The following is a 70,877-nucleotide window of genomic DNA, read 5'->3' on the forward strand; positions in this document are numbered from 1 at the left end:
CATGCTGCTTAGTCATGCGGGTTCCTTCCCTCTTGGCTCGGTTTTGATAGTCGTGTCTGCTGCTTCTCTAGTCTCCTTAACCACGAGCTGGTGTTTCTTCGTGAAGGAAGAATTAATGGTCAGTGGTACGCACTGAAGCAGGTTACTCTTAACTGTGAGCTCTTGCTGCTACGCTATGTTACGTGCATTCAAATTTGTCTATTTTCCAGTGTCTCTGCATGTAGATAAGAGAATTACAAGTGCTGTGGAAAAGGATTTGGTTTTTCTGTTGATATTTTCCTGCTTGCCTCCTTAATTAGCTCAGATTTTGCTCTGTAAGAGTTGTCAGTACTTAAAACAGAAAATATGTGTACTTGTTGGGCAATAACTGCAAAAGCTGCTTGTGAGGAGTTGAGTGTGAGGTGGGTGTGTACAGAGCAGTTCTCTGAGCGACAGCAGCCTTTCCTGATGGAGGAACACTCCTGCTCTCATAGATAAAACAGTGAAGATGCTTGAAGGCAGTAGTTTGTGGTTTATATCTCTTTTCTTACCTTGTTGCCGTTTCCTTGAAACACTGTTAATGAGGACAGAAGAACAGTCTTGATTCCTAAAATTTGGAGAAACACTGACTAAAGTTTACAACAATTATCTAAAGTCATGGTTTTCTGTATTATAAAGAAGTAACTGGTAGGTCCATGCATATTGCACTGGTGATAGAATTCTTTTGCTGTTGTTTACATTTATGTTGGGGAAAAAAATTAGAATTGCGGTTTTTTTATGTGCTTGAAACATGTCTTTTGATATCGTTTATTTAACATAAGGAGCATCTCATGTTGAATTTAATGACTTAATGCGTAATTGGAAAGTGTGTTTTATTTGCTGGATAGGTGGTTTCTTAGTGCCTTGTGTTTCAGCTGTTCCGACTAGACTCTTCCTTTCAGACTGAATAAGTTAGTTACAAAACATGCATTCTTGTATAAGTATTGCAGTATTCTGAAAAATGTTTATTTCTAAGTTAGAGATTTCAGATGTTTATGGGTACAACAAAACAACTTTTTTACGCTCCCACTACTGCTTCTGCCCCTGGGAAGATAGGTTGTTTTGAGGTTTCACTGCCTCACTGAGATATTTAAAATCTGTCTTAAGAGGATTATCTCAACAGAGAGAACGTGTGGCTCTCCCAGCTCCTCGTGAATGTCACAATCTTCATTAGGCTGAAAAACTAAAAAAGAGCTCCAAGGTGCTTTGGGAGAGCCTAAGGAAATCATACGCAATTGGTTCATGTGTATGTGTGTATAATTTGAGGAACAATACATTTATTGTAATATATAGTGTCGTAAAATGTCTTTATATGCTTCCATACCCAGTGTTTGTGCATTTAGAACTGGTATATTAATCACACCTTAAATTATGCATTAACTATTTTTGATTTGCCTTGGGTAGGGGGACATAAAAATGGCATGGTGGCTATGAGAATGTGACATATCACTTAAATTGCATTTGTTGGCAGTTACTGTATTTTCAGTCTAGAAAGCTGAAAGCTCCTGCAAAAAATAGGCTGCCCAAGCTTTGTAAATTCAGGCCATTTTAGTTTCAGTGGATGTTAGTACACATCACCAGACCTCTCCAGTCTTAAGCTTTCTCCCATGTTGATGAATGAGCATCACGACTGTATGCTGGAGCCCAGCAAAGGCCAGGCCCTGAAAAATGTTCAGTTTGTAGGCTGGACTTATCAAAAAAAACCCACCCCCAAAACGCTGAGTTAGAGTAGACCTTGAAAGCAATTAATTTTATTTTTTTTAAAAAAAATGTGTTTATATTCTGATAGATTTCAGTCTTGATTGTATTACTTGCTTGACCTGTGAGGGTTTATTTCATGGTGTAGTCATTGAAACTAGAGTGGGGTTTTGATGTAGGGCTGTGCAGGAACATATTTAGGCTCCTATGTTTCTGAGAGAAGTAAATATTATGCGCATGCAGTAACTACTGTTGGTGTTCTCAACCAATAGATGAAACCTGGCAAAGATTCATTCCTTGGAGGACTATATACGTGCCAAGTGTGAACTTAAAACCGAAGTTTGAGTTATTAGATTGCATGAGTGCTTGCAAATATTTCCTGAACTGGGAAGCTTTATCGTCATAACAACATAAATGTCTGAGAGAATTTTTAATTTTCTTATACTCACTTAGTACTTTCGTTCTGGGAACCAGCCTGACACACTTCAACCCAGCACAAACACGTGTGTTTAAAATCAGCTGTCTAAACCACTGCTGTTCACTCAACAGTAATTAGAATTGTAGAAGGCTGATGACTTGGATGTCAGCGGGCGCTGTGGTAGAATTTCAGGCTGGTACTAAGTGCATGTGCAAAAGTAGTAGGTATGAGTTGAACACATACCGTCTTGGTGGGCAGAGCAAAGATGTCCTGGGGATGATCAGTGGATTTCAGCTTACGTGAAAAGTGTCAAGGGTCTGAATTCCTCCTACCGCACTAGAGATGGTCTAGTAGCCGAAGACTCGACACAAGCTTGCTCTGGGGATGATTTCTCTGGTTTGGTCCCACAATATTGCAAGTACAGAGAATCAAGCCTTTCCCATCCAACTTTGTAGCTTTCAAGCATTTTTAAAATTTGGAAGAGTATTTTAGTGTTGTCAGGGATTAAGATGTCAGACTGGAGAAATGAATTCTAAGCAGATTTTGAATAAATTCCTGTTCAAACTCATTCAAGATGAAGGATTTCATAGTTACATTAACCTGTTGACAAAATTGCATGTTTTGAGATGCATGCAGATACATCAGAGAAATGTTGTTACCCTTGGGAAACATTAAACATAGGTATATGCAAGGTATTCGCATATTCAGAGTTACAATTAAGAAAAATACTGTTGTTGCAGCTTTAGATGTTAGTTATGGAATCATAAAATGGGTTGGAAGGGAGCTTAAAGATCATCTAGTTGCAAGCCCCACGCCATGAGTAGGGACACCTGCCCCTAGACCGGCTTGCTCCAAGCCCCGTCCAACCTGGCCTTGGACGCTTCCAGGGAGATGGGAGCTTCTGCACCTCTCTTGGCAACCCGTTCCAGTGTCTCACCACCCTCACAGATGAGAATTTCCTCCTGATATCCAATCTAAATCTACCCTCTTTCAGTTTGAAACTGTCACCCCTTGTCCTACCCCTACACTCCCTGATAGAGAGCCCCTCTCCGTCTCTGCTGCAGCCCCTTCAGGCACTGGCAGGCCACTCTGAAGTCTCCCTGGAGCTTCTTCTCCAGGCTGAACAACCCCAGTTCTTTCAGCCCGTCCTCACAGGGTTGGTGCTCCACCCCCGATCACCTTCGTGGCCTCCTCCAGACCCGCTCCAGCAGGTCCGTGTCTTTCCCCTGCTGGGGGCCCTGGAGCTGGGCACAGGAGTGCAGGGGGGGTCTCACCAGAGCGGAGCAGAGGGGCACGGTCCCCTCCCTCGACCTGCTGGCCACGCTGCTTTCAATGCAGCTGGTGATGGTAGGTTAAAAGCATCTTCTGTTTGAAGTCTTAAGTTCTTTGAAGTGTTCCATTGTGATTTGCTGCTGGATTGTGTTGCAGGCTTTTTACTAGTCTGTTTATATGAAAACAAATTTACTTTTTCTCCTCAATTTACAAGTGTTTTGTGCTTTCTAACATCCTTTGTCTGTGGTCTAGTTTAGTGTGCTTTATCTAAATCATAAGCAGTTAAAAGGATTACGTAGATGCTACTCTCATTAGTGCCCTTAATAAAGTCTCCGACAAATAAGAACGTCTGATGTGCAATGTAAGGAAGATGTGACTTCTAGCGGTTGTATAAGTAACAGTTCAACCTGTGTTGCTTAGTGAAATCTGTGCTACTTGCCTCTCTTTGCTCTGCAGAACTCTCACCCCATGTATTGTGCGTTCTGCTTTGGTTAGAAGTGTAGGTGACGAGCTTGGCGGAAGTTGCCAGGCGAGCTGGAGCTGTACCGAAATGTTCTTGTGGCACAGCGCTGCCTTGGCTTTGCAGCTGGGATCCACACCCTGGTTTGCAGGCGAGGGTTCCGGGACAGGGGCAGCTTTTCCCTGGTGGTGGCCGGTGTTCGACAGTGTCTGTTTTTCACATCCTGCTCTTGAAGCACGTTTCATTTGGTGAGACAGGGGATTTTTGATTGAATTATTGTCATTGCTTCTGATGCCGTTGTTAATTTTAACACTTCAAAAAATGAATGCTAATTTACTACTAATGTAATTAATCTCCCTGAAGTAAGTCCTACTGTTCTAACTGAATATCCACAAAGGAGTTGAGCATCATTTAATTACACTTACTTTTCAAAATTGTTTCAGGCATCCCAGTGCATAAAAATACCCAATCACTTTGAAAGCTTCTCCTTGAAAATGTTATTCACAATAAAATTGTGTAGGAGCTCAATTCAGGAATAGATGGCACTTCTGGGAAGAAAGTGTTAACCACTACTGTAGTGGTAAATAACTTCAAACCTTTAACACAGGTTGTTCATAGAACATCTTGTAAGTTAATTTGAGTTTGCAGCTCCACTCAGGACTTAGAACTCTAATTTAGCAATTACAGAGTATGAAAAAGCAGGATGTTGGAAAGGAACTTGTCTAATTGATAGCTGGTGTTAAAGCTATGGGTGTACACATCTATATCGCTATGTGCGAAGTGTTCTGTGTGCTGCAGAAAGGCAGCCACTGTTTGCATGAGGGAACGTTTTGCTGTCAACTGGTGTTTTTTGCTATTGGCCTTCCCTGCAGAACACAGTTTGAAAAAAGCCTGAAACCTCCAGTTCCTATTACTGCATCTGCCTCGCTGACCTCATGGAAGTAGGTTAGAAAATGTCCTCTGTTGTATCTGGGAGAATATTGTGTCACACGGTATTCTTCGTGTGATGTTTTCATGAACATCACTGAAGCCACCCCTGACTGTGCAGCCACGACTTTCTTAATGCTTGTCTTGAGGCAGACTGGACAACAGGCAGTTACAGAAAGTAACGAGTTTAACAAAAGCAGGGGGAGCTATTTGCTTGGGGAGAACAAGTGACGTGGCTAATATGTATTTTGGGGGTGGAAACTGTGATGCAGAGATTATCACAATTTCGTTCTAGGTAAGGCATCATTTTCTGAAGAGGTGTGTGTGGTTTGTGGGTGGTTTTTTTTGTATTTTGTTATTGTTGGGATGTTTTTTCTGGGCGAAACCTATTACATGGGGGTGATGGCTGTTAAGAGTCATGTCGGCTGTGGAATCTGTTCATTTACCCAAGTGAAATGAGCAGTCTGAGGATTTTGTTTTTGTTCTTGCCGTCTTTTCATTCTGGTCGTGTTGATTTTCCTATTCTTTTTCTTAAAACTAGGAAACTTTTTGTGTTTTGCAGTTGGTGTCATCAGATGTCCCATATGCCGCCAAGAATGCAGACAGATAGATCTAGTGGATAACTACTTTGTAAAAGACACCTCAGAAACACCAAGCAGCTCCGATGAGAAGTCAGAACAGGTACGGCGCCTGCCTGCTTGCTGCAGTTGGTGTGGCCCTTTGTTTCTGTACACCTTAGTGCTTCATGGTAACTGACTGCTTCCCTGCGCAGGTGTGTACAAGCTGTGAAGATAACGCTAGTGCTGTTGGATTTTGCGTAGAGTGTGGGGAATGGTTGTGCAAGACTTGCATAGAAGCTCATCAGCGAGTAAAATTTACTAAAGATCATATGATCAGAAAAAAAGAAGATGTATCTTCAGGTAAGTGTTTGGAGGTCGCTTAGTCCTGCCTGTCTCCTTGGCACATGTAAAAAGAGAGGGGGAGGTTTATCTAGGTGACAACCAGCTGCATGGTTTTCAACAAAGATTTGGGATAAGTTTAATAAGAAGCTCCTGGCGCAAAAATTGGTAACTCTAAAAATTTAGGAAAAACTAAATTTTAAACTTCAGTGGGTTATTTGCTAGTATTTTGTGCAATTTGAAGTCCAATGTGAAAAAATATTAAGTACGAAAGAAACGAGAGAGACTGCAGTCTTTGGAAAGGATTCTTAACAATTCTTTATTTATTAGACTGACTAAATGGAGGAGTTGAAATCTGAAGAGCACTGGCATATTGGTAATCTTATCCATTGGCCAGGGAAATTGAATTATACATTTTGCTGTACTTGGTTTTAAGAAGCAATTATATTTCTACCAGTAGAGAAGTATATACAGATAAGCCAATAGTCATATTCAGTGTGATGTTACTGTTGTCTCAGTATTGCTGACTCAATATGGAATTTGAATTCATTTTAGGTTTAATGTCTCAGTTAGCAAAATTTAATGTGTAAAGAGTGTGTCTGGTTTTAGACATGCAGCTTTATTTTCAGTTAATTCTTAAACAATTGTTTAACCGTGTATCATTTATAACCTACTGAGGTAGTGTGGATAACATTCTCGAAACAGGTAAAAGATAAATGGATTTTAGCTTGGAGTATTTTGTCTGTGAATGGGATAAAAGCTCTGATTTAAAGACCTGTAGGTTCTAAACAATCTGGATGTATATGGAGACTGATTATATTCAGGAAGAGAGATCTTGATGTTTTTCTCTCTCTCCGCTTAAACTAAGATCCGCACAATTGTTTTGTTATGTCATGTCAAAGGAGTAACGCAGCTTTGCTTTTGGCCAACTCCTGTCAAAATCATACTAGTAGGTAAAAGGTTTGCTGTTGAGCTTAGTTCTTTTAAAGATCTTACTTCACTTGCTCTGTCAAATAAACTTCACTTTTTGGAGAGGTTTCTCTGTGTATCTTAATGGGTATTGTTTAGTGAGAAATAATCCCTCTTTAAGTTAAAACATATAACTCCTGATAGATGAGAAACTCTTGAGGTGAAATCCAGTCACAGGGACCTGCAAAAAGCATCGGGAATGTTTTTTCCGTTAGGAGGGCCACATTGTGACTGTCAAGGTGATACTATGGCTCCTCTTCCCCTTCAACAACCAGAGTGGGCTGGTGCCAGAGAATGGCTGTTCCGATAAAGTAACTTCCCGTCAGAAGTTCAGGCTCTGTTGAAGGAGGAAGCCGGCACGCAGTCGGCGTGTGCGGGAGCGCAGCCTTCCTCCGACCTGGCGTGCAGCGGTCCTTGGTAACTCCCTCGAGCGTGGGGAATGACTAGTCATTTCTCAGAGGAGCTTGTTCCCTTCCTTCTTTAAGAGAAGCCCTGCAGACTAAATTTCTATGAATGAGTGTCAGCTGTAGATTCACGAGCTCTCTTTCTTTACATAACTTGCATGATATAACAAGCTTCAGAAATGTTGGAGGCTGAGGAAGACATTCATGTTTTAAACCTTACCTGCTGTATTTTCCAAAGGCTGCTTTCTTCTGTGCTAAGCTCGAAATATCTTTAGAAGACGGTGCAGCACTTTTTACTAAACTTGGAACTTTTTTTTGACATCTGATATTTGCTTAAGAGGAAAAGTTAAGCAGTTTAGTTGGTTTTTAACATGGGCAATGTTTGCTTTGCATTTACCACTTCAGTTGCATATGACTTAATGAGGTTTATAAAGGTTTTGAAGTGAAAATTTAGAAAACCTACGGGTGTTTGACAATATAAAAGTTTGTGTGATTTGATCCATCCTTCATTCTGTCAGAGGTGAAACTGCATGCAGTTTGATATTTAAGCATGTGTACACGATCCTGGTGTTTGTGTACAGATTTTAAATTCTTGCAGGTGCCAGTGTCTTTTGAGTGTTTGTGAAAGGAGAGGAATTCCTCTTTCTCTTTGAATATCATAAAATGGAAACAGCCATAAATCACTGGCCCTGTAAATATTTCAATGACAATATATTCACGGTAACTTTAGGGTGAGAACAGGTCTGTAGTTGTCTCTGTCCAAATTCTGGGGTGTTTCTTAGCTTGGAAGTTAGTCGTTTTGCTCTTCAGATTGTCTAAATTTTGTTTTTAAATGCAAAAATGGTTTATTTTTAAAAACAGAGGCCGTGGGAGCATCTGGTCAACGTCCTGTTTTCTGTCCTGTCCACAAACAAGAGCAGTTAAAACTTTTCTGTGAAACATGTGACAGGCTGACATGCAGAGACTGTCAGTTACTGGAACACAAAGAACACAGGTACAAATATTACCATACCTTAATTCCTGTGGTGCGCTTTCTCAGTGGATGAAATGGCATTGATTTAAAAGAGTTGTGTCATTAAATATGGTTGTATTTACTCTTTCTGGAACTGAAATGACCCCTTGCAAGGGAGAACCAGTGTGGGATGGCAAAAACTTTTAAGTGACCAGTTGGTTGAGCTTGATCAAGTATCCTAAGAGCTGGTTCAAAACGACGTGATCTGAGGCAATGTGGTACGATTAAGAGGTTAACTTGCCTGGCATTTACCAGTGCTGTCACTCTGTTCAAGACTTGAATAGAAATTGCTGCAGCCCCAAACACCTGGAGCTGTAAAGAAGCAGAAGTGATGTAGCAAGTCATGGATGAGGTAATTTTTTGAAAGGACATATTTTATTATGCAAGCCTTTCAATTTAAGATAATTTTGTAAAGGAAGGTATAAATTTTGCCTCATAGATTGATGTGTTTTTAAGTACAGAGGTAGAATTTGGTTGGTTTTAGTTGGTTGAAAGTTGCCTCATTCCAAGTAACAAGAAATGATGGGTTTGTCTTCAGAGCTGCTAAAAAAAAGTTGAAACCTGTTAAAATACATGGAAAGAATCCTGCTCCTTAGTAGCTCTGTCATATAGTTGTTTGGATGTTTGAAAAAGTGTTTTGCAATGTTATAATAGAGAATATGGGTATAAATATGTATTTATCAGCCACTACAACACTTTTTCTAGTCAGTCTAGAAGTAACACTTGTCTGTAAAGGTGCTTGACAGAACACTGCAATATTGAATTTGGTAGGTTGTGTTCCAGTGCAGTGATTACTCTCATAGACTGCTAAAGCAGCCCGGTGTAGAACTTCTACTTTTGAAATTAGTAGCATTAAAATATTAACAACTGGACTGTTCCTGCTCTGTTCTTTCACGGGCTTGATCATAAATATCCTGAAAGACATCCTTTTCCAAAAGCGTGGTCTCCTGCGATATGTTCACTAACTTTACTTTTTCTAGTTGATTTCTTTGCACCTGTTTTGTGCATGACGCTGACTGATTAACCGTTGTATCTTGTTCTACTTACCTGTTCTCTTCCAGTGAGAGAAGAGAATACTTTGCTATTAACGTGCTTTGTTGCAAAACATTCTTTAAAAACTGTTCTGTCTGCAGATGCGAATTATGGATGATTAGGGCGAGTGCTTCGTCTGCCATGAAGTGCAACCAAGATTTTTGTGACGCTCATTAAATCATTGAAAGAAAATCATACCAAGTGAAAATAAGAATTGGTTTTAATCTTCTGTTTACTTTTTATCTGAAATCCTAATAGTTTACACCAAAGGAGCATGAGTCACCATTCCTGTAGCAACGTGGTCCTGCGTTCAGTTCAGAATTTCAAGTGAAAGAGTTGCTGGTGATTCTGTAGACAGCCGACATTCCTTTAGTAGCCTAGTGGTGTGTGATTCCTCTAGTTTAGATAGTTTTCAGCCCACAGGCTTTGGAAAATCCACATCTTGGAAATCTGATCTTCACCTAAATGACAATAGCTTTAAAGAATCTGCACATCTCCCAGACATTTCAAGTTTTGTGGTCTTTGGGCTTTAGCACTGCTACTTTTTGCATTATAGTACCCCAAATCTCTTGATACTGTTTGCTTGCAAGAACTTTAGAAATATTTCTTAGAAATAGCAACATCCTTACACTGAGCTGAGGAATCTAAACTCCTTCGGCTTGAAACTTGTCTACTGCGCATGCAAACCCCATGAACAGCAGCAGAGTCCCAGAGCTTCTGTTGTGAATAGTGTTCTTTTTCCCTAATTCGCTGTTACCGTAACTGTGAGTGATTTGCATCAAGAAGCTGTAAATCCAAACCGTCTTCTGTCAGATTGTAATGTTCTCCTCTGGTTGGACGGGACTTTGAGCAACCCGGTCTAGTGGAAGGTGTCCCTGCCCATGGTGGGGGATTGGAACTAGATCGTCTTTAAGCTCCCTTCCAACCCAAACCATTCCATCATTCTAGATTTTGACAGAAGACAAATGCTACTTTCTTTTTCAGTTGTGGTTGGGAGATAGTATAGGTTACTTCTAATGCAGCTTACAAGATGCTTCACTTTAATTGTGGGAGTCTTCTGCCAATTTGAATGTTGGGATTTAGTGTAGTGAAGAAGGGCAGACATTCTGGGAACTTAAGTTTTCCTTGTTGTTAATAAATTATATTTCAGAAGCATGAAGTTAACTGCAAAGATATGTGACAAGTGGCTGGTAGGAATCCTGGGTTTTGGGAGAAATCTTTTGATAGTTGAGCAGTCGATCAGAAAAGATGAAACTTTTGAAGCTGCTTGATTCCCCATGCCATTTTCAACATAGGCATTTTGCTTCTGTTGCATTGTTAATTCCTCTTGTGAAGCAGAGTATGTCAGGAAGATGCAGCCACTTGTGCTCTTTTCAGGTGAAGTGATAGGTGTCTTTGGTTCAGTAGCTGTTTGCTTGAAGCACTTGGAAGGGAATATGTTCTTCACTTGGAAGTAGTGGGGAAAAAAAGATTGTTTTTTCAATCGGAATATTTTCTTTCAGATGGAACTACTTCAGCAGTGTAATTTCAGCTGAAAAACTTTTTCTGGTATAGTTTTTTTGGGGTTTTTTTTGTGTCACTTAACATATGTTTGAGCAATTAGTGCATTTCCCTCATCTAATGTAAACAAAATGAGTTGTCGAATCTGAAGTTTCTGGTATCTCCTTTAGCTGGTGTTCCATAGCTTGCTGTCTTATGAAACAATGCAGTGCAGTGTCTCCCTGTGTAGCTGGAATTAGTAAGTGACCCACAGAGGTTCTGGACACTTAAAAAGGGTTTATCAGTACTGAAACATTTTGCACACTGACTGACATACATATAGTCTGATTTTTTTTCCTCTGTTTTGTCATTTATCTTTTTCAAAATTGCATAGCTTTGTATCTGAATTGGGAGCCCCTAGTTGCAGCACATTGCTCCTTAGTAATTGGTATCTTTTTTTGCATGTTGAAAAGGTATCAGTTTCTGGAAGAAGCTTTTCAGAACCAGAAGGGAGCCATTGAGAACCTATTGGCCAAACTTCTTGAGAAAAAGAATTACGTCAATTTTGCAGCCGCCCAAGTTCAGAATAGGTAAGTACCCCAGAATGATTAACAGTTACGTTACATTGGGGGTTTTAATGAATCATAGTAAGATGAAAGAGGGGATTAGAATAGTTTTAGTTGATTCTGTATCTTTAGTTGTATTGGACTTAATTACTTTTTGTAATGTTTTCTTCCCTGGAATACCATGTATCTGTTGGAAGTTGTTGCAAGATACAAATGTCAAAGATGATGTCTTTTATGGCAACTTGGAGTAGAACCAAAGATACCACACATTTATTACAATTGAGGGAGCAGAGAGGAAAAAAAAAAAAAGGGAAAGGCAAAACCATCTTAGAGTTTCTGCCAAGTTCAGCTGCATGACTGAACAGATTTTTGTGAGATATTTCTGTTTTATATGAATGCCTCTGATAACTATGTAACAAAAACTTATTTTGAACTCGAATAGGAAATTATTGGGTTTTTTAATACAGGAAAAATAAAACTTAGTGTAATTACCTGAAAGGAAGACAAGCTTTTCCTTAGGTAGTTTAATTCAAGGATTCCAGGGTTAGCTTACATTCAGCACTAAATAGAATATTGACTATAGAGACAGAGAACACACATGATTGCTGCCGTTTTTTCATCCACTTGTGGTGATGTGGTGTCTTGGAGGTCAGGAAATTCCGCTGTGATTCTCGGTGGTTTTGTGAGCTTTCTGTGACGTTTCAGTCATTTGCAAAATGACAGATTATCTGCAGATGGGAAGTACAAGGGTAGAAGGAAGTGTACCAAAGTTATAAGGAGAAGTTCTGGTGCAAATTTTGAACTTCTAGTGGTATGTATATTTTAAAAAAAATTTTAAGGGAAGGAGAACTAAAGACAAGAGGCAAATATGTGGAGATGGGAGCAAGGAAAATGGAAACTTTTTTATGTGGTGATTTGGCATGTAGCTTTTTGAAGGGACCCAAAAGAGAATATCACCATGAATCAGGAGGACAAGTTTGTTACGTGCTTGAAGAAGAGACAGAATCCCAGTTACATGGATAATAATTAAACTGAAAGCTCAAGAAATGTCAAAAAATGTTCTCTGATAACAATTCAAGGCCAGTAATGGGCAGTGCATATATGAGTAACACGTACTGTTCTTTTGCCTAAGTTCCTGGCTTTGCTGATAATTCAATGAATTTCTGCAGCATGTGACGGGGTTGTGTAAAGATTGCGATTATCTGCTGAGCCAAGTGGGTAGTGGAAGTGAGGCACTGGTTTACTTTGACATAACATTCAGTTATTTTGTTGAAGTGTAGGGCACAAAATCCAATATCATAAAAAACTTGAGGGAATGAGGGGGAAAAGGTGTATTATAATAATGTTATTGGCATTAGCACATGGTATGAAATTGCCATCGTATATGATCATGAAGCATAAAACAGCATTGAAGGAATAACTTGCTGCTGGAATAACTGTTAGATGTCAAAGCCACGGATGGATGCCTGCTGGCTTTATGAAGGATTGGTTGAATGTTTTCTGGAGTAGAAGGCCAGGTTGTGCTGTCACGAAAAGCTGGTCCAAGGTGCCTTGAAGGGCATTTGACACCAACAGTGAGGGTAATTGCCAGGCACATGAGTGTTGGTCTTGTGATCGTACCAGGATGAATGACATCACAAGTTCAGATGCTCAATCTAGTAGCAGAGAAGTCCTTTAAAAAAGGACTCTTTAAGTCATGGTAAAGTATTGTGCAAAGAATCCTGCTGCAGTGCTACTTTGTCACTAGATTAAGGCAGTGTAGGATCAAATAAATCCAGAATTTACAACGGAATTTGACAGATGCTGTATTTCATAATCTGTGGACAGACCTCAAGATGATTTGCTCGAGTCTGAAGAAGTTGGGAATAGGAAAAACACTAAATTTGGTGTTGAGGTATAAATGACCTGGTGGTAATAGTAAAGCACAAGAGAATAGTGTAGACTAACGTCAGGCAGATCATTAGTGCGACGTTTATATCATTGTTGTGTATTGATTACAGGTATGTAATAACCTTTTTTTTTACAAGATTTTATGGAGGTGTGAAAGTGTACATAGACACACGCATGATCTCAGCTGGGTATTGTGTGTGTGTAAACCTATAAATAAAATGTATAAACCACAAGGACTGTTTTGTATTATTTTAAGTAAAATGCATGTTGATTGAGATGCCATCTTAATCTCAGACTATTTAATATTTTTTCCAAAACTGAAATTTTAGATGACTTATTTGAAAAAATTGATTAATCGTATTTTCTGCGATAGAAGTCAAAGAAGCTATAAATTTTGGACTTACCAGAACTTCTTCAGTACTTAGTCTTTCAGACTGGGAGAGTGTCTGTGATGTTTAGTATTTGGTGGCATAGTATGAAGTGACTGCCTGACAACACATTTTTCTTTTTTTAGGATAAAAGAAGTAAATGAAACTAACAAGCGAGTAGAGCAGGAGATCAAAGTGGCTATATTCACCCTCATCAATGAAATCAATAAAAAGGGAAAATCTCTCCTACAGCACCTTGAGGTACAGTTAAGAGTTAAAAATAGTGGTGGTGTTCACTGTTTCCAGTCCTCTATTGAGAACTTGGGTTCTGTGCCTGAAAACGGTTTATCTGGTGTGACTGAAGGTGTTGCAGAGCTGATTCTGAGGTTTCAGCTGGCAGGTTTTCAAAAGCTCAAGACTTCTCGGAGATGGGGCTGTGGAGTTTACCTGCCGTACTCAGGAGGTGTTCAGAGGCAGTTCCATACTCGGCAGGTGTTCAGTGTGCCCGGGCCACCGCAGCCCTGCTGGTGGCCCTTGCAGCAGTGCCAGGGCAGCGCCCAGCATGGAGCTGGCAGCGTCACTGGGCTCGCTCTCCCAGTTCTTTGACCCGCTGCATTGTCTCTGGCAACGTGATTAAGAGAATTGGTCTTGTTTCAGTAGTTGATATTTTCCTGGGATAGAGCAGAGGCTCCTCTCTGAGCCTGCGACTTTCCCTGCACTTCAATACCTCTGGGAAGAATGGTAGAGCGGAGTAATAGAGAATGATTGCTCCTCAGAATATCAGCACAGTATAAGCTGCTTTGCTTGCGTATAGTATAAGCTGCTTTTTTTGTTCAAAAAGCTGTGATAGTGGCTTACATTTTCCTCATAAATCTGAAGCCCCCATTGTAATGAATTTTTTGTGTCTTTGTAGAATGTAACAAAGGAGAGACAGATGAAGTTAATACAGCAACAAAATGACATCACTGGTCTGTCACGGCAAGTGAAACATGTGATGAACTTTACTAATTGGGCTATTGCCAGTGGCAGCAGTACTGCTTTGCTGTACAGTAAACGGCTGGTAAGGAAGCATCCTCTAACTTGTCTGTGCAGTACAGGGAATGTTTAGTCAAAAGAATTTTCTGTGTATCAGGTAGCTTCACTAGATCATATCCGAGGAAGAGAAAAACCCAACAAAACAAAAAATACTTCTGCGATAATGGGAGAAATTTCCCAGCCGTACACCACTTTTCAGTATTGTCATAGAATACGGTCAAGCTCTGTACGGGCACCTCAGTGTTTCAGCTGGGTCGTTGCAGAAGTAGTATTATTTTGTAACAACAGTACTTGTCTGTAATCCTGTGAGTTGAATAAAAAATTTAATTGTACGGTGGATGGTTTTGCTGGGGGATTGAGTACTTCGCAGGCTACTAACCAAACTTGCTATGGACAGTCCTTGTTGGTGTCTAGCAGTCTAAGCTTGCTGGGCTTTTTAATGTTCCCATTCTTTATTTCATTGTCATCAATGATCTTGTTTTTGCTTTCCGTTAGATAACATTCCAGTTACGTCATATCTTAAAGGCACGTTGTGATCCTGTCCCAGCTGCCAATGGAGCAATACGCTTCCATTGTGACCCTACCTTCTGGGCAAAGAATGTCGTCAATTTAGGTGAGAAAATTATGTTTCTTTATCCTGTGTTACTTGAAAAACTAGATTGAATTCTGGATGTTCATCTAACATTAGTGAGTTGGAGTGCAATACATCTCTTAATACGGAAGAGCAAAACTCCCTTGACATAACACATCCAGCCCTAATTACCTCGTTTATCTGCTCTGTCTTTCTATTGGCAAAGCTTTCTCCACAGGTTTTGGTTTCCAATGGGAGTGGCCCTTTTTTCCACTCTTAAAGTGGTTCTCATGGTTATAGTATGACACACTAGCACTAAACAAGTGCTTTGGTTTTTGGAATAAGCTTTTTTGGCAAGTAAATAGAATCAGTTTTGCCTGTCTGAACTTTGTATTTAGCTGCATGTGGAGTGACAGTGGGTGTCATAATGTGTTGAAAGTGGCATGAGCAAGGAGAATTAGGAGCGCTTTTGATATGAGCTAAGTTTGTGGCTGTGTACCAAGTCAGATCATGTAGTTCCTGGAAAGATAAGTGAATTAAGAAGTAATATTTAACTAATTTTGTATTCTAAGATGTCTGACACGTTTATAAAGGTAAAGAAAAACTGAGCCTCATAATTGGAGATACACTGCTGTTCTTCTGTGTGTGTGGCTTAGAACTGCCACACAGCAGGTTCTGGCACTGTAGCTGCAACCCTTCATACATTAAGTCGTTTTCCTCAGTGCAGCCCTTTATTCCTTCTTTGCCCCAAAGCATTAGCTGCCCTGAGAGTTGGTAATAGTCTTGCAGAGGTAGAGACTTGGAGTGCTCACGTTCTGCATGAACACTTGGTGGCAGCTAGGATCACTAGACTTCTGCGGTTAGGATCACTGAGCATTGCTGGCAGTTGTCAGATGCAGTAATATCGTGCTCTTTTAAGAATGTAAGATGTTTAATATCTTAGCCTCTTTATTATTGCCTTACCCTGCAGCAGTGTAGTGTCACAGTTTCTCTCCCATGTTAATCTCCTAATCATTTATACTTTTCCAAGTGCGAGATGAGTTATCCGATACCAACTACTTGTGTACTTTTCCTTTGGATAAAACCTGATAAAAATATAATCTCTTCCTGATGCTTTTGCACCAAGTCCACTAGACAGGTTTTGGTGTCTTTAGTGACGGGTTTTTCCTGTCTTTAGTGGAGTAGGTTTATGTGCACAGTAAACAAAATTTTAATTGTGTAAGTAGTGGCTTAAATTTGATGCTGTTCCTTCATGGGCAGTTCCTCAAGCGATTTTTGAGTGCTATTACTCTTGGAGATTAGTCAAGAAGGGAAAAGAAAGGCTTTTCAGAAGAGGCCTTCAAATGTTGCTGGACTAGGAAGCCGGAGCAGGTTGGGGAAGCTGTACAGCAAACAGATCAGGAACTGTCAACCTCAACAAGAAGTGACCTGCAGATTCCAATGAGTACATGCTCAAAGTCAAAAATCAGTGTTTTGCCTTTTCCCTTTAAAAATAGGATTGGAGGTAGCTAGGAAAGCAGTGTTGTCCGTTGCATTGCACCTGAGCAGCTTACCTGCAGCAGTGTTTTGTCCTGCTCGTTCTTAGTCGTTCAGTGATGGGACATGCTCCACTGTTCCTCCCAAAATATCTTTTCCTGGACTTTGCTTCCCTAGGTATAGAAACTTTATGCTCAGCAAGTTTTTTTCCTGTTTTATTTCTCATCCTGTCTGTTTGTTGTCGACACAGAGAACAGTCATCTGTCTTGTTTTTTAGGCTGTGCAGTTCCAATACTTTCACTCTTTCCTCACACATCATGCTTTCAGTTTTGCAATTTCTTCTTATAGTCTTTCTTTTTGCTTCCCTCACATATGGTTATAGAGACTTAAAAAGAAAATATCAGACTTAAGTTCCTTTGTTATTACTGCTGAGGAAACTGAATTAGAAATGTCTGAATATTCTGCAATTAACCTTTGGATGGTGATGGAGTTTTGACTGTTTACTAGTTCTTCTTTTGTTTTGTTTAGGTAACCTTGTCATTGAAAACAAACCGACTCCTAGTTACACTCCTAATGTAGTGGTTGGACAAACTCCTCCAGGAACAAACCACATCAGCAAAGCTCCAGGACAAATCAATTTAGCGCAGCTTCGACTTCAGCATATGCAGCAGCAAGTGTACGCACAAAAGCATCAGCAGCTGCAGCAGATGAGGATGGGGCAGCCAGCTGGGTCGGTTCCCAGGCAGACGAGTCCGCAAATCTTACAGCAGCAGGTAGGTATCTTGTATGTTCTTCTTTCACCTTTTACCATAACACCGAGGCTTAAAACTGCCCTATCAAATATAAACTTACAAAGCAGTTATAAACGTGAAAATCTTTTGAAATTTGACATACTTTAAATGTGACGGCTATTGGCTTTTCTTTATGTTCTGTAACTAATAAACCTACTGCTGTGGAAAGAGATTGGCTTCTTTTTTCCATGTTAAAAGCAAAAATTTTAAAAAACAAAAACCCTTGCAGCCTCCCAGGTTGATCAGCATGCAGACCATGCAGAGGGGTAACATGAACTGTGGGGCTTTCCAAGCACATCAGATGAGAATGGCTCAGAATGCTGCTCGTATACCAGGAGTACCACGCCACAATGGACCACAATACTCCATGATGCAACCTCACCTTCAAAGACAAGTATATCCTGTGTACACGCTTCATTTGTGCCATTGTGCCAAACTTTCATTACGATAGATGATACCTCTGGCTGTAAATGTGTTTATCTTTAGCACTTCCAACTCACAGCTACACACATTTACATGCTTTTTCATGTTGCATACTGTACTGTGACATTTTTGCTGAGCATAAGAAAATTCAAACCTTAAGATTGAAAGTGAATTCTGGTGTTCGTATTGCATTTTAGTTCTGGGGAACAAAAGATTTCCTTTTTTGCTTTTCAGTGACATTCAGCTTTTGGATTTCTTAGAGAATAGTCAGGAGTAGTGAAGTTCAAAGTGGTGTAGTTGAGGGTTTTTAGTGAAACCAAATTCTCCCGTGTTTTTAAATTCCAACTTGAAGCATGATGCAGAGCTCTGCATACTGTTAAAAATAAAAATTCTTGACTATGAATGTTAATGCGACCGGAAAACCAAAAATGATACTTGGTTTTACAATATTAGTAGCAGTTACTCTTTTCTAAAAAAAAAATAAAATAAAATAAAAATGGACAGACATATGGACTCTAAAGTTGTCTTTGGAGGAATTAGTTGCTTTCAGAAAATATAACCATATATGAAAATGAATTGGTGGAAGATGTACTGTATATTTGAATGTCTAGCCACATAAAGTGTTCCTTCTGCTCAAGTAAATAAAAATAGCAGTTGCTTTGCATTCAGTGCTGTCAGGTTATGTTGATAGAAATGTGAGTTTATATGTTCTTCCCCCCAGTTTTTTGTTGAGGACTGTCGTATAATGCACGTGTTGAACTTTTATATGCAGTGGCTGATTTGTCCATAATGCAGTCATGGTCTCTTCTCTTTTCCTACAGCATTCTAACCCTGGCCATGCGGGGCCTTTTCCAGTTGTTTCTGTGCACAACACCACTATTAATCCAACTAGTCCTACTACAGCAACAATGGCAAGTGCAAACCGTGGTCCAACAAGTCCGTCCGTTACAGCGATCGAACTCATTCCCTCTGTAACAAACCCAGAGAATTTACCTTCCCTGCCGGATATCCCACCCATCCAGGTCAGTGGAGATCATCGGCCACTTGTGCTGTGGTTGAAAAAATGATCTGCTTTCTTTGGATGCTGGTACTTGTCTGTGGAATGGTACAGTTAGTTACCATTTAAAGTCAAGGAATGAAATTCAGCTCTTGACTTGGGCACAGCTAAGTTTTGTCCAAGCAGATGGTCTGCTGTAATACCAATAGCAACTTTTAAACTCTTCATCCAGAGAGTCGTGTTCAAAGGTGATTGTCGCAGGATAGATTGATGTGACAAAGGTTAAGATTAGTGATTATTTAAAATTGATTAATGATATGAGATATAAAAGAGTTAGATTTTAGCAGCACTTAATTATTAACTGATGGTAGAATAGGTTATAGCATCTTAATTACAGATTCTTTAGATTACAAGATGCACGCTAACTTACTGCAAGGTATTTCAGTCAAAGGAAATGTATATGTCTGCATGCATGGGTACGGAATATAAACCTGCAGTAGTAGGTACGTCTAGACAGTCAAGTTCACACCGTGGACATCTGCACTTGTGAAAGCAAGTGTGTATACTTCAACGCATGAGTAAGTAGTGAGTGTGGATAAAGGTTAACCTGTAGTCAACAATTTCCCTCTTCTGGAGCTTGGAGCAAATACAATGCATCGTTGATGTTCTTCAGCAGGTATAGTTGAGGCTCAAGGAGGATGACTCACGATGATGTTGTGGTTCTATGACTCGCCCTGGCCTCAAGGAGTTTTGTACCTGAGAGGTGTCACACCTGAGGGAAGATGCTGGTCACAGCTGACTGTGATCCAGGAGGGCTCGAAGGGTCTCCCTTAGAACAACTGTTTACGGAGTCTGAGATAATCGACTTTCACTCGGTACTTTTCCATACCAGCCCCCTCTGACTGTGAAATACACTGGTATTTTCCACTAATTGCATTATTGCCATGTCTAGAGGTGGCAATATATTTCTCTGAGATACACCTGTGTACAAGGTACAGCGGGTTCAGCGTGTCAGAGGCGATGAACTGTTCTTGCTACTCCCCGACAGTGGAGAGGCGGCACATCACGGGGTGCCTTCGTACTCTGGCAGCCCCGTCTCACACGCAGTGGGAAAGGCAGGAGCCAGCTGCTTGAAGGGGGTGCCTTCGTGTCTGTTGGCCTCTGTCTGTCACAACCTTCCCAGGTCGGTTTACCCTCCCTCCAGAAAGAATTGTACCCAGTACCAAGTATCTCGAAAGAAAGAGGGAGGGTGGGGGAATTGCATCACCACAGCTGTACATTCAGTTTGCTCATGAGGCTGCAGATAACTTGCGAATGTGAGAATAGCGAGGAGGAAAAATCGTATCTCCGAGTGTGACAATGTGCAGCGCTGAAGCTTTAGTCAGTATGACAAAACACAAGCGTAACTGGTTATGACTGATTTTGCTGTACGTGTCTAAAGTTCATAATACACCAGGTTAGAAACAGTTGTTAGTGGAATAGTCTAAAACATAAATGTGCAACTTCTAGGTGAATTAAAGATGCAGAATGCTGCTAGGGTGCTCTTTTTTTTTATACCTGTTCCTTTGATAGCTGGTATGGATTTTAGTTGATGAAAGAGTTGCATAGGAAACTTAGTCTATCAAGTTGCTCACAGAGTCACAAAACCTCTGCTTTGGATATAACGTGTTTCAAACATGTTATTTGCTAAGATTGCTGTCCTGCAGTTAATAGCTTTAAGCAGTTTCCTTGATTTTAACAGATACCAAAATCAGTGTAAAAAGCATCGTGCTAAGGAAAAACAAGTTCATGGTTTCCCTTAATATCTGGTTGTGGAGAAAGTCTTGCAACATGAGTAATCTGGTAGTTCGTTTGACTGACACAGGGAACTTCTGGGAACCAAAAGTTTGGAATGACCTGGAGTAAGGGCAGCCTGTGACCATACGGGAGGAATTCACATACTGAGGAACTTTTGAAAGTTTCTGACTGTGGGTTTCTGTTTTGAAAGACTGATCTCTGTATGAAACTGATAAAAATGTTTGCTGATGTCCTGAATGCTTAAAGAAAGAGTGAAAAAGTCCGGTAAAGGTACTGATCACAGTTTAAAGATGTGGAACTATTAAGAAACTTTAATTAGCTTTCTCTGATTGAAACTTTTGTTTTTGCTTCTTAGCTTGAAGATGCTGGTTCAAGTAGCTTAGATAACCTTCTAAGTAGATACATAACAGGCAGCCACCTACCCCCACAACCTACAAGTACCATGAATCCCTCCCCAGGACCTTCAGCTCTGTCTCCGGGGTCATCAGGTAAATGTGATGGGTGTTTCTAGTGATTCTGGAAGGTGATGTGTCCTTCAGGTATTTAAGTTGAAAATAATTACCTACCATTTCCTGCTAAAAGGGAGGGGATGTTTTGTTATTTTAAAATTTATTTTGCGCAGAAATAAGTTCTTCTGGAAATCTAAATTCTACCCTCCTTCAGAAAAATACAATATAGTATATAATAACAAACTGAGTGCAGTGCTCCAGATAAATGTATAGACTATATTTTGTTCTGTCTTACCACAATTCTTTTCTTGTGCATCAGAGGACATACTTTGATTATTGCCTGCAAACTATGACTGGCATAGTCTGCTTTTTTTTGACTTTACTAGTGGATGCTGGTGTGTAAAATTAGAGGACTTAATGGGCTGTGGGCTGTAGCAGTATTTGGATTAGGGGAAATAATGATCGGGGCTCTAACAATAGTGCGTTGAGGGGGGTTATTTAAGGTGATGTGCTAGACCTTTGTTCTGGTTAAACAACTAAGAGGAGAGCTGACTTATGTGAATTATTAAATTAGGATATTCTAGAAGCACTTCTGGTGTTACTCAACACTAGTCATTTACTGCAGAATGTAAATTTGTAGCAAGTGATCTTCTACGCTGCTTCTTTGCAGGTTTATCCAACTCCCACACTCCTGTGAGGCCACCTAGTACCTCCAGCACAGGGAGCAGAGGAAGGTATGTTGCGTTAACACTTCCAGACTGAAAAAATCAGACATGAAGAATTCAAAAAACAAATTGGCAATGGTTCATAGCACTTCAGTATAACTGTGACACAGTAATGGGAGAATGGTTGCATGAAGAAGGTTCCTCTCCCCAACCCACCACACAGAAACCCTTCACTATGATTCTCTGCTGTCTTGTAAATGTTCTGATGTGCTTTGCCTTTCAAATTGTTCAGGAAATGGTGACTTAAGTTTTTTTGCTTTGATGAGTTTTCCTCTAATTTATATGGTATTATCTTTCTAGCTGTGGCTCCTCGGGCAGAACTGCTGAGAAAACTAGCGTTAACTTCAAATCTGACCAAGTGAAAGTCAAGCAAGAGCCAGGGACGGAGGAAGAGATATGCAGTTTCTCAGGAACAGTAAAACAGGAGAAAACAGAGGATGGCAGGAGGAGTGCTTGCATGGTAAAGTTAGATTGTACAAGAGTATGTTATGTTTTTTTCTAGCAGCATGTGTTAGAATTTGAAATAAAAAAGCAGTTTTACACTTACGGCTCATATTCTGTTAACTGCCCTGAAGACTGAGAGATCCCTGGCAGTACACCTGAGCTTTAATTTGGACCAGCTCAAGTGCTGAGCTGTCTGTTTTTGTAGTGCTGCTAAGGCTGTTAATTACTTGGGGATTATGACATAGGTACTAATAAGCTGGCAATGGGACTTGAATAATAGCTTCCTGGGTTATGTTTAACAAATAAACACTAAATGATGGCAGACACTTCCCTTCCTGATTTGGACAGGACTTCACCTGGTGGTGTGAATGCCAAACACACCTAATCCTTGTCAGGTTTATGTATTGTTATAGGTAGTTGTGTGTTGAAAGTAGTCTGATAGAAAACAGCACTTAATCTTGGTTGTCTGTGTTGAGGACTTTATTATATCCTTTAATACTTACACTGCCTGACAGGATAGCCTGTCATGTAAATTTTATCTTTGGCTATTAAAATGAAATACTGCAGAAGTGAGGTGTGTTCACTGCATTTAATCCCTAACCTAATAAAAACTGTAGGTCACCCATTGCTAGTCTCTCCTCAGTATTCGTGCATGTGTAATTACATTGAGAAATCTTCCAATCAGTCAAAAGTTCCTATGCCAGAGCATTAAGAAAATATTTATGCTAGTGAATATTTTTCAGTGTTTCCCAGCTGATCTTGATTTAATAGGATTGTGTACTGGGAGCAGGGTGGTGGATTTGAGGATTTTTTTTGTAGTGATGGTGAAGGTGTATTTTTAACAATTTATTGGTGTGTTTGGCTTTAAATTTTCTTTATCATGTTATATGTCACTAGAAATTAGTCTGTTCTTGAAAGGATGGACTTGTGAAAAGGTAATTTTCAGTACTGTACCCAACTCGGCTCTTCATAATGATTGCCACATATTTTTGGAAATAAACGAGGAAAGATGCTCTTGTAAAATTGACTCTTTCTGCTACTTTCATTTCAGCTTAGCAGTCCTGAGAGCAGCTTGACACCACCACTGTCCACTAACTTGCATCTGGAAAGTGAATTAGAAGCGTTAGGAAGTCTTGAAAATCATGTGAAGGCTGAACCAGCAGATTTAAGTGAAAGCTGCAAACAGTCTGGACATGGCCTTGTAAACGGAAAATCCCCAGTGCGGAGTCTGATGCACCGGTCGGCCAGGATTGGAGGAGAAGGCAATAACAAGGATGACGATCCAAATGAAGACTGGTGTGCTGTATGCCAAAACGGAGGGGATCTCTTATGTTGTGAAAAGTGCCCAAAGGTGTTTCACCTGACCTGTCACGTACCGACACTCCTCAGCTTTCCAAGGTACCAGAAACAGTGCGATGGTTCCTGAGAACAGCCCGAGGTCTCGTTCATTCCAACACAGTACCAAAACTGGTGTTTCGTCCTCAACATCAGCTAGTTCTGGATGACTTCTTGTCAGTAAAAAAAAAAAAAGTCCAACATTTCAAAGGCCTACCTGGATTGTTTTGTGTGTAACTGCTCAGTGTTTATCTGATAAACATACAGTCTGTCAAAGCGTGATTCTGTTAGGTAAAGTTCATTTTAAAGTCATAATGAGAAAGGTTTTGTAAATTATTAGAGCATACTTAGGAGAAGAATATGAGGGCAAGGTAAATGGCCCTGACTGGCAGATTATCTTGAGCATCTAGAGTTATTCCTTATCTTTGCGTATCCGTGTCTTTATTACAGTACACTGTGAATCCGTACGGACTAATGAAAAAATCTTTGTAGTCATCGCTAATGAAGAAGTTTTGTAGTCATCACTGATGAAACTTTGACTCTGGATATCTGGAATAATTGTGTTTATTTCTGTTTAGTGGAGAGTGGATATGTACATTCTGCAGAGATCTGAGCAAACCAGAAGTAGAATATGATTGTGACAATTCACAACACAGCAAGAAAGGGAAAACTGCACAAGGCCTGAGTCCTGTGGACCAGAGGGTATGTCTCAAAACTGTTGGCATGTGTTTCCTAGAAAAAGAAGTGCTTTCTCACATTAGCTACCCCCCACTGTTTCTTGAAAATATTTTTGCTGTGGCTCCAGCCAATTAAATATAGTCATGGCTTGCAAAAAACCAAAAAACCACCAAACAAAACAAAAAGCTTCTGAAATGAGTGATGAGACTTTTCTCGCTATGAGCACAAATCCAGGGGTTGGAGACTATGTGAGAGTGCTCCATTACATTGGGGCTGCAATCATCTGGTGCCTACAACTTGCGTGTAAACACGTATTCTGTATTTAAGTGCATCCTTAGCATCGATATAACCTTCCTAAAATCGTTATGTAAGTTTGTGTTGTTCGTGCTGTGAGAGGTGCTACAAGTATTTAGGAACATTCTTGTAATGACCTGGACAGACAGAAGAACTTTTGATGTTATCAGTCAGCCTGTGCATAACGTGGTAGAGTATTATCATATCAAATTGATCCAAAGGAAGGAAAAATATTTCAACAAGGAATTCATAGATACACTCTGACTTTGGTTTCAGATTCTGTCTTGTGGGGAAAAGAAGGAAAGTCTGCAGCTCAGTCCTTTCCTGTTACACGCAATTATGGTTGGACAGAAGTGGTTGTAGTTTGTCTTTTTTATAGTTTGACTGTGCGTTAGTGTGCCGCTGTGTTTGGTCTTAGCCCCAGGCTTTGTTGAGGAAGAAGAAGGCAAAAAGGGAGTATATTTCTGCTGTGTGAACAGTAAAGTGGTGTTCTACTCTCTCAGCAGTGCCCTCCTGAGAACTTTACATTTTATAATTAAGCCTGTGTGGATAGTACTAAGCTGCTAAAATACAAAGCTATTTAAAATAGGGAGATATGAACTTCTGAGCTGAGGATAAATTAAGGATATTAATATGAAGCTGTTTTTTTTCTTTGTAAGAAATGTGAACGTCTCCTGCTTTACCTGTATTGCCATGAGCTGAGCATTGAATTTCAAGAGCCAGTGCCAGCCTCGGTGAGTCTCCTGAAAAACAGTTTGTGGTCTGTTTTTGGCGTAACATCTCTAAAAGTCTGGAGTCGAGTTCAGGGAAGCAACTTACTGCTTTTCCTTAAAGCCTGTCACCCTTGATCAATCCAAAAGTTCTGGCGGTCATCGAGTATGTTGTGATTCTGAGAGACAAGCTGATTCTGTAGCTTCTCCCAGCAGCCTCACACACAGATGTTTAAAAGTACTTTCAATTAGCAGTTGTTGAATTGGAAGAATATCTCAGGATACCTGTAAAATTCAAAATGCTTTAGGAGGGCTTTTTTTTTGTGTGACAATCTTGTAAATAAAAAGAGGAAAGAAACTGCTTTGACTTTTTTTTCAGCTGTAAAAGAATTAACTATAATGAAAAGCATTGCTGTGCTGTGGTAGACAGACACTGAAAGTTAGAAAGAACTTAAACAGTTTGAGGAAGGGAAGTTGTTCCCACTTGCTGCACATGGTTGTGGTGCCTGATGAGATTAGCTACTGATCTTTTGATAAGTGAGGAAATTCAGCTGGTTCTGTGAACTGTGTACTCATTGCAGTCACTTTGTTTTTACAGATACCAAACTACTATAAAATTATAAAGAAACCAATGGATTTATCTACAGTGAAAAAGAAACTGCAAAAGAAGCATTCCCAACACTACCAGACTCCTGAGGATTTTGTGGCAGATGTCCGGTTAATCTTCAAGAACTGTGAAAGGTTTAATGAAGTATGTTAACTTCCAATCTGTATGCTTTTTTTTTTTTTTTTTAAGATTTATTTCAACATGGTTGTACAGCTTCTCTGATTAAAGGCTCTGCTTCTAGTTGTAACTTCTGCTTATGGAGCAGTTGCTGAACCCGACACTTAAAAAAGAAGCGAAACAAATGCAATTACAGAACTACATCTCAGCTTTAGCTAAATGCGAAGGTTGAGCTTTAACAGAGGGAGCTTTTTAAGTGCATTCACTGGTGTGGGTATATGGCTGAGGAGCAGGGTCACCTTGTTACTGTACATCAAATAGATTGTAGAAGTGCTTTGGAAGTGTGGTGATAAAGACAATCAAGCAGTCCTTAAAACTGTCTCAAGCTATACAGGTAATTGTTCTTACCCTCATAAAACGTGGTGGACCTCTGCTGAGGAAAAGTGCCTTTCTGAAAAATATTCCACTGGTTCTAGTGTGTCGTGGAGGCTGAGTCCAGGAAAGCATTGTGCTCATTATGGCTAGCATTAAGTTTAGTGATTTAGCTCATGGGGTAGTTGGGCTCTCACAAAAGTCAGTTTTCAGTAGATAACTTTTGTATGGAGTCGCATTTTTGAAGAATGGGGAAAGCTGACTTATTTTGCAGCGAGCCTATCTTATAATGGAACACCTCATTGGACCACGTTGCACCTCACGTGTGAAACGTGACTTAGGAATAACACTATATATCCCCCAGGAGGAGCAACAGAAAAAATATTCTGAATATTTAAAAAACCTTTGATGATGGAAAGCCCCGGGCAGAAGGCATTGCAGAGAATTGCTTTCTTTGGACCTTAGAAGTGCATGAAACAGCCAGTATTTTTTGTAAAATGCAGTCTGTTTTGCAGTGTTTGGGCTGCATTTCTGGCTCTGCGAGGAAGTAAACTAAAGGAAGTACACAAACCTATAATTAAAATCTCAACTGTTTCACAAGTACACTAGTCAAAATGAAAGTTAGCGATGTAATGCTGTAAATGCTTGCAAGCATCTGGGAGTCTGACAGCCCTGACTCCCGTATGTCTCTGTATTAGGTTGAGGTTAAGGAGCACTGTGGAAGAAGCTGCATTTATGTGAACTTCTCAGTCAAGGGAATTAAAGCATCCTCTGCTGTAGAGGAAAACATGCTGCAGGTTTTAGGGACGAGAGTGAAACAAAGGAGCAAGGACCAAAAGATGTGTTTGCTTTTTCACGAGGTGTTTCAGGCTTGTCTTGCAGTTTGAAATGCCGGCTCACTGGGAAAGGATGAGTCACCCTGAACTCTCACAGCAGCGTCGTTTCTGGTGCCTCTAAGCCATATGCTTTTAAAAAATAGAAATCCAAGTGGGGTGAGACCCCCACAGTAGTCTCATGGAGCAGTTCTCTCTAAAGCGAGACTTTTCCACAGTAAGGTCCAGGCAACTAAAGTTTATAATGAGGAGAGCAGTCACGAGTCAAGTGCAGTTTTGAAAACGACTGGGAGGCACTTACCTGTACAAAAGTTGTGTGTTTTGTTGAAGTTTTATTTACCTCATGTCACTCTCGTAAGACTGTTTTAAACCTGCTTCCGATAAGTTTGAGAACTAAAGAGGTATAGTCCATAACAAACTGTTTTGTTGTTATGGCTGACTGTAGTCATCCAATCCTATGCAATCTCATAACTTTAGAAAGGATTATAATTTCATTTTTTTTGACTCTGGTATCCTTTTTAGATGATGAGAGTTGTTCAAGTTTATGCAGAAACACAAGAGATTAATTTGAAGGTAAGCGTTTCAGACCATGCACACTTGGTGAAGGGATGTGCATTTCCAACAGGTGAATATTCCTGTCTTCTTTTGTTTACAGGCTGATTCAGAAGTAGCGCAGGCAGGGAAGGCAGTTGCATTATACTTTGAAGATAAACTCACAGAGATCTACCCAGACAGGACCTTCCAGCCTTTGCCTGAATTTGAGCAGGAGGAGGATGATGGTGAAATAACTGAGGACTCCGATGAGGATTTTATACAACCACGTAGAAAACGCCTAAAATCAGATGAGAGACCAGTGCATATAAAGTAATCTAATGATATGGACCTAAATTTTATTGTAAAAACTGTTATTTAAGTGTTCCTGGAATATTATCATGCCTACAGTGGCCATCTTGAAGAAGCTGATAGCTTTTTACACAGTGTTAGATTACAAAAACCCACTTGTACAGAAAAGCATTCTCAAGAGGGGAAAAAAATGTATTTTAAATTTTTGGTTGTGTTTTTTTTTTCTTTTTTGCCCTTGATTACTTGCTGTATTGTTTCTTTCTGATGGAGGGGACACACTCATCCTGATCTCACAGACAGAGGTGGATGAATGTTGAAGAGAAGCAGCTCTGATAAGAGTTGTTCCGTGTACAGATAAGACTGCTTAGTGAAATGTTCTGCAGGACTGGACTAGTGCAGTTGCTGTATCTTGTGTTCATGCAGTGTAAACTGTAAGCAGCGTTCCTGAAATCAACCCCCTCTTTGTGTGAACTTAAGTGCGTGTTGGTCGTTGCCTTTATCATCTCATTTAAGTGGTATTGTGAATAACTGATCTTCTGTGTTGATCCAGTTATCTAAATTTTACTTTCTTTTATACATTTTATGTATAGCAAAAGGAAAAAACCATCATTAAACTGTTCTGAATTGGCAAGTGCAGGAGTGTGAGTTCTTGACAGGTGAAAGATGCAACTGGTGACAACAATCCCGTTTGAGTAGGGTAGGTGTATTTATTACAAATCCTGTACCCAGAACATTTTAACAGCTTTCACAGCAGAGATCTTAGCATTGTGTCCTCTGTCCTTGATCCCCCGAATGAGGCAGAATGCTAACTCCAGTATTTATTGTCTATTTTTCTGTACTTAAGATGTAGACTGAAGAGGTAATAACTAGTTGGGGTGTTTTCCAGTCTTCCTAAATATCAGTTTCTTAATAGACCACTCGGCAAACAATAACCTATTAACTACCAAATGTGTAAAATTTGCTGTATTCACTTTGTCTTATTTGTAAATAGTGAATTGAGATTTCTTGCAGATCGGCAACATTTGCTGAACTGTTTTTAAGCTAATATGTATTCTTATTAATTGTTCCTATCAAGAAAAGATTTGTAATATATGCTATTTCTAACATTGCATTCATTTTGAGGTTCTGTCTTATTTTTATTAGAGTACTACTCAGAACTTTCTTCAGAAGCAGCTTATGAGTGAAATGTCGAGAAAGTTTGGGGTAAATCTGTTGAGATTGGGTTACTTGTCCATCCATTGAACAAAGCTCTTGCACAGACCAGGATTTGGCTTTGAGTGGTTTCTGCTCAAGTATTGAAAGCAGAATGATTCCCGTTTCCCTGAACCCCGTGGCAGGCATCTCTGCAGTGCCTTCCCCTTGCACACGGCCTTCCTTCGGCGCTTCTGGTGCGAAATGAGGTCATCACAAAGCGAGTGTGGTTTGAACAGTTGTTTGCTTTACTGGCAGAAGTCAGTGCTAGGAATAATAAATACAATTTCTGGCCTTCATGTAGATCTTATTAAAGGAAGGTGAAGAAATCGTGTAACTGGATGAGGTGAGGCTGACAGACTAAATTTGCCGTAAGATTTGATACGAGTACAGCAGTCCTGTGGTAAATCACTGGGGTTTTGGTATACTCGTCATGAGCAATTCCTGTGACGTTGTATATGCTTTACCGTAATGGTAAAGATAAGTATTTTCGCACAATGTATCAAAATGAGATATGCTCTCAGCAATTTTTATGCAAATCACTGAAGATTTTATTTCTTTTTATAAGAAGAAAGAAGTATATGTACTTTGTGACTACACCTCTCTTACAATAAATGAGGGGACTGAAGGTATTTGTAACTTCAAGCTCACTTCTTTAGATTACACAAATGTTACGTTTAAAACTCAAACTTTTGTCTTTTCATTTCTCAGATATTGACATAGTGCCAGTTTAAATTTATTTTTTACCAGTTTGTATGTGAAGGGAAAAGAGGTAATTCTACTTAAACATATTAAATTGGCAAATAGCAAAAACTTTGCCCATAGAAAGGACAACGTGTGAATAGGGCACTAATAGTAACAAGGGATCATGTAATGGATCTGTGTATTGCCTATTTGTGCATTTCTAGTTTCTCAGCTTCATTTTGCAAAGGAATATCATTAAAATTATCATGAAAATAAGATCTTGTGAATTCTCTTTAATTGGGGTTGCTATTTTTATGGTGCTCAGGCACTCTGGGATTGGTCCCTCCAGGCCTCAGCTTTGGAACTGTTCACTTTATAAGGTGCCTGCCGCGGATCTGAGTGCCGCGGTCTCCCGCTGCCCGTGTGGGACTGAGCCGGGCTCACTCGCAGGGTCGCAGCAGGGCAGGACCACACTGCAGAGCCCTGGGGCGCGCACGGCGCTGGCTGCTGCACGAGCACCCGGAGCCCAGGGCAGATGTGCAAAGGTTTCAGGATAGCCTCTGGTTCTCTCCCTGTGACAAGGTGGGCAAGTTGTCGCTCTTTGTAGACCAGCGACAGCCTGTGCTCTGCTTGTCCACCTGCAAAGGGCAAGGGACGCTGAGCTTTGGCCTTGGCGAGAGTTCAAGGTCTGCTCTTGCACATGACCCACCGAACTTCCAGAATCGGCCCTTCCATTCAGCTCATCTCAGTGCTCAGTAGTATTATGTGGAATTCTGACTTGTGTGCATGAAATCCCGGTTCTTTTTATAAAAGAAACAAAACATTTTTTAAAAAAATATTTCTTCCTCCCCCTTCTTTTTGGAACTCCCAGTACAACAATTGAGTGATTGTTTGAGATTGGCTGCATTCTATTCAAAAATATTTGAAAGGATAGATTAGCTTTGCTAATACATTTCCTGGTCCTGTATGTCTGTAAATGTTCATTGCAGAACTGGTGAGGGTTTGCTCGGTCAAAAGCAGTTTTTGGTGCCACGCTGTATGTAACTTGTTCAAGAGCAAATTAATGGGGCTTGTATTAAGGTGCTACTGTGCTACTCTGAGGCAGTGACGTGTGTGCAATACGTGCGAGTGACCTGGAAAGGAGCGCACAGTGAGATGTGGGTGCGCTCTGGTTGCGGTATTCCAACAGGACAGCAAGAAGAAAGACCGGTCCTTGGTGTAACTCTATGCTCTCAGTTAAGACATTTGTGAAAAGACATTCGACTTCTCAATTTTCGTTGTAAATGACCCTGAAGTTTAAGTTAATCCAAAGAAGTAAAAAGCAACTTGCTTTTCAAGTGAAAAGTGTACAATATGCTACTTGTGGACTTCTCAATTACCTCAGCAGATGCCCTGCCATGTAATTACTAGTGATTAGTGATAATTTACCCAGCTGAATAGGTTCAGGTCTTTTGGTTCACTGCCCTGGAATTAAGTGGCCTATAGCGTGATAGGGCAGAGTCACTATCCAAAAAAAGGATGTTCCCCAAACTTTAGAAAATAGAAATGCTCTGTTAAACATAGAGATGAGGGGGGTTTGTGTGGCATGTCACCATTGCTGTTACTTGTGACATTAGACTGTGTTGGCACGTGTAACACTGGATAGTTGAAATGTTCTATAAACATTTCTGCAAGCCACTGGAACAGAACTCCTTAAAATTAGTCCAAATTTATCATTCTGTTGTATAACCTAGGTTATTGGCTGTCCTCTAAAAGTTTAGGTAATGGCAACAGTATTTTAAAGCTGTGTGTATGATACTGGAAGTTGGCTTTTTCTTGTTTTTCTTATTCTCTTCCTTGGAAAAAGCAATAAAACTGCTTTGTCTGTCGCCTGTTAGCATGACAGTAGTTCTTTACTTTGCATAATGATTTTCTAGGAAAGTTTGTCTGCATGTCACCAAGTCTAGCTTTTACAAACAAAGCGTGCAGGAGTTATTGACAGTATAGTGTGGCATTTTATTTTAAAAATTGGGGAAAGTTACATATTTTTTTAAAACAGAGGTATTTGAGTAAATAATGGAGGTACTTTTTTAAAAGAGAAAAAAGCCACAGTTTACATAGACATATTTCAGATTGAACATATGCATTGTATCTTTGGATATGGCAATTTCTTTTATTTTCTCAGAGTGCATGTACAGTAACTCTTCCATCTAGTTCCTGTGTTTGCTTATGGGGATCCTACTTTATATGCTTTCTAATGTATTTGAATTCAATTTTTTTTCAAAAACTGCAATTAATTTGCGTACCCTTATTCTAAGTGAACTATTAAATGTATGAAATGCAGTTTCGGCCTTTTTTATTGAGTGATCTTACAGCTCAAGTCTGCTTTCTTGAGAATTTATTGAATTTCTACAAGGAGAGGTACTAAAATGTTTTGTAAGTTCAAGTTCTTGGAGCATTCACTCTAGAGTGTGCTACAGTTGAGAAAAAGAAGTGCGTGTCTGCTAATGGCCTGCAATGGGGGTATTTCTTAGGTTCAGAACACAAGGAAACATGTATATAAGCCTATAAAGATTTGTGTGTTGGAAAGCCTGTTTTACATGTAAATGTAGTCATGGAAGGGTTAAATTCATGGCATTCTTTGATTATTTCTTGCTTCCAGTAATTGAACTGGTTCTTTTTTTGCACATAGTAAACTTCGCTCATCTTTTAATATGATTCTTCAAACAAATGCTGTTTCTGTGGTGTTGTATCATCTGAATAATCATATTTAACTTTTTTTTAAACAAGGTTGCAGTTTCTAATTGTTCCTGTGTTCTTTGCTGGTGTGTAATAAAAAAGTTTTCTTTACATGGTTATTTAATGCATTAGCTGCCTGTGAGTATTTCTTGTTAAGTGCTCTGGAATGTGCTCTAGAAGTTGTATTAGATCAGTTTAAAGCATTGTTTGACAACAATTTGGTTTTGGTTATTTCTATTAAATTAGAAGAATGACTCTTTCAATTTGAGTTTCTTTTTTTGCACATCTGTGTTAGATATTAGATACGAGTTCATGTCTGGCAAAAGACTTTTCTGATACTTGTGGTGTGAAAATACCTTGATGAAATTTCAACTGCAGCATTTTATGAGGACGTGAGGCTGCAGAATCTGCAGCAGTCGATGGGTCTAAGGCAGAAAATACCAAAGTCTGAACTTGATTCAGAGTTTGGGTTGGAGATTTCACCACTTGGCACTTTTCTCAAGTAAAATGACTTGGCACTTTTCTCTGCACCTAGGACATGAAATACACATATTTTAACGGTTCCCTCTCTGGGTTTTGTGCTGCTGCTATCCGGAGTTTGGTGCTGCCTCGGAGCAGGCAGAGCTGAGGGTGCAGCTGGCGCCTGCACACGTCTGGAGCTGGGACACAGCTTCCCAAAGGCTGGCAGACCTGGCAGCGGTCCCGGGGAGGCTCTGAGGGGTTGTGCCTGCAGCCCCCCTGCCCACAGTAAGCACTGGAAAAATGAAAAGGGAGCTGGACGTGGTTGCTCTGTGACTTAATGTTACACCTGTAGCTGTGTGATGCTTCTTCCTTCTGTCCTACCCTGCACTGCGTGGTGGTAAGTGTGTTTTACCTGTTAAAAATAAGTCTCTAGTGAATGCATAGCTGGGCTCAGCGTGTTCTTTAATAAATGTATATTTTGGTGTATCAGGAACAAGATCCATGCAGGAACGTGATGTCTGGCCCTGCACTTGGGTGCAAGGTATGATTCGAAATACGGGGAGCAGTGCAGCAGAAGCCCTCTGGGTGGCTGGCCAGTCTGCCTCAGGGATTCGATGGTGCTGTGATCCGGGAAGTTGCTGGTCTTTAGGAGGAAGAGGTTGCTCTTGCAGGGTTGGTACTTTCGCATGCAGTGAAAAAGCTGAGCAGCTGTAGCATCTCCACCGTGGATCTGAGCAGTGGTTTTGCAGCTGACTGCAGGACAAGATGCAAAATGCTAAACTGAAGGCTGCTTTCCTCTTGGAAGTCACCTGTGTCTCCAGGCAATCCCAAATGGAAGTCATTTGTCTGCTCCATTGGCCCGAGCGTGTCTTCAAAGGAAGGAGATGTTGCAGCAGCTAGACCTTCTAACAGCATTCTGTAGGGACTACACTCACCAATGAATACTGCTTTCTAAATGAAGACGTTATTTGCTGGTCTGAGATTTAATCAGCTCAGCACAGCAGGGAAGGTGCAGGTAATTCAGAGAACTGCAGCACCTGTGTTAGGAGGCACGGAGTGCCTGAAGTCAGACACACACCCTGCATGAAAGCAGGCTTTATGGACTGTAACTTAAGCATCATTCTGGTAAGAAATTCTAAATTAATCGTTCTTTAAAATCTCTTGTACAGAATGTGTCGCCAGATGGTGCTCTTAACACAGCCATCTTTGTGCTGGTTTCAGTGAGTGAATAGTTTTGGGAAGAAATTCTCAGGCAAGGCTGGCTTTGATTTCTGCAGGTGTGAGAGGTACCTGCTGAGGACCCATTGTTTGCGGGGAGTGAGGCGCGGTGACGTGCCAGCACCTGTGTGTTGCCCTATACCCCACGGTCAGTGTTTGTGTTTAAGTGGCATGTGCTAGCCTGGGAACTTAAGTCCCAATCGTTCCTCTCTCCATCTTAGCCTGAACAGAGCGCTGTGCTTGCTGCCTGGACCTGCGAGCAGAGAGCTGAAGGCGATGCTGTCACGCGGCGTGGGAAGTTGGAGGTGACTGTGGTGGTCCCAGCTGGCCGCAGCAGCGATCCCCCACCTCTTGCCTGGGGAGGGAATCTCGGTGACTGGCCTGCCTGCCCCTCGACATGCAGAGTTCCGGGAAGCTTTCAGCAAGCAGGAGCCGTGATGATGGTAATCAGCTTTCTTCCCGTCTCTGGCAATTGCTTTGAGCGCTGTTGGTGCCAGCCATGAAGCGCGGTGGGCTTTTTATCTGAATCAGGCCTGTAGGACAGGCTTTGGGTGCTCTGCACTGCCAAAACCTGTCCAGGAATGAGATGCTCCTCAGTCATTTTATTGTTGCTAAACGTTGCGTCTCGGGGTCCTTCTCATGAGCAGCGCAAGTACCCAGAGCTGCTGGCACAGGCTTGCTGCGTGCTCCTGAAAGAGGCACCTGTAGGCAGGAGCCCTGTGCTTGCTGTGTCTCAGGCTTGTGTGTTCTTGATGCTGAGCAAAGGGTTGAGACTCCATGAGATGTGAGCCTGCCAGTGACCCTAGCCCTGGATTTTTGTGCTGAATCAGGCTATGCAGCAGATGTCAGCCTGCTTGGAGCTTGGGCACCACTGTACTGGAGCCTTGAGTGTTAATAATGACCGTGGTGTGGACTGGATTTTCACCAGCCATCTCTTTTCCTGCTGCTCGGCATCTGCTGTAAAGGAAGGGCTATAACTACCCTGAATGAGTTAAGGAAGGGTAATTAATGTTGAAAGGGGGGCAGTGTAAAGTTGGTAGTACTGGGACACTTCAGTTCTTCCATCGGTAGGCAACTGGAAGAGCTGACTGGGGCTGTAGAAGAGCTGCGTGTGGTCTGTGCCTCCTGCGGAGGCTGCAGCGTGTTCCTGGTTTTACCATCTTGGTGCAATGCTCTCCTTCCCTCTGGAAAATAGGATTAATCAGACTGTGTTGTCAGCATTTGATACTCTATTATTTTGGGAAATTTCTTCCCCTAGCTTGGTGTCCAGAGCTACAGTGTGGCCTTTGTTATCTCTACAGTTTCTCAGTTCCCTTTCACAGCAAGTGATCTGATGGTCAGTGTGCTGCTGGCTCATGGGGTGACTGTGGACATGTCAAAACAATTTAATCTTCCACTCAGTTATAATCAATCTAATTCTCCTCCAGATACAGAGAGACCTGGTATCCTTTTAATGTCTGAGCAGAACATAAATGTGTCAGGCCATCGTACTTGCTACTGGCTCTTGAAAACTAAATTCTGTAGGAAGTAATTCAATAACGCTCCTGTTGAGCCTGGACACTGTACTTCCAAGGAGTCCTCTCTCTTTCTTGCCTTCACTCTATGATGAGTGCAGTGACTGTTTTCACAAAGGCGGCTTTCTGGATGCGTGTGTCTGAGACAAGATTTATGGAGTCCGCTTTTGTAGGTGGTGTAAACTGGCAGCACTTCATCGAAGTCAGTGGAAGGCCTGTGCCTCATTTACTTGATGCGTAACTTCTTCCTTTAAATTAACAAATGTTCTTTCTTGTTTTTTCCTGAGTTCTAGTAGTAATGTGCAGAGATGTCTTTTGCAGCATGACCCTAGGCAGGAGGGGTCTGGCAGGGCCGTTGTGAGGGTCTGGACAAGGTGTGGAGTGGGGGCTCCTGGCATCCTGGGCACACCCCTCCCAGGCATGGGTGCTGAGGGCTTTGGGGCTGCCACCCTCTGCGCCTCGGGGCTGCCCATGACTGGGCTTATTGCCTTTGACAGCACTCCGCTGTGATGATGGAGGGCACTTCACTGTGCAAGAGCAGTGGTAGGGAGGATGTTTGACTATTATCTAAGCAGATCTACTGAGTAAACAACTTTTTGCCAGCACTAATGGCTCTATGTCCTTGCCTCCTGTCATTTTAGAGCCTTGGGAAATAACGTTATCTAGTAATTAGATTTAAAAAACCCACAACACAAACAAAACAAAAAGCCAGTGAAATCTTTTGGCCCTGAGATTTGACGCTGGCAGGAGCAGCAAAGAGCCTGCAATGAGGCAGACACGACCCTTTTTCCCATTGTCCCAGTCATTTCCTGTGGCTGAGCCCTGGTGAAGGGTTATGAACCCTTGTGCCTGGTGGAGCAGCTTCTCTTCTGTTGCGTGGCTCTGGCCACACCTGTGGCACCTGGCAAGGACACGCTTATTCCAGACTGCAGGACCTGATGCTTCTCTTTCCAGGGGACATGAAGCTGTGGGAAAGTAGATCCAAGAGAAACCTGCAGCTTGGCAAAGTCCCATATGCTGCACGTCTGATAGATGAAGCTGGTCACGTTTCTCTGTGAAAATCCTTGGGAACTGAGGTTGCCAACACATCTGCTATTTAGGATTGTCACCTGTGGAAGGAGATTATGAAGCAGTGAAGTGATTCACAGGGGTTTTTTTCTTTCTTCTTTTTTAACTAACAGGAGCATTGCAAACGCTGCTTTGGGCTCCCGGGAGAGATCCTTGCAGAGGATGCTCTTAAGGGAAGCCGTATAGGTAACAGAGATCTTCAGTGAAGATCTGTGTGTCTCTAGCCAGAAGAATCACTTGGATTGCTATCTGTGGGTCTCGTGACAGAGGTTTGGCATCGTTGTCCAGGATGCACTGGGGCTGCCAGTGCTGCAGCAGGCAGGCCTGGCAGCAGGGCCCCGCCTGCCCCCCGACACCGTGTCCCTGAGGCCAGGGAAGCACCCCAGGGTGTAGGAGAGACTCAGTAGCCAAAGACCTGATGTCAGGCTGTCTGTCCTTCCCTGCTGGGAGGCAACGCGGGGCGGCATCTGCAAAGTGCTGCTGGAGGGGAGACCACTCGTGTCCTTTGGGGTGCTGGATGGGAGGCATCTGCATGGGGGGAGCAGGTCCTGCAGGTCTGAGGTGCTCTCTGGAGGCTGATTGAGCAGGTTAATCAAAGAGCTCTAAGGTTTTTTTTCACATGTTAATTTTCTCCTGAAATAAAAACACTGCAGTGCTTTCTCTCGGGGGAACAGTTGTGCACCATCGTTTTCATTTTATCTGTTATAGAAATAACACTATTTTTACTACTTTTATTTCTGCTGGGAGAGATAAAAATAACTAGAAATTGGCAAATACTTTATAAGCACACGGAGGGGAAGAAAACAGCTTATAACTCCTTGTTATAAGTGTTTCAACTTAGCTTGTTTCTTCCAGAAGGTTGAGATTAAACACATTCTGCTTTGCTTTTCTGTTTCCACAAAACCAACTGTGGTTTAAAGGCTGTGCTGATTCCAAGGAGGATTGGACTTGAACCTCCTGCCCTCTCTGCCAGGTGTTAGTGCCTACAGTGCAGGAGAAAGGTGGTTGCAGATGGATATGTTGTGTTACTGTTCTGGGCAGAAACATGGGATTTTTCCAGATTCTTTAATCTCTCAGTGCCTAGCCATCTTCCTTCCTTCCTTCTGAAATTGTGCTGAGATAAAGTAATATGTGGCGTGGGCTAAAGACTGCCCACCTCGTGGCTGCCAGGGCTATGTGCACACGTGGTCTTGAACGTCTCACAGGAACTGCTGGTGGCAATTCCTGACGCATCCTTCCTTCTGTCTGGAACCTCCTAATGCCTCCAGGGAAGTCCTGGAGGCTGCTGCAGTGGTGCTTCACGGGGCCAACTTCTGCCTTCCTGAATTGCAGTGGCCGAGGAGCGTAAGAGAGCAAAGGCTTCTCAGGAATCTTTAGCACTTTTTTACTGAAGACAAATTTTAACCTGTCTTCTGGGTTCTGACACCAGCATTTTATTGGCAGTCTTTTTTGAAATAAGTGATGTAGTGGTACTGGTAATACCGTCCGCAGCACAGAGGGTTGAAATGAGACCCTAAAAGCAGCAGTTTGTCATCTGTTCTCAGAAAAAAGGTGTTAATATCTGTCATTAACATTTATGCCAAGGGCAACGTAATCCTTCTAATAGCTGTGTGCCAGAAACAGCCACTTTTTGCGTTTTCGCACCATTGCAGAAACATGCTTTTGATGTGGCGGGAGATAGCGACCACCTAACTTTCTAAATCAGGATAAGGAAGTGAAACGGGTCCAATTCCAGCCTAACACTCATTCCTGTGAGGTGGTACTGTGCTCAGGTAACAGGGTTTGCTGCCATAGTCTTCCTGAAATTTAGGTTTGAAATAACCCCGGCTTGTCAAACTGCCCCCGGGCTGGCAAGCCTTTGGGACCGCGCGCTTACGGCTTGTGTCTCCGACGGTTGCCTTGGCTTGGGTGCAGCCGAGACATCAACTCCCGGGGCAGGTACCCAGCGTGGCCCTGTGCTCGCACTTCGTTTATTTTACTGAGGTTGTGCCTTGTGTTAAATGCAGCTGCTTAGTGGATGAGAGGTCAGAGTTCCCCAAAGCTATTTAGCTAATGGCTTTTGGGCATGGCTGATAGCTGCAGTACTCACCACCACTTCTCTGATACCATCTCATCTGATGTCTCTCAGCCGTCTGATGCTGCTGGAACAGAAATGGCTTTTTAGAGCCTTCAGCCCTGCCAAATCATGCCGTGGACTGTTTACCTTGAGGATATGCCGAGATTCCAGCTCGATAAAATATGTTTCAGAAGTCCCACCACCAGAAAACAATTTTTGATGATAGTCCTGCCCCTAGAAAGCTCCTTGCCTGGATGCACTGAGCTTCAAAGCTGCTAGCTGGCTATTTTCCAGCCTTCTGTGTTGGACAATAAATAGTGCATATGACATAAGTGCAAAGTTACAAGGTGCAAAAAAGTCTGGTTTTGTGTTCTGAAGAAATATTTGTTGAGAGTATGGGTACTAATACCAGAGTCTCCCGTTATTGTTACCTAGCAAGACCAGAATACTTTGGTATGTAAATGATGGTGAATAATTGACCCAAGGTGATTCCAGATTTAAAAATAAAAAGTTTTTGGGATTATCTTTGAAATAAAACTAGCTTTTTTCCCAAATATTTAAATTTTATTATTGATTTCTGTGTTACAACCTATAAATTGGACATTAACTTTTTTCTAAGGGTTTGGCCGGTGTGTTTTGGGGTGCTTTGGTTTTTGTTTTTGTCTGTTGAAATCTCTTTAAGGTAAATTCAAATTTCAAATGCATTATTTGACTGATGTATTTCAGGAATTTCTCTTCTGGTGCCAACATTGGTAGCTCAGGCAAAACCAGTGGCTCTACTAGGTAGATGTGGTGATGGTGTCATTACCCAGGGACTCGCATCCCCTTGGGTCTCCCTGCGTGTTGTTTTTGGGAGTCTGGGCCGCAGGGTACCTGCAGGGGGCAATGAAAGGAGGCACAGAGAGGAGGTGCGGTTCCCTCACCGGGTCTTGGTCAGCTCCGTTCTTGCCTGGCCGTGAGTGTGACAGCACCCACCGCTGCAGTAAGTAAAGGGTAACGGCTTTAAACTGAAAACAGGTAGATTTAGCTTAGATTTTACTTCACTGTGAGGGTGATGAGGCACTGGAACGGGTTGCCAAGAGAGGTGTGGAAGCTTCCACCTCCCTGGAAGTGTCCAAGACCAGGCAGGACAGGGCTTTGAACAACCTGGTCTGGTTGGAGGTGTTCCTGCCCATGGTGGGGGGCTTCAACTATGTGATCTTTAAGATCCTTTCCAACCGAAACCATTCTATGATAAATGTAATGCAAACTACACCTGAGCTTGAGCTCCTGGCAAATTACTGGTTTAGATTCCAGCCTTGCGAAGTCTGGAATCTCTACTCAGTAAACATAGACTTTTGCAAGCCGTGGTGCTGCCAACCAACAGCTGGTGACGTTGGCCTTTGCAAACACTTTCAGAAATACTCCTGAATGTTCAGGTACGCCTCAGACTGTTTTCACCAGGTTATATGGCACTGACCGGGAGGTGGTAGTGTCTAATTAAGAGTATCTCTTTGTGACCAGTTGTAGGTTATTGCTGCGTTCATAAAGGCTTTCACTCATGTCTTGGCAATGGAAGTTTTTGGAAGAAGTGCGTCGCAGGTAAGTTGCTCTTGCCAGGCAGAGGTTGCCCTGCTGGAGAAAGCCCGTGGCAGAGGCCTGTGCTCAGGCAGTGACGGTGAGGCGTCCAGAACGGATCCGTGAGGCCAAAGAGAGTGGGAGGGCTGGTGTGGCCCAGTGACTCCGGTCTGCAGCTGCACAGGGATGCTGGAGCAATGCCTGCAGCTGGCTGGCACAGGCACCCGAGCTGCTGCACAGGCCCCTCCTGCTGGGACCGAGTCCCTGGCCCAACTGCTGCACAATTTATCGTACGTTAGCCCGGGGCCTGGCAGGAGCTGGAAGGGAGCCTGGGCTGTGCCGACCTGTGGGAGATGTGTGGGGCAAGAGCCGTTCCCTCATACTCGGTCCCCATCACCCCCAGCTGGTCCAGGACAGCAGGAGCGGGCAGGGACTGGGCACGAGGAGGCAGGACCCGAGGTCTGGGGCAGATCCTGGAGTTCCCAGGCTGGGAAGGCGGATGCGGAGCTGCCGCAGGAGCCTGCGTGGCTGGGCTGGAGGGTGGTTGGAGGATCTGGGCTCGGGGGAGCCTGGTGCTGCCCTGGGTGCCTGCGTAACACCTGGGACTCGCCTGGCATGAGCACTGCCTAGTGCTGTAGCAGGTAATTAACAAATAAAATAAACAGTGCAATCGATCTAAACATACTCTGTTGCTATGTGGGGCTGAGGGACCTGTGGAGCTTTAGCCCCAGGTAGATCTCCAGTATGCTCATTATAGTTCTACTAGCTTCTCTGCTTCAGAAGCTGCAAAAAAATCATTCTGCTGTACATGATTTTAATTGCCTGTTATACAATTGCTTCTTTTCCTATGCCTGTCAAATATATTCTCTGTTTGAAAGTGTAGCTCTGTCATGTGGCATGACCTGTCTGCTAAATTACAATAGGGATAAAGAAAAACCTGCAGAAAATTCAGAAAGAAAAAATGTAATTATGAAATACAATGGCATTCTCAATCTCTATTGCCATCTGCAGCCTGTTGTGTTTGGACCAGTACAAACAAATCAGTGTAACTTGCTGCTTTCCTTATGTTGCCTTTGGCAATTATAAGTCATCTGTGAACTGTTCATGACACCACTCTTGTTTCTCCTGTCTGATGATGTGCCATTTTCAGCCAGAAGATTTCAGCATCCACTTTTTTCCTTTTTGCAAAATTGCTCTAGGGCTGGGATTTGAAACTCTGCACCTGGAGAATGGAGAAGGGGTGGCAATGAAAGGGTTAAAAAATAATGCTCTGGGCTGTAGCTTTAAAAATCGTATGGAGGGCACGAAACTGAATTTGGTAGGAGGTTCTTTGTCTGGAACACGCCTCGGCAGTAAACAGATTTCTGATCTCGGAGGCAATGAGGCATCGGGAGCCCTGGCAGGACTGCAGCCCCGCTCTGACCGCTGCGGATGGGCTGCAGAGCCGGAGCATCGCCCGGCACGGTGGTCCCTCGGCCAGGGTGCTGCCATGCCAGCGGGTGGAAGTGGTGTGACTCTGTGTGGCTAGCAACAAGCCCTCTTCTCCGAGTTTGACTTTCTTAGGCAGCGGAGGGGGATAGCGGAGGATGCAGTGTGGGAGATGAGTGGTGCCAAGGATGGCAGCCACTGTCAGAAGGCAGTCCGCATTGTCACCGAGCTGTGCCGGAAGAAAAGCCTGCCTAGCTTGGACCTGGACACTTGCAGGGAATTTCTCCTGCTGCCTTCCGACCAGAGCCTGACTATCTCCGAGCCAGGTATGGTACTCTGGTCCTGCCTGCATGAGCAGCGCTCGTGGCTGCCAGTGAGCCAGGAAGGCAGGAGGACCCTCACAGGGGGAGGGAAAGGTTTGCAGCCCCTAGTTAGACTTGGGGGAATGGTCTTGGCATGCATTGCTGTGTGGTTATTTTTCTTTATGTGTCTTCCACTGGGAAGTTTTGGGTGTAAGTGCTACCTCACCTGTTGATGCCAAACGGCGTGGCCTGATGGAGGTAGCTACACGGGGGGGGACAGGCGGGTGGTAGTGCTGCTGAGGAGGCAGTAATCAAATACAATTTTGGTGAAAGGTCCTGATTTTTTTTTAAAAATCAGAGTCCTGCCTTCAACAAGCAGTAAACAAAACAAACAAAAAGCAGTTAAAAAGCCTGTTTAAGTAACTGAGGTGACAGGAAGTGACTGCTGTGATGCCAGTTTGAGAACAGGAGGCTCTTGCGTGGATTTTTGTTCACCAGTAAAGGGTTCTTAATGTACTTTCATGTATTTGTTTTACTGTCCCTAACTGCTGCCTGAAGTTGTTGCTCTCAGCTCGCAGAGCTCGGGAGAGCCAGGAGAGTGCTCTGAGAGCCAAGGGGCATTTCATGGGGCATTATGTATGCTCCTGCCCGCAGCCTCTTGTTCCAGAGAGAGGTCATCTACTGCTGTAACTTCAGCAGACATTGGCAGGGGGAGCTTACATCCCATGCTCACACGCTGAGGAGCAAAAACTAAAATCCCGTGCTTTTTTAGCATTATTTATAACAGGCTTTAAGTTGTTTGTGTATTAGAACACTTACAAAGAATGCCTCTTCTAAAGGTTTCTGTAGATGACAATCTACCAGCGCAGCCTGATTTCACAGCATGTTTTCAGAAAGTTTTCTTCTCTCCTTCTGAGGACACCAGTGCAGAGCCTAGATGAATCCCTGTTCAAGGCTTTCTGGTCTTTGCTGCTGTTTATCCTGCCCTTCTCTGCCAGCATCTTGCGCCGGGACGCAGCTGGCACCCTGACACCGCTCCGGTTTCGCTGGGCTTCTGCCATTGGCTTGATTACGGTGGTGCTTTCACCACTGTTTTGCCAGTATGTGCAGCCCAACACCTTCCTTTCACATCCCACTCTTGTAACTTGTCATCCTACATTGCTGCATACCTGTTTATTCTTACCCGTGCCAGTACTGTCCTTCCACATTGCATCCAGTGCAGCTGTTTTCTCAAATGCAAATAACTTGTTGCATTGCTTCATGATTTTTCTACCTTGGTACCAAAATTAATGTTATCCTGACTGTGTGCAGCAGAAACGCCTGTACTGTTCTTGTTCTGTCTGCCCTGATATGACAGGCTTGCACTTGTTCATGCAGCCTGTTCAAAACCTCATTTTTCAGGTTGCAATCATATCATTTTATTCCTTTAATATCTCAGTTGTTTGTCTGCTCTGATCTCTGGTTTATGTGTCAGCTTCTACCCCTTGCCCCGGGCAAGTCACGCTGGGCTGGCTGACTGCAGTGGGTCCATTAATAGCTATTGCCGTTGTCTCTGCTCTGCACGACCAGGCCCATTTTTATGTCTAGAGAGCACTGAGGACACTGTTTGGGCCCAATGGTACTAACATTTTTCAAATGCCTAGGTGTAAAACTATTCCCACAAGAGAGACAAATCTGTTTGTGTTAACTAACATAACACAGCAGTAAGATACCTTTCTGATTAGTGGCTGAATAGCTATCTTATTATCTGCATGTGTGCTTTGTCCACTTCACACTCGTGGCTTCAGTTAAGCAAATTTGCTATGGGGTACCCGGAGCCCTGCGTTCAGATCCAACGAGTCCTTCCCATAAAGAAAGTTGGGTTGTGTGAAGATGAGAAGTGATCTGTCTTTTAGGCAGGTGCTGCCCGGGGAGTCCTGGGTCCTGCCCTAGCCAAAGTCTACTGGTGTAAAATTTGCCTCAGTTCCCGTCGTCATGTGAAGTCAGCGGCTTTTCTGTCCTGGATAGATCTATTAGTTAATGGAAGGATCAGCTTGGCTTGTCAAGTATTTCCACGAAGTTCGTGTTGTTTGCAAGCCAGCAGATGAAAGCACGCTGATGCTGCCAGAGCTGGGAGCCAGGGCTGCGCCCGCACGGCTCTGCTTGCTGCTGGACCTGGAGAGGTGGTTTGGTTTCTGTCTGATGTTCCATGTGTTAATGGAGAGCAGTATCTTTTGCTCCCAGCTGCAAAGAAATTAGCCAGGTGTCAGTAGCCTTCTTGAACTGCATCTCACAATAGAAGAAAAACCGCTGTGAATATGAAAATATTACTGAGTAGTGTATGTAAGAATATGTCAGAGTATGATTTTATACAGCTTTCTTTTTTTTTTTTTTAAACCATTTTGGACTGGATGTGAGAAGTGCCACTGTGTATAAAGTAGGTGCTCCGCTACTCTCTGTACTTTGGGTTATGTAATAGCTGATTCTCCTGTGTAGCGTCAATAAGAGAAATACAGCCGCAGTGTTTCTCCAGTATGCCATACATTACTGTACACCCAACAAAGGAGCCTTGCAGGCGGCTGCTGCTGGTGAGTGAATCCAGCAGCCAAGTATGTCAGAAAAATAAGGTATTTGGATGAAGAAGATTTTTGGTATTGATGCGTCAGTGGATATGCGAGGGTGAGCCTTGCCTGCAGTTTGGCCCGTGGCGGTGCCAGGAATAGAACTGATCTCTTGGCTGTGGGCCCTGAGATCGAGCAAGATGCAGCATCCTTTTGTTGTGCCTATCTAAAATCTCCCCCGTAGCTCCCTCCATCTGATCGCTCTCTTCCCTGCCAGCCCTCAGCTGTTGTGCCGTGGTGCTGTGAGTGTGCACAGGGACAAGCTGTAGGCGGTGGAAATGCCTGTGATATAGGGACAACATTTACCGCTGTGGTGATGTGCCTTAAATAAATGGACACATCACTTCTCTGCCCTGGAGGTGCAGCGAGTGCTGTAGGATATAGCTGAGAGACTTTGTGCACAAGCCCTGCTGAAGTGCTTGGCTGAGGAGCCGGGGGAGCCGAGCTGCCAGACTGCAGGCGCCAGCGCAGCGAGCTGCCCCATCGCACCCCATGCCTTCGCCCGTGGGCCCCGGCTGCTTGTTGGAGAGCAACAGGCTCCAGGGTCTTTGGGAAACTGGGTGCCAAACGCACTCCGCAGGGCACTCTACAGGCTCTGATGTGGAGTGAGCTCTGCCTGACTGCTCCTGCCCGAGTGTGCTCCCAGGGGTGGGAAGGCCATGGTCCTTGCTGCGGGCAGATCGGCTCCATCCTTCCACACCTCCAGGTACTGTCAGGCCTGCACGGCTCTCAACATCATGAAGCGTGCCGTGTCCTTGTCTGCACGGTCAGGTTGTCCCTTGGTTTGGACTGAGCTGCGTTACTGACTCCCGACCTTCACCTGGACCAGGTCCTGCTCGCCGTGGGCGCGTGGTGTCGGGTCTGGCTACAGGCAGAGGCTGCAGCTGGTCCTGGGAGGTCGTGCCAAGCAGAGATGCTGCAGAAGATGGGAGCTTGGCTCCACAGAGAGATTTAAAACCAAAATGAGCATTCTGAAATGAATGTGCAGAGCTGGTGGAGTGTAACTGGAGCCTGCGGCTTGTGCACCTTGCTGGCTTTAAAAGAGTGCACGGGTGTGCAAGGGAATTTACACCAGGTTCAGGGCACAACCAGGGCCAAACACCTGGGTTTGATTTCTAGCTTCAGAACTACTGTCTTGCAGCTTTCTTTAAACAACATAGGTTGGGGTTTTGCCTCGGTATATTATCCATTTATAAAAAACTTCACTGCCCTCTAGAATGAGTACAAGGTGCAATACATGCTGTACAGAGCTGTTGCAGTTTTCACCTGGAAAAACCCTTCCTCATGCACTGATTCACCCCAGCAAAATGCCATAGCGCTTTCCTAGTGCAGGATGTGAAAGCTCAAGCTTCAAGAGAGGAAGAAAAAGGACAGCTGGGAAAAATGCAAAAACAGAGAAGACTTTTTGGTAATTTCTGTTTCCTAGCACACTTTGTCAGCTGTCCTTCTGTGCTCTAATCCTGCAATAATTCAAAGCACTTTTAGTGTTTTGCCCTTTGTGTGAACTGCTTTTTTTTAAACTTCATGATGCAGACAGTGCATCTTCTACAGCACTGAACACCCTCCTGGCACTTTTCAAATACTATTAAAATGTTAAACCCACAAGTACATAAGTGTTCTTGCTGCAGGCATAAAAAAGGGTGAGTTTTTGTGCAATAGAGGGTTTTTTTCATTGCATGAATGCTGGTGTGGAAAGATCACTTTTTTGTAGGGAGAAATTGCTTGTGGAGTATTTTTCCTGGAAAAAAATTATCTGTTGATAATTGGTATGGGATGCCTACAGCCAGCACCTAGGAAACACGGGCAAGTCTCGAACTTACTTACGAGCTGTAATAACATTTTTCTGAATCACAGCTCAAGTCTACTTTAAGCAAATATAACAATGAACACGTTTAAAGCTAACCAGGCAAAGCTAATATTAATCACTGAAGCTTGTGTTTCCAGAGGCCAGGCATGTGAGTTGTAGCACCTTGGGGCAAAGATCTTTCTTATCACGGAGCAATGCACTTGCAAAATGGGTCTCGCCTTCCTCTGAGAGCGTCTGGTCTACCAGCAGGAAAAAAGCCAGCTACAGCTACGTGCAGCAGATTTGCTCTTTAGCTCAAGTAAAACAAGTTTGTGTTCTGGTCCTGGAGGTGTCAGGTTCAAACCTGGCTACTAGAGGAAGGTTTGCAATACTATATGAAAATAAGGCAAAAGCCAGCAGTGTAAATCTAGGAAAAATGCATTACGTAATCTGTGAAGATGTGTCCCCGCTTCTATATTGTGTGTGGTTCTCTGACTCCACAGCTGCCTCTGCGCACTGTTGATGGTCCTGGTAAATAAAATGCACCTATGGAGAGCCTGTGCGGGCTGTGTGCGTTCAGAAGCTTTGTAAGTACCTCTCTGCATAGATGCAGGGTTGCATCTGCCTAATTGCTGTTGGTTGACTCATTCCTGAAGCAGTAAGGGGAGGCTGAGCGTGTTTGCAGGCTTTTTTGCGGACCTCGGAGCCTATTCCGTGCAGCGGCAGTAGCCTCATGCATAGTCAGGGATCAGCATCTAAAACTCCATAGAAACAGGCAGCCAGATTGCTGCTGGTGTTAACTGAGTGTGTGAGCAGGCTGAGGACAGTGACCAGGGACTGAGCTGAGGAGCACATACCTCTTTGGTAAGTCCACATTTCTGAAGTTACTTCATATTTTTTTGCCTTTTTTTCATAATATGGAGTCTTTTTCCTTTAACAAACATTCTGCTTCAGCAGTTTCTGTCTTTGCCGTTGAAACATTTTCTTCTGCTTTCAGTATTCTCCCTACGTTTCACCGAGACCAAGCATGTGCTTTTACCTAGTTCAAATCAGGGAATACCCCGACCGATCTTCTCCATTGTTTTGCGGAATGACTCAGGGAAGCTGGTATTTTTGTGTTTGCAGGTGTTTGTTGCTTGACATGCTTGCTTTGCTGAAGTCATGCCAGTGCACTACTGTGCACGGCTTGCTGCACAGACCATGTATTCAGTAGCAGTCATGTAGCCTCACATGTGTGCGTTCTTTGTTCAGAGATGAAAACAGAATCAGAACTGGATCTTGTGTCTGATATAGTTTTTCCCTTAACTCTAGTTTCAGCTATCCTTATTTTTCTTACTTTTTTCTTCTTCTTACTATTCACATTTTTAGGTACAATCGCATATTCTTCCTTAGGACACCAGACTTCCATCTCATGTTGGTTAAGCAGCTTTTTCTAGCTTTCCTATTTCATTTTCAAAGATAGTAATATATTTTTTTCCTTCCTATCTGTATATTGTAAAATCAGGAACCTTGTCTGAAACAGCCTTTATTGTGGACTCTAACAGTCACTTATGCTGGCAGTTGTTTAGGAGAGATGTGATTTGTCTCTCTGCCATACATTGACTTAATTATACTTGTACACTGCAAAATGGCATCCTAGAGGGACAGAGAAGGGATATTTCCAGTGCCTGCACATTAGCTGTATGTCTTCTATGTCTGTGGAAAAAAAAAAGTTGTCTTGCAGCCTGTCTTGTACATAGTGAAACTGCAGATACTAATTAAGGCCACCTTTTTATTTAGTTCAGTTTGTTGTGCTGTAGCAGGTTAGTGTTTGACAACATCACAGGAAACTGTGCAGCGAAGACTAAAGGCAGGATGCCAGAAGCTCAGTCCATACAAGCCCTTTCAAAACCATCATTAAGATACCCGGTCCTAGAATATACAGTTCCATGGAGTAATTAATTACCCAGCAATTGTAGCACACCAGCGTCTCTGGCAATGTAAGTATCAGTCTGATTTTCTATGCATGTCTGTAACTGCTGCACGGAAATGCATGTGCTCTGGTAACAGCCCAGCGCCGGTGAGTACAGCGAGCACCTCCTTAAACGCGTTCTCTCCGTGCGCAGTACTTCATCTCTAGGATATCTGTGTGCATTTGCTCACAGTTATTTCAGCCCAGTTCTGCTTTGATCAAAAGGTTCTTGTCTTTGATCAAAACGTTCATGCTAAAAAGATTCTGAGTGCACACTATGGAGTGACAGTCATTGGAAAATGGAAAAAGGAATCTCAGAAACCATTCTATAAATCTGTAGGATCAGGCAGTCCAGCCTGCACGCGTGACTGCCGTGTAGTACATTTTAGAGGTTAAAGATCTCAGTCTTTGTTACAAGCTAATGGAAGCAGCAGCAGCAGCTGACGACGGGAGCAGAGCCGTTCAGGATCAGCCAGCAGAGCTTAAACAAAGAAATGCTCTTTTCATAACTGCTGCATTTCAGCGCGGGGTCTTTGTACCAAGCAGCGGGTCCCATGCGAGCGGGTGGCTGGGGGATGCTCCGCACCCTGCACAGACCCTGCGGCAAGCTGCCCGCCCGTGTGTCAGGTTGCCTTTTGCTTGCCAGGCATCCTCAGCCAGACAAGCTGAGACTGAGGGGAAGGCACGACGTTGCCTTATGTGGTCATACTGGGTCTAGGATGGCTTTAACAACCTGACCTCCTGGGGACATGGATCTTCGCCTGGGATATCACCTGGTCTTTGCAGGGGAGATCTGGATGGACCCTGCACCTTGTGTTTTGCGTTTCCCATGAGACAGATCCAGGCAATAAAGCTCTTTCAGTGTGCTTTCATGCTCCTTGCTGGGGAACAGTCAGCCAAAGCAAAGCCTCCAGAAAGGTCTGCAGGCTGCCCTGTCCCATGCCTGCGTCTTCTGCCCTCCCCATTGAGCTCTTCTCTTTTGGGGTCACAGGTCTCCTCATGTGACCCTGGACTGCGGGACTGGGAGAGGCGCAGCAGCTGCGCTGGGATGAGGATCAGCACTTGCAGTGGGGTCACCCCGGGGCTGCCAGCTGTGACAGGAGGAGACCTGGTTCTGCTCCCAGTCAAGGCTCATCTTGCGATGTTTTTCAGGGCAGCTTGATTTTTATTTTTTTCTTAACTAAACTGGTGTCAAAGAGAGACTGCAGTGAAGTGCTTCCCCAGAACTGAATCTCCCTGAAAGTGGAGGGCAGAGACAGCAGCTGTGGCGCAGCAACCCCCAGCATCGAGCCACTGAGGAGCCTGGCCTCGCAGCAGCCACCGCCTTGAATAAGGTTTTGGAGGGAAATTTCTGGGTCCGGGATCTTTGGCGACTTCAGGGACACAGTGTGACAGTGAAAAGCTTTTCCTTGTTTTGTTTCTGTTGCATCTTGAAGCATAGTTGTATTCCTACATCCCGTAAGTGTCCGTATTACGCTGTTTTTCTCTGTGCCTGGCTCTGCTCAGCCTCAGCAGGTCTGGATAGAGACTTCCTCTGTGTTGAGCAGCCTCAGCAAGGCACCCCTGGCATGTCTTTGGTGCTCGGCTCAGGTCTGTGTGCATGGGGTCACGCAGGAAGATGATGCTCAGTGTCAGTTATTTAACCTCAGCCCAGGGACACTGCATGTGTTCGACACTGTTGAGCCGTTTACAGATGTTGCTATAGCACATTGTGATAAAATGTCATGGGCTTAGCACAGCTATGCACTGTAATTGTAGGCAGTGTGGCTTATAATAGTTCATTAGATTATCAGTTAGGCATGAAGCAGTGACAACTCTTACTGGCTTATTTATAATACTCTATAGAACAGCTGATTAAGACATAAAGCAACCTAAATCACTGGGGAATGTTTCCTTCAGTTTGTAACATTTTTTCTTCCTTTTTTGTCACTTTTGATAGCGGAAGTGCTGTATTGCCAGCAGCTCAACATTCCCCTTCTGCCTGCACATGCCAGAAAAAGTTTGAGTAACAAACATACCATTGGCGCAGCCTGGAGGGGAAGTCTGAGTCGGCAGGCGGGTCAATAGCCACTGAATACCAACACAGTTGGTCTTTAGAAACCTTCGGTCCAGCTGTTCTGCTGGGGCACAGTCATTTTAATGCGTGTTAATTGTTATGGCCCCTCGGTGCTGTGTACGAAGCCTGCAGTCACTAGTGGGCAAGGCAAGCCTTGAGGCTGGGAAGAGCTCTATTTTTGTCCTGCCTCCCCTAACAGGTAAACCAGGCAAAGGTTGTGGGCACAGAGTGCCAGAGGCGCGGTGGTCGGCATGTGGCAGTCTCCCAGGGAAGGGGGTGCAGCCCTTGTAGGGACCATTCGCAGCCAGGTTGGCTGCTCTGCCTCTGACCGTGGATTGCAGAGCGCCCTGGATGTTCTCAGCCCGCTTGACGTGGTGGTTGCCACGGTCTAAATGAACAGAGTGTGCCTTAGCACGGCAATTCAGCAACTCCTGCAGCAGTTCCTCTCTCACGGCTATTTGGTGTTAGTGCTCAGCAGAGATTTCGCTGAGTTCATGTTCAGGTTGCACAGGATTTTGTAGCTGTGTTTTGGCTGTCCAGAACCTGGTGTGGTGCAGGCTTCTGTACGTAGCAGGCATGCAGATGTCTTTTGCTTGTCAGCTATTCATGGTACTTTGCTTTTTGGTTTTGGCAATTAAATCTTTCTACGTACTATTTCAGTGAGTGAAGCACAAGCTTCAGGCTACCGAGGTCTCCTCTCACCTTGCATTCCTTTGTTTGGTGTGTTATACGTTTTCATACGTATGTTTATTTTCTCTTTTTTTTTAAATTATATATACATACATGCTTGTAAAGTACCTCATTGTTGACTCTGCCATTGAAAATCACCTTTGGTGTTTCCTCTGGAATTACTCTGTTCAGATTTTCTTCTGCTCCTTTAAACTCAGCCTGGGGGATGGCACACCTCCCTCTCCTCTATCCAAGCACGTTTACCTTCTTTTCCTGGGGTGGTAAAAGTACCAAATCACAAACTGAAAAGCGCCGGGTAGTAAAGGGTAAAATGGCCTCTATTTTCTCCACATTTTCTCTGTTTAATGTACTTGTCTAATCAGTTCTCTCAGACCACCAGCCCTGAAGGTCCCACCTGGGGGACCTGTGCCGGGGTGCAGCAAGGACGAGGCTGGGACTGGCGCGTCCTCCCTGGGGAGCCAGCAGCTTGCAGCCCTCCCGCCCACGCCTGCCTCCTCCGAGCCAAAACGCGGCAGGAGCTTCATCTGTAGCCTGATATGTAAGCAAAAATAAAAGAAACTCTCTTTTCTTCTTGCAGGCAGGGCACAATGCAGGTAAGTGTCAGGGGTCCCAGGACCCCATTTCCTTGCAGCAATGAGCTGCCACGGTGTCCATTGCAGCACAGGGAACCTGAGATGGGTTTCCTGACCCAGGCTGCTCCTTGCAGCTATGGCCAGAGGTGCTGGAACAGTATTTTATTCCGTGTGCAAATCAATGGTTTAAATGTCACCTCCTTAATTGTAACTTGATCTGGAGCTTATAAAATGTGCGAATTTGCAAGTACTGTCACGAACAAGCTGATAGTTGGTTTGCAGGACAACAAATTACACACACTTGTTAAAGGAACAAAACTTTGCATGAAGTTGCCTATGTCATGTTCTAGTTATTCTCCCGGCTACAGAACTGCACCCTCTGAAGAATTACAGTAAATAGTGAAAAAAGCCCTGGCATTGCTTAATGAAGGGAGGTTTGCCTGGACGGAGTTATGAGGTTGCTGTTTGCACTTGGACCATAGATCACAGTTGCTTGAAACACTTGATTCCTGCAAGGTCTCCTTATGAAGCAGGTTGTCTTTGTACTTAATGCGCAATAATGAGATGGTTTGAATTTTATAATCTTATATAATTACTCTCAGAATAGCTTCTGATTCATCCTTCCCTTTGAAGCTTATAGTTTACGTTCAAATAAGCTTTTGCATAGCAGAAACCCTGTGGTAGCAGCAAATTAATTTTTAAGAAGTTTTTTTCTGTCTCATTGATACTTTGGCATAGCGAGCTTGAGCATTCATGTCTCTGTCTCCTCCTAATCCTTTACATAGCTGGGTGTGCGCTGCAGGCGGGGAGGGTCTGTCTGGGTCCTGCAGAGCCGCGCTGGCAGGAGGAAGCTGTTGGAAGCTCCTAGTGAGAGACTCAGTGTCCAAGGACTGGGGAAGCACATGAACAGGATAAATCTCCTTTTAGCTTCATGCAGGAGGACGGTTGAGTTTGCACAGCTTCCAAGGGGACATTTCAGACACTCTGTGAATGTCTCGTCTCGGAACATCTGCAAGTGTTTCATACCATTGTGCTGCACTGGACACCTGAGAGGAATAATCAGTGAATTTTCACCCACATTACGAAGCCACAAAAACACCCTAATCTTTTTCTTTCAGGATGGGTCATTGTAGCAAATATTCCTGTGACTTCATTTTCCTGTCCCACATAGTCTTTAGGGTGCAGCACTGTCCTCGACCGTGCAATACTCTCTGTGCCCCTGCAAGGGCACTTGATGAGCAGCCAAGCTGCTGCTGTCCTGAGCAGGGTGTCAGTAGGGGCAGGAGGAGTCTTAAGCGATAGCTGACACTTGCTCCTGTCGCTTGGATCGCTCCCCAGATAGAGCAGTTTGGAGGGTCGAAGAGGATGGGCTCGTAACCTGTGGTGATAGATATCCCCGTGCTCTTGGGTCTTGCTCCCGCACGGGGGCAACTCTGAAACCCTTATCACCATCCACAGCATGAGATAATGTCTGAGGGATGGCAGAAGCTCTGCTCGATCCGTAATTGTTTTCTGACCTGGACTGCTAGGAACTTGATGAAATACTTTCCCATCATTAAGGACCCACACCTCTGTGATCCTGTTTGAGCAGCAGCCCCTGCTGCAGAGCTTCACCACACATCCACCTCCCGGGCGGCTTGTGGAAAGCGAATTGACTGCAGTTGGGCTTTGAAGTGACAGCTGCTAATGACTTGTCTAGCTCAAGAATATTTCAGGACGTATTTCTATAGCTCATAGCTGCCTAGAGAACATGACCAGTAAAGCAAGAAGAGAAGTGCTGCTGAAGTTTTGAATGACAACCAAATGGCAGCGAGTAGGCCTGAAGACATGACAGTGAAGACATCAGCAGAGGACTGGCACGCTGGACATAATCCCAGCAAGCAGAGGCAATTAGTGAGCAGGTTTGCAATGCTCCCCTCCTGCAGCTGGGTTCTCTGCAGACCCCAGCACCCACTCAGCTGTCTGCTCTTTTAAATAGAGCTGCCTGCTGACTCGAGAACTGAAGCTGTGGTGAAGCTGACAGGTACAATCTGATCTGTATTATTTGCTCTGTTGCCATTCCCATGGCCGTGGCACACTTGCGGAAGGGATGAGGAGCTGGCTGAGAGCTACGCGCTGCTGCACTGCAGCTCACCTCTCATCCGACGCAGCATTTCACGATTTATAAGACAGCCAATTTCCTTTTCACAATTCCTGTGGCAGGGAACTCTGTCTGCTGAAGTGCTGAGCGGTGCCTTGCAGGGTTGGTGCTGAGCTGTGCTCCCGAAGGGGTAGTTCCCTTCCTCTGCTTGGTTCCTTCTCTGGTTCTGGCTGTACTGCTGCTTTGGTTTAACATTCGGTTTCTGTTCCATCTAGTCTCTGCTCCTTTGCTTGTAAAGCTTCAGAGCTGATCAGCATTGCTAAACAAACATGTCTATAGCTAGGATTTAATTGAAACCTCTTCCTTTTCCCCTGCTGTTGGCAGTGCTCCCCTCTGCCCCTGCCTGAGGCATCCAAGATTTACCACAGTTTCTCACGCCCAATTTCCAGCCCTCAGCTAATCAGACTAATATTGCTGATGCTTCTCAATTTAGAGACAATTAGACCAGCAGTTGGTGGGTGCCTCACATGGTCTTTTGTGGCCCCAGAGCTGCTTGTCTTCTTCTCCAGCAGCAATTCTCGTAGCAATCCATCACTAAATGTGTGATCTCTACAGAGGCCTACAGAAATAGAAAAATACATTCTCACAATCACTGTTGAAATTAAAAAAATGGAGCAAAAATGGACAGAGAAGTCTGGAAATATCTCCTGATGTGGTAGGAGCAACAGCTGATATACTACACCAGAAAACCAGCTGTGCAGCCAGTACAAACAGGGCTAAGACACATCCCCATCACCTCTGGGGTCTGCCATCTCCTGTAACTGCTCTTCCAGGAGCATTTGCTGTGGCAAGACCTTACGTGCTCCAAGTCACAGCCCAGTACAGCTGGGAGCGAGTGAGGAACAAAGCAGCCCCAGCTCTCCCTGGTGCTAAGGTTGTCCACTGGCCACTGGAAAACTTACCAGAAAGAAGCTCTTGCAGGGAAGATGCCCATTATTTGCTCTAGGCAGGATCCAGTCAGGGGCTTTCTCTGGGTCTGAGCACGATGACAGAGCAGTGAGACCAAACGTGCTGCCGGTACGACCCTGAGCAGACAGTCAAGCTGAAGTGCCCTCGCTGCCTTGGGGAGGGGGCTCTGCTGGGGCTGCTCCAGGGCCATGGAAGCCAGTTTGTTCTCTTGCAGGTGCTGAGGGCTCCAGGCCGGGGACCGCTGGGTCAGTGGCATTGCTTCTGGTGGCTGCTGAGCTCCTCCAGCATGAGCCTGGCTCATGCTGGGCCTCCACCTATAGCATTTAAGTTTTTCAGCCCCCTTGAACTTCCACTCGTGGTGTTCAAACTTTGTTTAAATCCAACAGGTAACTGGAATGAATAATAGATGGTGGAGTGCTGAGAGACCTGTCAAGCCTATTTTGTTTTCTCTGTGGGGAGTGGGTGGAAGAAAAGCTAAATTAGATCTTCAAGACATTAAATATAACTCTTCACATTAAACTCAGATGTATCCATGAATCTCTTTAACGATTGTACAAGCTACTTCACAGTAATAAAAGTCAATGTTGCCATAATTAGACCGGTATTGTCTTGCAGTTAATAGACTGTTGTAATCATGGCTTTGTCATATTATTAATCGTTTCTGTTTGGACTTTGCTAACTATCCCCTTTGGTAACTCAGTTTGGGTATTATGAAGTCATCAGGGACATAAAGCTGAAAGGTAGTTCCACCATATTCTCTTAATTAGTTCCCATCCAAGATGAAACAAAAGGGATAGTTGTACTGATGAGCTGCTTTCTGAGTGCATGGCAAGGAAAGGGCTGGACCAAGCAAGAAATTGCTCCCCTTTCCTAAATTTACTTTTAGCTTTACAGTTTTAAATTGCTCTAGAGTCCCTTTGTCCTGCCACGGGCCATCTCTTCTTTTATTTAAAAGGCAGTATAAAGTAGTGACCTTCTCAGCAGTTTTATAGTTTTGAGCCGTTCTGTGAGATTTGTTGTGAGATTCAATAGCAAGGGGTTTAGATGTTATGAAAGACAGGAAAAACACAAACTGAGAAGTCAGGTTAAAAGAGAAATGAGATTGTTTGCTGGTAAAGTTGATGGGTTTCAGATCGCCTCTGTTGTGCTCTTGACATCCCCGTTGCTCGATGTCAGCTTTGGGTCTTTTCCGCAGTGAGCTTGTTCCGTCAAAAAACGTTTCACTGCTCAAGTTCTCTGCCAAATATTCATGTTTGTGAAGCTCATTTGTGTTTAAAGGCTTGAATATGATCTAAATACTTGAATACAATCTGCTCTCCCAGCTTGCATCCCTTGGCACTCACTTGGGGTACCCCTGCATGTCCCCGTGTCATGCTGGTCGTGCCACTACTCCTGGTGGCACCCGAGGAGGATGCTGCCTTAGTCATGGGAGAAGGGACAGTCCTGGGGGACACAGCTCCGGAGCATCACCCAGCTCCTCACTGCCCTCATTCCCTTTCCTTCATAGACGTATAACTCTTCCTGCTGCAAGAAAACCAAAGCACCGTGTTGTTTTCATAACAAGTCAGTCTAAGCTGTTTGTGCTGTCTCTGAAGTCTTTGGTTCATTATTTTCCTTTCTGCCAGACTGTAGCAGTGGGAGATCAGCATTTCCATTGACTCAGTTTTGTTGTTTAACAGTACCTCCTACTGCATTAGTGGTGATAAATGATCATTTATCATTAGTCTCTCAGGTATGGCTTGCTTTCTCCTGTTTACTAAAGGAAAGCAGAGCAAAGACCATGATCCATGGATTTATCTGCCCTGGTAGCAAGTGGTTTTTCTGGTTTAGAAAGCTCTTTCTCTCTCCCAACAGCTGCTCTGATGGGGAATCTGTGGCACAACTCATCAAAAGTTCATTCCTAGCTGAGCGTAGCCTTTCCCCAGTTCTCCTGGTATGGAAATGCTTTTGGTGAAGTCTCTGCTTTGCAGCAAATAACCAGGACTGCTGATGGTGGGTGTTGTCTCTTGCTTTACGAACCACACTAACCCTTTGCCTTCAAAAGGAGTGAGGCAGACCATCCCTGAAGGAGCTGTTTCTGTTCCACCAGACTCAATGACTCACTCTATCAACCCATGCAGGTAAACGTACGTGTCTGCGTCCATTTCTTTCCTGCTGCTTGTTCTCCCCTCCCTCCTCGTTAATCATGTGAGAGCTTCGTCATCGCTGCTCTGTAGCCAAAAGCAATTTCCAGCTGAGGGTTCCTCAGGGAAGTGGCCCCTGCTGCTGGAGGGGAGTGAGACTGGAAAAAAGCCGTGTTCATTTGTATTTGCCACCTCCTCCTTTTAAGCTTTATCTTTCCGACGGCTGTTTTCCAGCACGGCGATATCTCCCGTGTCTCTCAGGTTACAGCACTGAGGTAGGTATGACCAGGGTGAAGCTGCCCTACACTTCTGCAGCCCTGTAACAAAGCAACAAATAACTCTTATTTTTCTAGAGGAGAACAGAATAGACAGAGAGTTCATGTTGTATTTTCCCTCAGAGAGGACCTTCCTCAGCTCAGTGATGTGTTGGGTCCCTCTCTGATGCCGCGATGCCTTGGGGCTCTGGTATTTTTTTAAAAAGTAACTGGTATTTTCAAATTCATAAGAGAAAGCTCATTAAATCAATTAAAGTCAACTCTGTCTAACTGATATTTAAGTTTAATAGGTCATGAAAAAGTCTTGGGGAACTTAATGTCATGTTCAGACAAACCAATATTCTTGCCAGGCAGACACTTAAAAAAATGTCTGTAAAATCCTGATCCCTTCTACTTACACTTTATGTGAGCTGTCAGAGGAAAGAGTAGGAGGTCATGCATAAAAGTATCTGTGAATCCTGTCAAATGCATTGTGAATGCCAGCTCAGCAAGAGGTGACATGAACTAACATCTTTCTCAAGCTGGCAACAGGTTTTCAGAAGGGATAACTGATTATCTCTGTTGTTTTCCAATAACGGGTCTGGTGTGCCGGCAGAGTCATGCATGACATACAGCTCCTTGGAATGGGCAGAAGTACCTTAATGGAAACTTTTGGCACGTAACAGCTCCAAACGGTGACAGATTCTGCCCTGAAACTATTTCCTTTGTAACAACACAGACATATTTGCAAAAAGTCCAGGTTCTTCAGGTTTTTTTTGTGAAAGTGGTGCTGAGTTTCCTGGGCACAATTCCAAGACTTCAAGGATAGGAAAGTGGTACCTCTGTGCTCTCTGCTTTGGTGAGAATACATTTAGCCAAATCTCTATGGAAGCTTCACTGCTGACTTGTACAATCCAATTCATTATTGAATAGGACGGGACCTATTTATTCACCTCAGTAGTGATCTGTATTTCCACTTTGGAGCCACAGCAGAAAATAAATGGTGCAGTCTGATCTTTACAGGAGATGGGTGAGGGCAGGGAAAAGCTGCAAAGACTTCTAGATGGCATCTATTGTGTCCATCCACACCTGCTGACAGCTCCCACACCCTCCTTTCCAGAACTTGTGGCCATCAGGATGCTTCATCTCAAGCTCTTAATGAATTTACTAAGCTAGGTAATTTTGTGGAGAAATGCTGCAATTCCTCTGGGATATCAGAAAGAACAGATGGTTTCCCAGGTGTTTAGCAGAATTGCCTTGTCCCAGAATAAATATCTGGTGCTTTCTTGAAATTTCACTTACAAGAACTGATGTGAAAATCCTAAATATATAGTAGCAGTTGTATTCCCAGATAGCATGTTAGCAAAGTTTGATGATATAAATGGGTTCCTTAATATTCTGCTGTTATGGTTCATCAACAGTATTTGGCTCTTTTCTATTATTATTATTTATTTAAGATGTACATTTACTCTTTGCTCATATTTCAGTAGATTTTCTCAGCCTTAAACATTAAATGCCTTTTAACAGCTCTACAATACTGAACTATACAACCCAAGGAAACAGAAGGTTGTCTTATGGCTGAAATATATAGCATATGAAGTAAAAGTGACTCAGAGAGCCAGAGAACATACACAGCTTTCTGTGCTATTCAGAATAAGGAAGAATGTGTCATGCTTTCTGTACAGCCTCCTTCTATGTCTGGTTTCACTGCATCAGCAGCTTGTGCTTTTTTTTTTTTGGTGTTGATATTTACTTTTTATTCCCTGTGGGCACATCTGGGCAATATGTGAGCGCTGATAGCACAACAACAATCTGCTTCCAGGATCGTGGTAGATAGACTTTTTTTTAATACAGTGTCTGAACACCTGGGGTATGAAGCAAAAAGGCAGTTTCTGCCAGTACATCACTGGAGCTTGTTTCTATCGTGCAATTCCACAATTCTTCTCAGACTCAGCAGTTTACCAATACCACAAAACAAACCAAAGATGTTATTTTATAACCAATCTAAGCATCGTGGTATAAAGCTTCATAGCTCTGGCTGTCTGGAGACACCCATTTCTCCCCAGATGTGTCTGGGGCAAGGAGGGCTCTCAAGTCTGCCTGCAGATGCTCCCTTGGGTGTGATTCTCGCTTGCAGAACCTGCTAAGAGCTCTCCTTTAGCCATGATGTAAGTCAGTTTGGACCATTTCGTCCCTTTACTTGTGGATTCTCACCATCTTTCTTTTTTTTGTCCTCTCCCATTCTTCCCCTCTCCCTGTCGCTCTTGCCTTCTCTCCCTGTAGAGCTCTCTGTCAGCGTCCTTGCCGTGATAGTTATTGTGTGTGGAGTGGCCCTGGTGGCAGTTTTTCTGTTTCTCTTCTGGAAGCTGTGCTGGGTTCCCTGGAGGAACAAGACCCTCTCTTCTAACCTGGCCGTCTTGCGGAGCGAGGCAGGCTGCCATAAGGAGAACATGGCAGACAAGCTGAAGGACAGGGCTACCATAAGTTTCCTGGAGGCAGCAGTGAAGATCAGCCACACGTCACCAGACATCCCTGCAGAGGTCCAGATGTCCATGAAAGACCATGTCCTGCGGCGTGCGCGGATGCAGCGGCAGACCACGGAACCTGCGTCTTCCACCCGGTGAGCAGGAGGCACGGAGATGTGCCGAGTGGCTGGTGGAGCCCCTGATTCTGGGACATTCAGGGAGGCACACCCACCTACCTGCCAGATTACTTTCTAGAGACTGGTCATTAACCAGTTAGTGTGTAAAGACTGGCTTACCACAGGCCCTTTTAAAGAAATCAAGGATCCAAGCCCCTTTACTGTGACTTGACCTCATTGTGTCAAACCCTCGGTACACTTTGGCCACTTTAATTTTCTTCCAACATGAGATGCAGGCTGAAGTATCAATGACGGTATGCTGTCAGACAGAATTAGACCTTTTTTGCTCTCTTGTTGTTGTGGCTCCTAGCAGAAACAATTAGATAAGCAGAATTGACGTATCTCTCGCTGCACAAGCCTAGAACCAGCTGCGCTCAGTGCGGGTGCTCGGTGCATGTCTCTGCTCAGCCAGGGACAGAGATGTCAGGATCGTACTCAGTAAATCAGGGTAAAGCTTTATGAACCTGGGGCATCTTCTTGGCAAGAATACTGAGAATTCTGATACCTCTTCCTTGACACAGAAGGCTGTGAAACTGGGACAGGAAACAGTGATGGCAGCGTCCTGGCAGTGCCCCAGCACTTCTGCTTGCTTTGTTGACCGTGCCCGTGATATGTGTGAGAATGCAACTGCAATAACAGCCATTGCTCAGAAAGCTGATTTTACAGCAATGCAGAATTAATAAAGCACCAATCAATCACAGCCTCCTGTCTAAGGAGCTGGAGTTAAAATAAACATGGTGCTATCTGCAGTTGTGCCACATACTCTGTTACGTAACTGCAGGAGAGCTGACTGCCTCTTTGTCGTGTACATGCTGATCCTATTTTTATTATACCTTTCCAATGGAGAAGTTGTTGGGTCTCATATCTAGCTGTGGGGTGTTACATGTGTAATAGGTGAAAAAAGTGCAGGCTACTCCAAATACTGGGAAAGTTAGGTTCTTTTGACCACTGGAGGTGTTCCCTTCAGCGTTCATCTCCATAAAGTGCATAGCTTCTGTGCTTAGGTCAGGAGCACCTATTGCACTTGTCTGTGTGATCTCCCTCCTTTCCTAGTGTTAGCAGTTCAGGGGAGAAAAAGGAGAGAAAAGTCCTTCGAAAACCATAAAGTTGTCGCATCTTCCTCCTGCAGGCACATCTCCTTCAAAAGGCACCTTCCACGGCAGATGCACGTATCCAGCATGGACTACGGCATGGACCCACCAGCTGTGGCTGAGCAGCCAACCAGCATCGGTCGCATTAAGCCCGAACTCTATAAGCAAAAGCCTATTGACTCGGACGACCCCAAAAAAGAGGCAGCAAAAACCTGTGGGAAAATTAACTTCACTCTCAAGTATGACTACGAGAACGAGACGCTGACTGTCCGAATTCTCGGGGCTTTTGACTTGCCAGCCAAAGACTTCTGCGGCAGCTCAGATCCCTATGTGAAGATCTACCTCCTGCCTGACAGAAAGCGCAAGTTCCAGACACGAGTCCACAGGAAGACTCTGAATCCCACCTTCGATGAGTCCTTCCACTTCCCTGTGCCCCACGAGGAGCTGGCGAGCCGGAAGCTCCACCTGAGCGTCTTTGACTTTGACAGGTTCTCCAGACATGACATGATAGGAGAAGTTATCCTGGAGAACCTGCTTGAGGCCTCAGACCTTTCCCGGGAGACTTCCATCTGGAAAGACATTCAGTATGCAACGACGGTGAGTATCTGCTTTGGAGAGTCGTCCCTGCCCTGGGGGTTTGCAGCACGGTGCCGTGGCACAGCCTGGTGTGGTAGCTGCACGCCGAGGGCAGGTACGGGCTGTGTGCTGGATGGTTCCAGAGCAGGGTGGGTTGGGATTCTCTTTTTTGGCTGGATGGCCTGAAGGGGTATGTCCTGCACAGCCGCCAGCTTGTAGGTTTATTGCAGATGGTACCGTTAGCCCCGGTAACCTACAGAAGTCTGTCAGAGCCCTGGTTTACTGGAATTTCATCCTCTTGCACAGTAACTTGCTGTTATCCCACCCACAGCGAGTCTCGCTGATAACAGATTTGCAGAAAAGCAAGTGAGGGGTTCAGTGTGTTCCCTGTCTGGGTTCCTGTCGACAGGTGAAGAGTCTTGGGCTCTAGTTGTCTGCCACGTGCACGTGATGGCAGTAAGAAATAGCTCTGGAGGATCATTACCAACCCATCAAAGGGCTGGTCTTTACTGCGCTGAGAGCATTTCTGACGTGTCGCTGCAGCTCTTCCAGAGCGTGATGTGTGGGTCTTTTAGTAGTTCTGTTGAGTTCTCCCTGAAGGTGAAGCCAAGCATCAGAGAAGTCCCAGCCACTTTCAGTGTTGCAGGGAGCTGGCAGGAGAACCCACTTTCTCACATTGATTGCTGAGTGCAGAAGCAATGGCATTAACCTCTACATAATAGCTGTCTGCTCCTCCATTGTCCTCCCAGGAGGACCTGGCTGGTTCTCAGGGCAAACAAATGATTGATCTCTTTGCAGCTGGACACCAAGTCAGTTGCTGTCTTTGTCATTTCACATTGTTATTTCTGAAAATGGAATACAAGATGTCCTCACCCTCTGAGGCTAAAAGCATGGGCCCTGTGAAATCTTTCCCAGTGATTGGCATAACACCATGACCTGCAAGAAATCTGTCCTGCAGCTTCCTTCTTAGCTCATGCCATACCTTTACTCTCCTTCGCCCCATGGGGTGGGGAATACAACGTGGTGCAGCGCATTGGCCCTGGCAGGGCACAGCAGCCATCGCGCTTCTGCGGCAGCGCAGCTTTTGCCCTGCCTGTCGGAGGACACTGAGAGAGGTGCAACGCCTGCCGCGTACCGCGGGCATGGCTGCGGCTGGCTACGAGCTGCAGCTGAGTTGCCTTTTGAGCATCTTGCGCGCAAGCGAGGTGGGAGGGAGGCACAGGATCAACCACATGGAAAGCCGGTGGCATTAGCTAGCAGGGTGTTCACAGCTCTTGGCTTTCAGTCCTCAAGTAGCCATACCTACTACGATTAGTGGATGGTAATGAAAGCAAAAACACTGGCAACGAGGCAAGCAGGCATCAGGCGCATCCATTCACCTGGCAAAGGAAGCATCTTGGAGGCATCGACCCCTTTGCATCTGCTTGGCCTCTGAAACCCGGCTCACGGTCAGCTCTGCTGGGCTGGCTGTGACGTGCTGTGGAATCCTGGGCTGAAGGCACTTGTGTGGTGGCACAGAGTTTCCCTTTTCTTGCTATAAGATCAGCATACAAAGAGCAAGGTAAGGCTGAAGAGTTCAAAGGGAAAGGACCAAACAAGGAAGGGGTTACACTTGGTCTCGCTAGAGGAAAAGCCCATAAACCATGAAGCTGCAGGAGAAGGTTATGGAGTTTTTAACCTGTGTGTATTTTGTGTTTCGCCAGGATAGTTGTGCAAGAAATAGTGGGTGTTTTCCTAGCTGACTAAGTAAACTAATTTAATGAGGGAAAAAACAACACAAAAACAGGTGAAGATACAGCAACAGAACGGGTTATTGAGGGAAAAGTCTCTAAAGAAGGTGTGAGAAGAGCAGAAACAGCATGGAAATGTCAAGTGTCGCATTTGGCTCTGCCTGCTCATTCTCTCTGTGCCATTCTTTGGGAATGGGCCAATATTGGTACATCTCAGCCAGTTGTAACACACTCAAGGACATTTCTGCTTAATCAAAAATGAGAAGGGTAAATACAGTTTTCTTAATACCCAGGGAAAGCTCTGGGTGACTTAATAATGCATAAGATCAATTGTGTGGGTAAGAAGACAGGAACACGCTTAAGTAATGATATAAGCTATTCAAATAGCTAGCACTCAACTATTTAATTAATGATTGTACAGCTTGTGAATCAGTGAAACATTTTTGGTTTCATGTCTGCAAAGGTTATTGATTCAGAGCTTCCATTATTTCCTAAGAGGTACTGATACGAATTTTGGAAATGTCCCAATGTCTATAATCTGCAAGAAAATAATGTACCCACAGGATACATTTTACTCTCCTGTATTTATGGTTGCAAAGAAAAATCTCTTGACCTAATACAACGAGGTGAAAGAACAATTTATGTTAGCTTTATACCCTGAATATGTCCTCTCAGTGCAAGGGGAGGAATGGAAGATGAGATGATGCTCAGAGGGTGCTCTCACAAGCTCATGTAGGGCTGCTCTCTTCTCTCACCTGTGTCCAAGGTTTCCTGCCCTTGTCCCTCCCAAACCTACACTGGCCGAAGAACGTATGAAAGAATCGACCCAGCCCAGTGTGTCCCCCGGACACCCATTGCTCTTGCACTGTGCGGTAGATGCAGCATCCAGGGCAGCCGGCACACAGGGAGATTCAGGTGCTCACTTCTGTGGGAGTAGAACAACCATTTCTAATAATTTCATAGTATTCTTTTAAAATTCTTTTCTATTGTCAGTAAAATCGTTCATTGCTGCTCAGCTTCCCAGACAGCAGCTCGGCTCGGGGTCACCCGTTATATTCAAGGTGCCGTGGGTGACACGCAGGCAAGACTTAGAAACTGCAGGGGCTCTAAAACTCTTCCGTGTGTGATGGAAGTGATCCTGGTACTTTCATAAGACACCTCTAGTAATATTTTGTGAGGCAAGAAATTCAGCTCCTGATAGACACATTAAGATACTAAAGATAGAGGAATAGTAACTCAGTAAATGTTTCCACACATTTCATTACGGGTCACTGACAATGAGGCTGGGACTCAGAGCATTTTGTTGCGTTGGAAGGAAAGCTGATTAGGAAGCTGTTGGTCTGTTAAGGCACTCAAGAGATCAGCGTGGGAACTCTGAGTGGGTGAGAGTATTAAACTCTTATTTACCAGCAAATAGCACCTTCTGAGGCAACGTTTATTAGATCCTTACAAGACGAGACACACACTGTTCTGTCCAGAAAACATTTGGCTGCCACTGCGTCTTTTGACCACTCTGTGCCTGAGAACCTTTTCGGTTTATGTGCTAGTCAAGTGAAGTCTTCTCAAGAATCAAGACTTTTATATAATGTTCATTAACATTCTGCATGTCTAAGTGGAATAAATATCTAATCTTTGCCTTACCAGAGAACAAGAAGGAAATCATTTGGCAAAAATCTCATCCATCAACAAGATCTATTCTCCCAACACTTAGCACAGCTTTAAGTGCCTAATGCATTTACTTGTCTTTCTAGTTCCATCACTCTACAGCTACAATTTCTCTTCAGCAGGTCATTATATCACATTGAAATGAATCAAACACTCTGTTTCCAAAAATAAATGGGTTGTGTGCTCTACAGATGCGGGATCTGTATGTGCAAAATAAGATACTTTTTTTTAACATCCATTTTTGGAAGATGTTTGGAAATCTTTCTGCTGACTTCAGACGATAATGCTTTCTAGTTTAAATGATACTTTTGTTTTGGATTTGTTTGCTTGGTTTTGCTTTTTTTTTCCCTCCTGAATTTCCATGAGGAAGGCAATGATAGAATGGGTTTTTAGGAGGTGCAGTACATAAACTGCCAGTACAAGAAGTGCTAAGACTGATGTGTAAAAGTTGTTTTATGGGCCACTAAAAGAGTAAACTGTATTTGCCTCCGTGTAATCCAGAAACTACTAAACATTCCTGAGTGCCATCTGCTGGTTAATTTATTATTTATACACATATATATACATGCCTCATGCTGCATTTGTTAGCTCTTTGAAGGCATCTCGGAAGAACTGGTGGTCCAAACAACAGTATGCATGTCAAAAATCTAAAAGTTCAGTTGCCACTGAATAGTTCAAGCACTTTATGGTTCTCTTCTGTTTTAAAACTATGACCCGCCCCGGTCTGTAACTACCTAGTAATTCATGCTCAACTTTGAGAAAAACACCACGTTACTGAGTTATCTGCGTTCTCTGCTGAAATGTTAGGCACCAGCTAAGTCTGTAAACCTTTGCTGAGCACTGGGTGTCCTAGCAAGTCCCTCGTGGAATCTCTTGCAGTGTACGACCAGAGAACACAGCACCGCTGCCTGCTGAGGGCTCAGCTTTCTGTGACCTCACTCTGTGTTTGTATTACATTCCTTCATTTGAGCAAACAGATGTTAGTGTCACACACTTGGCACTAGAAGATATAGATTGTACATTCAAGCAAAACTCAATCCTAATATAATTTCCTTAATGGCCTTCATTTGGTGTTAGATATCACTTCAGTTCTGCGTAAGCAACGGAGCAGAACACGAGGAGTGCATTAGCCGTAATGTTGCAATGGGAAGCACATGCTCCACTGAGGCAGTGGAATATTATCCTTAATTATGATTTGAAGCTGTAACATTTGGACGCACTTTTTTCTCCTGTTCCCTATATTCATTTTTAGCCAAATAATGTTGGGATACGCAGGAAGCACCGCCATATAGTAAAGTGTCATTCACTTGAACATGGCAGACCAGAGGAAAGCCTGTTTCAGCGTGAGTGCTGCATGAGTCCTGCACGAAGCATTGTGGTGGAGGGTGGGGGCAGCCTTCCTGGGTCTCGCACGTTTCCAATATAATGTGTTCTCTGTTTTATTGAAGGAAAGCGTGGACCTGGGAGAGATCATGTTTTCCCTTTGTTATTTACCAACTGCAGGTCGCCTCACCTTAACAGTCATTAAATGCAGGAATCTCAAAGCTATGGATATCACTGGTTACTCAGGTAAGTGCTCGGATCTTGGTTGAGATGGGCCCTTCTTGCACTTGCAAGCCCTTATTACAGAAAAACTGATGGAAACAGTTGATTATTTTCCTTCCAAGAAGTCTGCAGTGCTGGTTCTTCAGTGCCTGAACCTCATGTCAGCACTCACACAAGTACGAGAAATGGGAGATTCAATTGGTACACAGACATCTCTTTTTCTAAAATTACATTTGCCTCATGGTAACTCACAGTCCAGCCTGGGATAATGCTGTTTCTACATTGTGATGGTAGCAACATTAACCCCCATACATAGAAGGCCTTTTCCTATCTCTTCCTCTCCAGATCCCTATGTCAAAGTGTCTTTGCTCTGTGATGGGCGAAGACTGAAAAAGAAGAAAACCACCATAAAGAAAAACACACTTAATCCCACTTACAATGAAGCAATAATCTTTGACATTCCCCCGGAGAACATGGATCAAGTCAGTCTGCTTATCTCCGTCATGGATTACGATCGGTAGGTGGGAGGCTCTGGAAAGCTGGAGGGGAAAACATCTGTTGGGTGCAGGTTTTCCTGCTCAGTGGCTGTTTTTCTCGTATCAGGGTCTTGACCGCACAGCTCTGTGGCATCAGTCTGTCTGCGCTGGGGGCTGCATGTGCTGGCAGGGGCAAACGAGATCGTGCAGTCCCGACAGCCCATGTTTACTTGCACCGTGCCTCGCAGTGCCGATGTCGTGGGGTCAGAGGTCTCAGCTGGACACTGTGTGGGCAGTCTGCATGAGAGATAATCATGTTGCTTTTCTACTGCTCTTCAGAGTGGGTCACAATGAGATTATTGGGGTTTGCCGTGTGGGGGTCAACGCCGAAGGACTGGGCAGAGACCACTGGAATGAGATGCTGGCATACCCACGCAAGCCCATCGCCCACTGGCATCCCTTGGTGGAGGTCAAGAAGTCTTTCAAGGAGGTGTGTACTTGTTCTTTTCTTTCAGTGCATGTACTGTGCATGAGTGAGCTGGTTCAAGGTTTTCAGAGAGCTTCTACTCTCACGTGGGATTTTCTGAGAAGAACCGAGGGAATTTTCTCACCAGAAATGAACTCTAGAAAACAACCATTTCTGTATTGTCTTGAAATAGCTCCTTGAGCTTGCAGGCAAGAAGGAAAGAAACTGTGTTTACAGATGTGACTGTTGTATTGGATTTTGTTTTGTTCTTGTTGCTGTGGTTTTTTTTTTTTAAATTAGAGATTGAGAGCAGTAAGGAAAGTGAATGCTGTTCTGATTGCAGAACAAATTGTCCAGGGATATCACCTATTTCAAGTTTCAATTATTTAATCCTAAAAGATTTTTCTGTTGACTCATCTCCAAGCCTTTGAGGGAGAATAAATAGAACAAATGCAATTGCTCTAAGCATCTCCAGAGAAAGAGATTCACTTGATGCAGCCTCAGATGATAAAATAGGGTTGAAATGCCTGGGTACCATTTTGACCATCACTAGCATTTTCTTCCTCCTTGCACTCCATTTTCTCACACTCCTATAGAGCTCTTTGGGTTTTGCCTGATTTAGGTAATAAATTCTGGATGAGAGAGATGTGGAAAATGAAAAGGTGTGAAAAGAAAGACAGTATTTGTGGCCAGTGATGGTATAATACAGGCAGTAAAACCTCCCAGTGTATCTGGGGCTAAGATGGCATATTCCCACAAAGATGCAGACTAAGTACAGAACAAAAAGCATCTTATTTTCCCCTTGAAGTTCAGATACTGAGCCCTGCTGGAAGGCAGATACTAGGCTTGGTGATCCTCCCCAGCAGTCTGAATTAGTATACGTCAAACCCTGTGTTTCTCTGAAATCTCTTCTTTCCTCTCACAAGAATGCAGTTTGTGCTCAGTGCTCTCTATCCCAACTCTTACTCATCAGGCCGGTTCCTAAAAATTCACCTGTGCCCATCCCAAGGGCAGGTCTGCTTCTTCTGTTCTTTGTTTTCTCTGAGCATTTGTAAGCTGCAGCTGTGGGAGATGCAGCCAGATACCTGAGCAGAGCTCTGCTGCTGTTTGCAGTCCTGCATTTCACTATCACAGATGAAACACAGAGCTCTGTCCAGAGGAAAAGCCTCTTTTCTTGGACTCAGGTCAATTATACCCAGTGGGAAAACCTGGCAATTCATATTTTAGTTTAAGACGCAGTGGAGATACACGTATCAGATCCCAGAAATTTGGAAATCCACGTTCACGTGTATGGAGCATTTTGTGACCTCACATTGTGCTGCTGCAGTATGTCAGCGGTGCAGAACCGGTGTAAATCAAACTAGAACTGAACCGACGTGCAATTTGTGTGAAACGGGAGCACTACGTTTGAGCGGGGAGCGGTGCCAGGCTCCCGCCAGCCTTTCCATGCTGAAGCTCTGGCACCGCACACAGGAGCCGTGGCTGTCTGGGCAGGCGGCACCTCGCGCTGCCCCGGGGAGCTGGGCATCAGGCACGGCCGCGCTCGGCACAAAGGCTGCGCAATCTGTCGCTTGGCGGGTTCGCTTGAGGTCTGTATCGTCCGTAGCACCTCACGGCATGAGGACCCCAGCTGCCGTGTCCGACCCAGGGGCAGGAGGTCCTTCTTCGGTTTGTAATTTATATGACTATACTCACTAATTTTCAGATGCAGGTGGGAGTTTGAAAGAAAAAGTTTTTGATAATCAATAGGAAACAAAAAGAGGCACAATTATGGTGATGACGCTCAGAAACCAAGTCAGGCATGTAAGATGACTCACCTTCTAAAATATACTTTGAAAACCACTGCTGATCCCCCAAGACTTTGGAAAAAACCCTGAGTGAATCATTTCACCCCCCAAGTGCACAGGTCAGGAGCTCTGCTTAAAACAAAAGACAAAAAAAACCCTCTGATCATCTGTTCTGGTATTTCTGCCACAAGCTGCTGCACCGAGCCAGCAACCAAATGGTCCCAGTACGTATTTGCCCTTTTATGTTTTAACACGGCTGCCTGTAAATCCTTAATGCAGCTTTAAACCAAACAGAAAAGATACAGGCTCCTGGAGAGAAATTAATGGGAAATTACGCTTATTAGCTACAAGTAATCTCCTTTCCACACGTGTCTGTGCATTTTTTAAAGGTGTTTGGGCTCTGTCTGGTACCTTCATTACCCACCACTGTCGAGGCCGGGGCGCTGGGGCCGAGGGTCGCTGCTAGCCTGTCTGCCCTTGGACGCAGGCGCTGGGGAGAAGCTGCTGAGCCTCCATCCCTTCTTCACCTTTTTATCTTACATGGGGGTGAGCTCAGGCTGTGCTGGCATCCTGTGCAGTCATCCTCCATCCTCATCTTCATCTTCATCACTTTCAAAAGCGTTTGCAGCTGGGCACCAGCAAATGGAGCATTTGCCCTCCAGTTGATCCTCATGCTCTTCTCTGTTTGCGGTAGAGATTAGCAACAGCGTCCGCTGCACTTCAGCGTCTTTCCTGATTGAGTGCTTGATCTTAAGCTGACAGCGAGGAAGCTGGGATTGAATTGTCTTTCTGAACGCATAAAGGGAGCAGCGGACACCGGAGCTGTTAACTCGGGAGCACAGGGCTCTGCCGTCTCCGATGCCGCTCTGCTGTTGGGGGCCTGAGCCCCCCCATACCACACAGCCCGGGGCTGTGGACTGGTGAAAAAACTCTGGCCAAAAAAAAAAGGGATTTATGCCATGTTTTGGCTACAGCTCAGAATCAGAGGGAGGCGGACAGGGTACCCCTGGGGCATCCTCCTGCACCGTGGGCACGGCTCCTTGCCTGCCCAACACAAGGGCCCTCGGCGGCATCGGGACAGTTCCAGCAGCCCCAGAACTGGGCTAACACTGCCCAAATCCCTCCTTTTGAGGGCAGCCGCCTGACTCAGGCCCTTTCTCTGTGAGCCAGTGTTGCTCCTTCTTCTCTTTCATTGCTGCAATCTTCAGGGAAACTTACTTCTGGTACACGTCATGTCTTTGGTTGCTCCATATTTATCACCAGTGAGTAGCACCCTGTAGTGACTGCGCTTCTATAATGACCATCATCATTAAATAGAGACCAAGTGCAAATGAATCATTAATTACAGCCTTCTACATACTATCCTCCTCACACAGCTGTTTGGAAGGAGAATTTGCAAGAAGAAGACAGGAATCCCACTTGCTGTTGCATTTTAAATTTATTCTGACAGTGAACTCTTGTCCTCAGCACAAATCTGTGTTCATTTTTCCCAAGATCCTGCAGTGGCCTCAGCTCCCCAGACAAGCTTCAGCCATCCCACCCTTTGCTTTTTCTTCTGCATTTCTCAATAAATCCATCAATGAAGTTAAGTGATGTGTCTGTAAAAAGAAATATAAAATTCCAACGCATCTTTCCCGACTTTGAAGAGGACTTCCGAAAATTGAAGATTTCTCTGTTATCTATGAAAGACAAACTCTGTCTGGCACTGTAGA

The 70,877-nt window shown here is 43.9% G+C and overlaps 2 protein-coding genes across 2 annotated transcripts in view; both read left to right on the forward strand.

The window, feature by feature from the left end:
• The first annotated feature begins 3,956 nt into the window (after window positions 1–3,956).
• On the forward strand, window positions 3,957–28,498 carry TRIM33 (tripartite motif containing 33). Its single transcript, XM_009867924.1, has 20 exons — window positions 3,957–4,023; window positions 5,356–5,474; window positions 5,566–5,713; window positions 7,927–8,059; window positions 11,062–11,178; window positions 13,559–13,673; window positions 14,326–14,472; window positions 14,943–15,060; window positions 17,023–17,267; window positions 17,515–17,679; window positions 18,530–18,730; window positions 20,858–20,990; window positions 21,622–21,685; window positions 21,977–22,136; window positions 23,172–23,518; window positions 24,034–24,157; window positions 25,087–25,161; window positions 25,736–25,888; window positions 27,589–27,639; window positions 27,722–28,498. The coding sequence occupies exons 1-20, from the start codon at window positions 3,957–3,959 to the stop codon at window positions 27,932–27,934; spliced, it is 2,895 nt and encodes a 964-aa protein (XP_009866226.1). The 3' UTR covers window positions 27,935–28,498.
• A 13,479-nt stretch (window positions 28,499–41,977) lies between these two features.
• Window positions 41,978–70,877, forward strand: part of SYT6 (synaptotagmin VI) — a 30,371-nt gene continuing 1,471 nt past the window's right edge. Inside the window, exons 1-6 of the mRNA XM_009867923.1 lie at window positions 41,978–42,131; window positions 59,472–59,808; window positions 60,959–61,517; window positions 66,340–66,460; window positions 66,782–66,953; window positions 67,252–67,402. Of these exons, the coding sequence (XP_009866225.1) occupies window positions 41,978–42,131; window positions 59,472–59,808; window positions 60,959–61,517; window positions 66,340–66,460; window positions 66,782–66,953; window positions 67,252–67,402 (1,494 nt within the window). The remainder of the gene's footprint in view (window positions 42,132–59,471; window positions 59,809–60,958; window positions 61,518–66,339; window positions 66,461–66,781; window positions 66,954–67,251; window positions 67,403–70,877) is intronic.

This window comes from Apaloderma vittatum, unplaced genomic scaffold (genome assembly GCF_000703405.1).
Source record: "Apaloderma vittatum isolate BGI_N311 unplaced genomic scaffold, ASM70340v1 scaffold16174, whole genome shotgun sequence".
NCBI classification, from domain to species: domain Eukaryota; kingdom Metazoa; phylum Chordata; class Aves; order Trogoniformes; family Trogonidae; genus Apaloderma; species Apaloderma vittatum.

What these genes read in the sequence shown, in the direction of transcription:
- TRIM33 (XM_009867924.1), top strand. Translation starts at nt 3,957, where the DNA reads ATGTTCTTGTGGCACAGCGCTGCCTTGGCTTTGCAGCTGGGATCCACA. An exon ending in GCCGCCCAAGTTCAGAATAG is followed by an intron (nt 11,179 to 13,558) that starts GTAAGTACCCCA and finishes TTCTTTTTTTAG; the next exon opens with GATAAAAGAAGTAAATGAAA. An exon ending in AAGAGCCAGTGCCAGCCTCG is followed by an intron (nt 25,162 to 25,735) that starts GTGAGTCTCCTG and finishes TTGTTTTTACAG; the next exon opens with ATACCAAACTACTATAAAAT.